General features: G+C 33.5%; 2 protein-coding genes across 2 annotated transcripts; one reads left to right on the top strand and one right to left on the bottom strand.

Annotated features, from left to right (window-relative positions):
* Window positions 1-1,142: 1,142 nt before the first annotated feature.
* LOC149426148 (carboxylesterase 1C) lies at window positions 1,143-54,239 on the bottom strand. The gene is made up of 3 exons (XM_089639436.1): window positions 53,674-54,239; window positions 3,621-3,730; window positions 1,143-2,644 (listed from the first exon to the last, which is right to left on the bottom strand). The coding sequence occupies exons 1-3, from the start codon at window positions 54,089-54,091 to the stop codon at window positions 1,298-1,300; spliced, it is 1,875 nt and encodes a 624-aa protein (XP_089495562.1). The 5' UTR covers window positions 54,092-54,239; the 3' UTR covers window positions 1,143-1,297.
* Window positions 54,240-61,765: 7,526 nt separating this feature from the next.
* LOC149426149 (uncharacterized) lies at window positions 61,766-66,665 on the top strand. The gene is made up of 2 exons (XM_089635888.1): window positions 61,766-61,899; window positions 65,653-66,665. The coding sequence occupies exon 2, from the start codon at window positions 65,657-65,659 to the stop codon at window positions 66,209-66,211; it is 555 nt and encodes a 184-aa protein (XP_089492014.1). The 5' UTR covers window positions 61,766-61,899; window positions 65,653-65,656; the 3' UTR covers window positions 66,212-66,665.
* Window positions 66,666-72,089: the final 5,424 nt, after the last annotated feature.

The following is a 72,089-nucleotide window of genomic DNA, read 5'->3' on the forward strand; positions in this document are numbered from 1 at the left end:
TTGATACATGATTTAGAGAGTACATGTGGTTTTTTGTGATATTTCACCCTCCATGCTAGGGATGACCCTGTGTTATGGCGGGTGAATTAAATTAAATTATTTTGATACTGACTTTAACCTAAAATGGCTACCGGAGACATAAAATTATATAATACTGTTTTCTGACTAAATCCAATCGCAGAGGATTTCTCTTAATACACGAAGAAAACATTGTATTGCTAATTAGTAAGAATTTCATCAAATTATAAGTAATCCGGTTAAACACGGGATTGCTGCCCGTTTCCTGATAAACTTTGTAAAGTAAATTATTAATACCTATATCGGAACATGTGTTCATACACCTGCAATGGCCTTCATAATATATAATGACGAAATGTGTAGATATTAGGATTTTTACGAAAACGTGTTCCGACATAGTGATGGTATATTCTTATTTTACTAAAAGTTCATCAGGAAAATCCGTTTTTATCTGGATTACCTATAATTTGAAAATTAGGTAAATATAAGAATACTTACTTAATATTTTGACAATACTTATTTTTCTCCGTTTATTATAGAAGAAATAAAAAATAAAATACTAATTTTCTACAGTATTATTTTTTGAATTTTGAAAAGCTCTGAATTTGAAATAATGGTTTTTCTTTTGTTTAGGACGGGTTTCTTCACAGAATTTGAACATTCATAAAATTTCAATGTTGAGTTGTGACCAATAATAATATAATGACAGAACTTGAATAGAACCTGAAAATCAACTTAGAAATATGATGAATTGATCAAATTCTACGAAACAACCAATCTTTAATGTTAAAATGGTAATTTTTTTAAAAACAGTAGGTAATTTGCCGATTTCAGAACATACTTACAACAACGCAATATGTAATCAAAAAAAAGTATAAATATAAAATAATAAATTGGATTGAAAAATAATAACATTGCTTCCACCACTTTATTTTAAGTTGAAGCCAGAAGGTTCGGATACAACGGTGAATTTTTACAAAATATATATGAATATCGTCGAAACTTATAGGGATCTGAATTTTCTGTAAACGAAAATTGTGCATTCAGAGACATAGTTTTTTATCACCAATAAAGAAAGGTAGATTTAATATTTTAATTTATTAAATAAGTCATATGATCTAGTGTAACAATGATAAAATATTTATATGTGTATCTAATATATGATAACGAAGACACTTCTAAGGCATTTTATGGTTTCCGTAACTATTTTTATCCATTAAGTTATTCGAAAATAGAACTAGTTTTTTTTAAAAACAAATCTGAAACATTTATCGTGAACTTATGAATTTTTAACAAAGAAAATCAATGAAAATGCAATAAGAAGTATTTCTATCGTGTGTCTGTAATAAGGCTTCGTAATTCCAGATCCTGCGTTGTTAGTTTCATTGCAACACAATGTAGAAAGGTCCATTACTTTGGGGAAGTAATCATTCCAAAACTCAAAAGACTTATAATTCATGTTGCCCGAGCCACTCATGTTGAAACTCCTGTCTATGATGAGGAACCCCGGGTTATCAGGCATGAACTGTTCCCAAGTAATATATACACCAGAATTGGTGGGGTGAGAATAAATTGCAAAGTTAGCCCACATCCTCATTATGATGTCAGATATTCTTTTATCTGAATCATCCCACATATTCAATTCCAGAGGCGAGGCGAGATATGGAAGCCCGAGGACAAAAACCAGGTCAAAATTGTGAGCAACACTTATCCAATTGGGGATACCTTCGTTGACAGCCGTAGATAAGGGTTTCAGATCAAATCTGTAAGCAAATGTGGCAGCAAACTTACTCATGTGTTTAGCCATCATGTATATAGGGGCTCCATAATTCTTGTCGACGTAATAATCGAGGAAAAGTTTTCTTAAAACAGTCTCATTTTTTGTCGGTGGAATTGGATCGTAAAAGAATGAAACAGTTTCAAAGACGTGCTGTTGATTTGTAAAACATGTATCATTATTGTTTTCAACGGCCAAGTCTGATAATACTATATCGTTGATCATCGTGTCGTACTCAGATTTTGTTATACCTGCATCTTCGACATCTTCTTTGTTCAAAAGTAAAACATCCTCCATGTCTGTGAATCCAACCAATATGGGCACCTGCTCAAACAGTCCTCTTTCAAAAAGCTTGACTGGATAGTCAGGAATAAAGGCTTTACTTGAATTACTCAAACCAGCGTCAATAATTGGACCCCAGTCTGTCAATGGTTCTCCTTGTTCTAGCATAATCTGTGAATTCACATTTCTTAGGCAAGATATAAGCGCTGCAGTCGGTTTTCTGAAACAACCGAAAGCTTCTGCAACTCTATTCACAGTTTTAGCATATTTATAAGGAAGGACCACGGTGTTTGGTGCAAGAACGCTTCCACTCATAGCGATTACCTTCTGGAACGTTTTGACCGACCACTCTTGGGATATAAGATGAAGACCGGCGCTGACCGCTCCCGAACCTTGTCCTAAAATGCAAACGTTATCCTTGTTTCCTCCAAAAGTTTCTGCGTTGTTTCTAACCCACTCCAGAGCGCCTGACTGGTCCATGAGGCCGAAATTCCCCGGAGCCTCCCCATCCATGGTGGTGAAGAAACCAAATATGTTGAGCCGGTAAGCAATAGTCACCACGATGACCTGAAAAAATCATAGCACGATTAATTTCCCCGCTTTGGAAAGGTCTTCGATTGCAACACGAACCACGGCCAGCTTTCTGCCTTATCAGATGCAGGCTGGCCGCAAGTAAAGGGGCTGCGAGTGGTCATTGCCTATTTCCTAGAAACTAAAAAACTGATTTATTCAATGGATTTGAGTTGAAGTTAACCAGGTTTATGCAATAAAGCAACGGAACATTGCATGAGAAAAATAATAAACACACTTATCATCAGTAACGCCTAGTTTACTTTACTAACGACGTTACAAAAGCAAGTAGTTAACTTAATATTGTTTTTTTAAATTACTCGAATAGTATATAATTTTTTGTTCAGATTAAACTGTAATCACAAATGAAATAACATAAGAGTTAGCATTGCAAGAAAAATTAGGTCATGCATAGCATAAATACGAATGCAAGTCGTCAAAGTGTCATTGTGATTACGTTAAAAGCTTTGAGACAAATTTGTTTATAATGTGGAGAATTTCCACGCGACATTTAAGCTGGCTTCTATCGATCATAATTTTAAAAGCATTTCCAACATACTAGCGCAGTTTAAAATGCCCGGATAAATCATAAAATTATTAGGAATAGTTTTATAACTTTGCATAACTACTCCAGTGCTCGCGTCAATAACTGGAATATGAGTTGGCGTTTGAGTTTCTTTTGAAATTTCTCGCTTTCATTAAAAAAATCATGTCTCTGAATTTTAAGACGGAGATATATAAACTGATTATATTGCTATATAGCAAATGAATTCACTAATATTTTACCGTTCATCTTTTATTTGTAAAATTTATGAAAAAATTATTAAAAAATAGTAAATGCGTGAATTCTGCGAGTCAAAAATGGCATATTATCGCGTGCGGTCACTCAAGTGGTTTTGCAAGCCCGGCATAATATGCCTAAAATCACTCGAGTGGATAAAAAATTCAAATAAAACCTTTGTTAATGGTTTACCTTTTGTTTTGAAACTAGCTGAAAGGGGTTGATATCGTAAGGGCTCCCTCGTAAGAAGTCTCCTGAATGAATCCATACTATTGAAGCAAAACCTCCTGCAGGGGCTGGACCTATAAATAAAAAGGTTGAATAATTAGACAATAAAGTATATATTTTATTTTTAATAAGGTAGACACAGCAAATGGTTGTTAATCGTGACTCTTAATATAGTTTGACCTGCAAAAAGCTTAAATCATAAGCAGGTAGGTATTGACTATTTTCCATCAAGTCTTTCAGGACTATTTTCACAATTTTAATAGGCTTATGCGAATTTTAGTTTGTTTTTAAATTTAAGTTCTTTAGATCTATTAATTACTCTTGAATTGTCATTACTAATTAAAATTAACCCTTCAGGCCTCGAAAGGACATTAATAAAAGGACAAATATCATATTCCATAACAGTCTCTAAATATTTAAAAACCCGAAGGGTTATGTAAGTAAGATTGAGTTATTTAATATGTACATATACATTTATTATTAATTTAATAAACCAGTTTAAATAAGTAGGACAGATGAAAATAAAATAACTGTTTGGAAGTCGTCCGCGTGGCGAAACGGTAATCGACTTAAAAGTGCTAAAAATATCCGTTTTGCTTCTATGGCATTGAATTATTTTAACCTTGCTCGTATTGTAGGGCAGCGATTGGCATTTGAGCAAATTATAAGGGTGGGTTTTATCTGCCTGGAAAGCTGCCACAGTCGAATATTTTCCTTCGTGGTCCGCTGATTTATCGAGGTTAAGTGATAATATACCAATGGGTTCGAAGCTCACATTAGGGGAGGTATTTATTTACGCTTGCCTTATGTGAGAATTGCGAGCCACCGAGCAGGTTGGGTACCTGTAACATCACGCAAGATAATCATTATTATACGTTATAAGTACTTATTGTTCACTTGAAACTATTGTTTTTTTTTATAATCTATCAAATCCTAAGCTTTCTGGTCCGCTTTTATATTATCTAAATTTAATGGTCACGAGCAAGATGAGATATTCATTAATTTGATCAATTCCAAACACGTGTGATTTAAGATTTCTACGGCTAAACGTAATATTGTCATTGATTTTTTGATTATTTTTCGCCAACTTTTTGGACAACGGTAAAGTGTCCATTGTTAGTCTGTTGGGCAGTCCATGTCCAGGGCTTGCCCTTTACAGTTGCAAATGGAGCGGTCTGCTCCGGGTGCCGATTTGCCAAGGCGCCAAGGAACTAAGTATGAAAATACTTAATGCAGCACACTTTAAATTTTTATTAGCATAAGGCGCCGCTGTGCTCAGGGACGTCCCTGCTGATGTCAGTTGGCAGATGTTACATATTATTATGATAAAACCACAGGCTAGAGGATTTTATCTATCTATTTAACCTTTGCGGAAATTCGGTTTATGTTGCTTACAATCGTTCATTAGAACCGAAAAAATAACACAAATATAATTAACCTATTTTGTTCATTTTTTCAATTATTATCGTGAAAGGTGTTATTTAATTTGAACTCTTCAAAATAAGATCATTGACAGAGCGTGTTTCAAAACCCTTATATGAATATGGCGCCAAAGACAGTTGTTAATAGACAATAGGTGTATAATGGTTTAATTTGGGTCAATTCAATTACAATTGTTTAATTTCACTGACCTCCATCACTGCACGAATGTTTTAAAAAAGTCAATCGACATTAAAGAATTGATCTTCTTAAAAATAACTGAGTATTTTATTTTATTTTTTTATTTATTTATTTTTATTTAGGAAGCAAACAGTCGTACAGTAAAAATTATAACAATAAACATTCATATGTTCTAGACCAATTAAGTTCCATTGAGTTAAATGTTGATTTTGTATTTTTTACCTGCACAACATATTAAATGACAAAAAAATAAACATAATAAAGAAATACATAAAATTAAAAACAAATAGTAAAAAATACAACTTTTCGCATAGCTATACTATTCACTACGGGTGATAATAATGTAATTTTCACAACAACAAAAAAATACGAATAAAATAAAAGTATTTTAATTTATTAATTTATTAAGCTGAATTTTATATGATATCAAGTTATGGTTGAAAATGTCTACATCTCTAGAGGCAATGTGAGTTTCACAGATACGTACTATTACAGAGTTTTGCGCGTATTTGGATTTACAATGTGGTATTCTAAATAAATCGTTCGATCTGGTGTTTTGCTTGGGGCAACGAAATGCAATCCTTTCTAACAGATATGATGAATCAACAAGGCAGTTCACGATTTTGTGTAAGAATAATGCATATGAGTATCTATCTATAAATGAGTATCTATATATAATGAATCTTATCTCGTAAATCATTATAATTTTTGTACATAATTAGTATAATCAGTCCATTATTTTATCAGGGGACTTCGGATAATATACATTTTTGAATATAATCAAAAATGAGAAAATACTACGCTAGTTGTTTTTATATTCCCAATAACATATTTGATAACGAAAATTTTGAAAATTTGGTTTATTCGTATCTTTTCAATTGTCATTATTTGTGCCTACAAGTTTTTTTGCATTTTTACAAGCAATTTTGCACAAAGTTAAACATACTACAATTACTACATAACTCATAAAACCTCATATGGTTACATAAAAAAATCAATACTTGGTTACCTAACAAAAAACGGACTTTCCTCAATAAGTTACTAGCAATCTCATCGTAATTGATAACTCTCACAAAAATCTAAACTTTCTATACCCTACTCTTAATGGTTTCATTTTCTTACTTTTTAATACGGATCATATAATATTTTGTTTTTCATCAATTTTTAGATTCTAACTAAATTATTTTTATATATTTTGACTTAACATATATTTTATTTCAACGATTATGACGTTATATGATATATTTGTTCTCATTGATTTCTGCGAAATTTTGACTTTGTGATTATATTTTCAATTTTTATATTATATGCTTATTAACTTAAAACCATTTGTAATAACCACTTACATGCTATGGTATTTTTATTCTGCATACATATTTCTTTATATACTTCTGACCCTTATGTACTTAATTTATTGATTAATTTTTTTTTTTAATTTTGACTTTTTTTTTCTATTTTTACGAATAAGACATTATTTGTAAAAATTACATTGAAGTTTTTAAAGTAAATTTAACGTTTTATTCAAGTGCTGTTATTATTTCAGTTTTGTGAAACAGCTGGCAAATAATTATGTAATTTCAGAACTTGAATAGAACCTTCACAGAACTTGAAAATCAAGATTTGATGAATTGTTCGAATTCTGTGAAACAATCTGAATCTGTCAATAATTGAATTTTTAAGGTTTATTCGAAAGATAAATTTTCTCTATTTATTTATTTTATGATTGGCAACGATCATGGAGCAAGTATTTTATTAATACTGAATATTCAGAATTTCCACGAGTCGGCGCCAATATTAATATATTTTATGTATATTTTGATGAACAGTGTGCAAACCTCATCAAGGTACGCCACTAAAAATGGTTAGATTTAAATTGATTTGGTGTAACTATTAGGGACAATCTTAAGATTAATGCAATGTTAGAAAAATGGGTATAATTTTTAAATTTGTAAATGAGAACGACGAAATCATTTGGTAAAAAGCATTTTCATCATAAAGCAAACAAAATTTTATATTATAAAGAGCTGAAATGATTAAATTTACCACTCAGAGTAATAAACATGGAGTTTAAACTTGCAACTGAAGCAATTCGGATGTAAGGTATTTTATCTATAATTTGAAGCAAAGCGCTGTTCTGATAGTAGGGGAAAATTATTTATACTGTCGATGTTCGTGATCTTTTTCTATTAGCGAAGGTGAACACATCCAGGAAGGTAACTGGCGTGCATTATCAAGATTAGTTTAATATAATTAGCCACAAGACAAAATTAATAGTTTCTTTGCAAAAGTTGATTGATTTATGGGTTAATAATTAAATTTTAACTAATACTGACAATTATGTTGAAGAATTTTTTTTAACATAATTTTTAGGTAGGAGGCCATGTGGAAAATAATTTCCCTCGAGGCCCATTCCATACTTGGAGATGCTGTATGGAGGGTCAAAGGTCCCTATCCTTCAAAAGGGTTCTCCCAATCCAGCCTGCAACGCAGCTAATGGTCAGACGCAACCCGCCCCAAGACCTGGACAAACTTCACCCCATGAACCAGAGAACCCCTGCTAACTTACCAAACGTAGCAAACCACTGAGGGGTAGGGTGTATCGATTTTTAACTTTTTTTTTGTTTTCAAATTCCAAGTTGAAATAAAGTTGCTACTAGGTACCACAACTTACCACAATTTTTTTTGGATTTTTAAAAAAATGTGTAGGTCTCCCGCACAAGGCCTAAAGTTTTAATTTTTTTCAAAAAATATCAATTTTTTTTTAAATTTAAAAAAATAAATTCATAACTTTTGTGTTTATTCCAAGTTAAAAAACAGTAATATTAGGGCATAAAAATAAGTAAGAAACGGTTTTTTTTATAAAATATGGTATTTTGGTCTCCCGCACAAGCCCTAAAGTTTGTTAATTTTGATGAAATTTTGTAATTTTGTGTACATATATGAACCATGTTTTTTTAAAGTTTAAGCCACCGGAATTAATTGTACTTTTCTTACAGAAGGCATAAAATGAGACAATATATATATACATAATTCTTATATACATTATGGTGTATCGATTTTTAACTTTTTTTTGTTTTCAAATTCCAAGTTGAAATAAAGTTGCTACTAGGTACCACAACTTACCACAATTTTTTTTGGATTTTTAAAAAAATGTTTAGGTCTCCCGCACAAGGCCTAAAGTTTTAATTTTTTTCAAAAAATATCAATTTTTTTTTTAATTTAAAAAAATAAATTCATAACTTTTTTGTTTATTCCAAGTTAAATAACAGTAATATTAGGGCATAAAAATAAGTACGAAACGGTTTTTTTTAATAAAATATGGTATTTTGGTCTCCCGCACAAGCCCTAAAGTTTGTTAATTTTGATGAAATTTTGTAATTTTGTGTACATATATGAACCATGTTTTTTTTAAGTTTAAGCCACTGGAATTAATTGTACTTTTCTTACAGAAGGCATAAAATGAGACAATATATATATACATAATTCTTATATACATACAGTAAAAATATATACCACATATATACTATATATATATATATATATATATAATATGTTTTATACCTGAAAAAAGATAGTTGGACGGTGTAAATTGTATGAGAAAGGTGTTGAAAGAAACTAATGTTATTTGCTATTACTGTTGTTTTTTACAAAAGTATAAAAGGTTATAACATGTCATAAAATGTAGTATAAAAACTAAGTACAAAATGTTGCTGATTACTTTCCATACGACATGAGTGGCAGTTTTCTTGTTCTACTGCAAATTTACTGACTTGTTTAAGTATTCGTCCTTTCATCTTGGCTTCAAAACCTTAAATCAAAATTATGTACCTATAGTTTTTACATAGGCCTTGTGAAAATTTTATAAATGTTATTACAGTTCCCAAATGAAATTTCAATTTAATATAGAAGACAGTATGATAAAGACGTTATTTAGAAACATTATAACTACAAAATAGTCGAAAAAACTTACTTAAATTCTAATCCTTTGCAGAGGTTTTGTACTGGCTCTTGGTCTCGAACGTTGGTAGCTCTTTACGGTCTTCCAGTCTGACACGGATAAAACCATCTCTTTCGATCAGTCCACATACTCGCTTTAAAGCTTCTGTGACTTTCTTGACAATTCGTTCCACCGCTTGAGTGTGAGAAGGAATTCTAAATTCAACCCTTCCACTTTTGCCAGTTTCCGCAATTGACTCCAACTCTTCTAGGCTCATATCAGTAACAAGAAGGGGTTCGGTTACTGAAGTGGATCGCCAGTCAATCATATCTATATAGTCTTCGGCATCAAAATTGATCTGAGGGGGTTTAAATACCCTTACCCCTTTCCTTTCGGTTGCGCGAGCTTTCTGGATTCCCTTATAAGCCAAGGCTCTGATATGTTTTCGTTCATCGAACAGCATAGCTATCAAAACATGCTCTGGGTGAGCCATGAAAGCATTTCTCTGTAACGTTGCATGGGCGACTTTTCTTAGCTCATCTTCCAAGTAATTGCGGAAAAGAATCATTTTAAAAAAATGAATGGAAGCTTGCGGGATTTGGGGATTGCACTTAATTGAGAACCATGATGGTATGTAGACCTTCATTATGAACTCTGCAAGCTTTCTTAGCTGAGGGGTCGGATCATCGGTGGCTACATACAAACGAAGGACTCGATTTGCCAGAGTAAGCCACCTGGCGTGCGAGATGTTGCCGGGGTTTCGTTTGGCCAACTCTTCAGCAATAGAATTGTCTTCCATATTAAATTGAAATTTCATTTGGGAACTGTAATAACATTTATAAAATTTTCACTAGGCCTATGTAAATACTATACATAACTTTGATTTAAGGTTTTGAAGCCAAGATGAAAGGACGAATACTTAAACAAGTCAGTAAATTTGCAGTAGAACAAGAAAACTGCCACTCATGTCGTATGGAAAGTAATCAGCAACATTTTGTACTTAGTTTTTATACTACATTTTATGACATGTTATAACCTTTTATACTTTTGTAAAAAACAACAGTAATAGCAAATAACATTAGTTTCTTTCAACACCTTTCTCATACAATTTACACCGTCCAACTATCTTTTTTCAGGTATAAAACATATTATATATATATAGTATATATGTGGTATATATTTTTACTGTATGTATATAAGAATTATGTATATATATATTGTCTCATTTTATGCCTTCTGTAAGAAAAGTACAATTAATTCCGGTGGCTTAAACTTAAAAAAAACATGGTTCATATATGTACACAAAATTACAAAATTTCATCAAAATTAACAAACTTTAGGGCTTGTGCGGGAGACCAAAATACCATATTTTATTAAAAAAAACCGTTTCGTACTTATTTTTATGCCCTAATATTACTGTTATTTAACTTGGAATAAACAAAAAAGTTATGAATTTATTTTTTTAAATTAAAAAAAAAATTGATATTTTTTTGAAAAAAATTAAAACTTTAGGCCTTGTGCGGGAGACCTAAACATTTTTTTAAAAATCCAAAAAAAATTGTGGTAAGTTGTGGTACCTAGTAGCAACTTTATTTCAACTTGGAATTTGAAAACAAAAAAAAAGTTAAAAATCGATACACCCTACTGAGGGGTGACTTATGGCAAAGGTGTAGGTTATCCTATATAATTAGAAACTGTTGTGTTGTCACTTCAAAAAATGTCTAGAGTTACTGTAATGGAGGAAGTATAGATAAGTAGTAGTCACCTTACTATTACAGAGCTACTATACTATTTAACATATTTATCAAAATCATTACTAGGAAAGTTGAAAGGTGATCTCGCAAATAGGCGAAAACATGGCACTTTGATGAGTCAGAAATACGACACTTAAAGGAGAGTTAAATTTATTTTTTACTTAATTTTAAGAATACGGACAATGACATCTTCTTAGCGGACAGGAAACTTTTCTCACGAATTATCACCAAGGCATAAATACTGGTATATACGTTCTGTGTTCAGTTCGGTATGTATATAATATAAATAATACATACATCAAATGTTGTAATCTAGCAAACATCTACAGTTTATAATTCGTGGAATAAATTTAAAAAAATTCTACTAAAGGCCAGTTCTAAAGGGTTAATTCTGATTAGGGGAATGAAACGTGGATTCAAAGGGCGTCCAGGTAATGCATGGCGCAGTTAGCAGTTATTACTCGTGCCGCAGCGGAGCTTATTTGTCTCTGCGGGCGATTGTGACATGTCACGAACATAAACGGCTGAATTCCTCCTATTTCACCTAAAAGCGAGCTTCTAATTAGCGCTGTTTTGGCAAATGCTTTGTGCCAAAAGTCAATTGAATTTTGCAAGTACTCCGTCACAACATAAGTAACATTTTCCGCTTGCAGTGATGGTAGCGGGAGATTTTCAAATAATATCAGGTTATTCGTTACCCGGAAATGTTTGTCTTTCCTTTTTTAAATAAAAAAATACTACGTTTTCCGAATCGTGTCCTTTTCAGTACTTAATGGAACTAAATTAAAAAAAAGTTAAGTCGAATAAATTTTCGTAAACTGACTTTGCGATGTGATTTTTTTTTACATAAGTAATGAGACAATTCATGATTTTTTTCGTCTGCATAATCGTTTTTGGTAGAATTTTAATGAATTGTTTATTCATAACGGTCTCAATGGAATGGTTATTTGCCATAATATAAAATAATGTACGTTTTCAAGAAATGCAAATACAGTAATTTATTTTTTTTTAAATAAAAATCAACCACACGGCACCCAGATGGAGCAGCTATTAGAATATTATTTTTAGCTCAAACTAACTTTTCGGATTGGACACTTCCTTAATTATACTTTTGCAAGTGTATAAGAGTTGATAAGATATCATGATGAAATTCAAAATATTCTGATTTTTATGAGCACGCGAAACCTGTTAATTAATTTGTAATTACTGGAATCCAGTTCTTAACCGGATTAGCAATATTTTGAAGAGATTCTTAATAAACTAGTATTACTCATTTTTATCCGTGCACGCTGTAATAATTAGAGCTAAGGTAATTTACAACTGCCATATTTTCCTATTACCGAAAAATTATACAACATTTTTAAGACTGGTGAACCTAATTTGAATTTGTAAATGAAATAAATAAACCAAGAAAATCAGGAAAGGCCTAGGAAGTGTGTATGCTCCTTATAAGTATTGATTGTTGGGAAAAATAGTTTGCAGGGAAAGAAAATGTACCCTTATCGCGGGATCTGAGGCGGCACATTGACCCACCCCCTCCGAAGGTTTATTACACGGAATAAACATTTTGTTTTTTTCGTGACTCTTTCTCTGATTTATAAAACCAAATCATAACCCATTTAATAATTCGTTTTTTGCATGTTTTTTTAGTCACTGTATTCCCTAACGTACACATTACAGAGAAAATAATTTTTCCATAGAAGAAATAGGGGGAGGTTTTTCTCGTCAATCTACCAAACGCTTACTGCACCTGAATTCTATTCTTAACCAAAAATGGATTACTGAATTAAATAGCTATACTACAAAATAAAACTATGAAAATTACAGGAAAGAAAAACAGATATCCGAGTTAAATCTGCAGCTTAAAAACACGTACGACACGAGGATAAGAAAAAGAAACAAGACTTCCCTTCAGAAAAAAAACCCAGAGATAAAAATTCTTGTACGGAGTAATTAAAACATTTGGCGTATTATCAAAGGAAATCGAATCAAATTTCATCTTATATTCATATCAAAATAATGATTTTCAAAAATAAAATATGTATAAGGATTGTGTTATAACATAGGTAACTATTTAAAAACCACAAATAAATAATAAATAAATTTGGTCATTGGAGAGAACATGTTCAAAGGTGGATGCGCACTAGTAATATAAAATATTATTTTTTTTTACCTTATTGGCCGTGATATGGAAGAAATGTTAAATTAAGGTGTAACACTAGGGGTTGACTTTTGACATGAACACGCATCCTTTATCATTTGAAGGCAAATTTGTAGCTAAATTAAACGTACTAGTGATTTATAGCACCTGGTAAACAAGAAATGTATTATTTTGTCTGCGAACTATTTATGTTAGTGAAGATCGATTATTGTCACAAAAAAATAATTTATCTAAATGGAAATAATAGCTATTTATAGCAAAGTTTTGATTCTGAGAGGTGATCTCTCACCGAAGAAGAACTGCACTTTTTCGCCATTTGAATAAGGTTTCCTTATCCAAAATCTCTATACATAATAACAGACTGTCCCGGCGTGGTTTATTTTCATAATTTCATGAACAAATCTATACAGGGTGTCCAAAGGGCAAAGTGCATTAACTTCAAGGGGTGATTTTACATGATGGTAGAAGAAAAAAAGATAAATAACTTCGAAAATTCCTACTTTTTTTCCGACACTAAAATATTTATAAAGAGAATTTTCCCATACATTGTCATGTCGAAAAAAGTTACAAATATTTTTAACTTCTAAAATTATGTAGAATCACCCTAGATATACACCCTTTATAGTAATGTTACGAGAGTGAAGAAATTTTACACACTCGAACTTCAAAATAGGAAAAAATCATTCTCTACATAAGATTTCTAAAAATTACCATCACGATTCTCCTAACCCTTTAAAAGAAGAAATCTGATCCTTTTTGGTGAAATTTAGCACACTTAACGTTCAAAACGAAAGGAAAATTACTATGATTTCGAAAAACACTGTAAATCTCAGGCATTGCCGGGGACTTCAAATAGTTTATAAATCTATTCACATCATTTTGTATGAATATCCTCGATCACCAGGTGGTCAAAATTCCGTCTTCACAACATTATTTGATGCTTTTTCAAAGTTCGTGCCGAAATTACTCTGCATTATCGAATTCAGTTTTCCAAAGAGAAAACAAAAACTAGGCACTCAAGACTGCAGAATTAATTAATGAAATGGTTGAGCACACCACACACCACACACCACATGGCGTGCGTGCCAGCGGAGAAATATCGTATAGGTGGGTAGTTGGTACTTATTACGTGCTTTATAAAGAGTAGGACTTACCCGCTGGCTTATTCTGATTTACACTACAAAATGGTCAGCGCCCGTTTTACCATCCATTGGTTTTCTTAACGACTCTAAGTAAATTAATAATAACTAAATACATTTTTTCAGTATGAATAGGAAATTTGGGAAAATTCCATATTATACAACCGCTGCGATAAAAAATAGGTAAAAAATTTAGTTATAGTATTCAATAGATAGTATATATTGTAATGTTAAGAATAATACAAAAAAATCTAAGGCGTTTGCGTGGTAAAACCATGTATGGTCGTGTGAGAAATGTGGAGATCCGCAAAGAGTGCAAGGCTGATGAAAGCGTAATGACTAAGATCAAGAAAGGGACGCTTAGATGGTTTAGGCATGTAGGAGGGTAAGGAGGGTAAGGAGAATATACGATGCAAATGTGAATGGTGGTAGAAGTCGGGGACGCTCGAGGAAGACATGACACGACTTAGTGAATCAGATACTTCCGTCGGGCCATGTGAATAGTCAGAATAATAGAAGAATATGTGTGAGACGAGGTATGAATGTAAATGAGGCAAGGAATGTGTGCCAAGATCGAGTTGTTTTGGCGGTCCGTCCTCTCTGCCTACCCCTGCGGGAAAACGGCCTGATGGTTAGTTAGTTAGTTAAGAATAATAAATAAAAATAAATAAAATGGTATTAAAAAAAATGTTTCCAACTTATCAATTCTATTATCCATTATAATAAGCACTACAAAACAAAGGAATAATTTAATTAAGTATTTAAAAAAAAATTTTCCTTAAAATATTTTTTTCAATAAAAACTAAGATGTAGGATTAGCATTATTTTTAAAGTTATATTTTTACCAATGGTATAACTCCCTACCACTACACCAAATAAACCTAAATAGAAGCTTTTTAGGTCAATTTTTTATTAAATCGCTCTGGAAATTAAACGTTAATATTTTGAATAAATTTCACTTTACTTTTGTCACTTACAAATAATAGTAAAGACGGATCAAATAGCAACGGCAAATCATGCAATTCAGTGTTTTTTATTGCATCCTCTGCATGCGAAATGAGAAATATTCTCCAAGCTCAAACAATAAAACTATGTATATTTATCTGAAGTGACCTCCTGGTTAATGTTCTGCATCTTTATGTATTTAAATAGACAGAGCCATTGAAGTCATATTTGTTCAACGCCCTTGATTTTTCACAAAAATGGTGCTAAGCAAATTATGAAATTATTATTATTATTACATACTGATGTCAGCGTTTAACATATGACGTAGGTACGTAAATCGTTCAATGTGAGAATACATTTTTCGTCGAAAGATAAATATGTTTCATACATATATTGTAAATTGTTCAGATGGTCTCAAACCAGGCAGTATTGAAAGACATGACAAAGCTCCAAGTATAAATAGAAATAGTTAGGAGCGAATCTAGCTATCAATCTGCGCAAACCTTTCTTCAATCAAGTCTTTATCGGCTATTAGCCCCGTGTCCCTGTTCTCGGCTGGGAGTGCCTCAGGGTAGCATTTCTCGCCTTCGCTAGGAGACATTTGAATGACCTGATTCCACCTCGTAAATAAAGGTCGAACCTTTCCAGTTAAGTTTACAGGCAGAGCTAATGGAGAGAGATAGGGTCCCGGCAGACATCATTAGGTTGAAAGGATAGCGACACGCGAAACTTTAGCATCCATGGAAAAAATATAACACGCCTTTTTTGCTTTTGTCTTTTTTTGACACAGTGACCGAATAACGAATGTGTGAGATTTTATAAACCTTGAAATTTTTGAAGGTGTGTCCCATATTTTGCATTGTTCTGTAACATGTAATATTTAACACGTTTTATTTTAGGCGTGCAAGGATAACGGATATCTCTTTGTTTGGTTTTACATAAAATATTTTACTTGTTTTGGTTGCGGCTCCGTAAATATGGTAATGTTGTGAGATGGAATGACTTAAAGTGACGGAAGGGAAAGGTTGAAAATTTTCTAGGTATTGAGATATTTTTCATAGGTAATAAACATAAAAATAAAGCTTTTTGAAGCAAATTTTTCAGCAGGTAGTCCAGCTCGCAATTGAAGGAATCTTCCACCCTGGAGCAAGTAGAAACAAATAAAATCAATATGTTATAAATGTACAGACGTACACTTGCTGAATGAAATTCCGTTAAGAACTTCCACCCCAGATAAACAAATTTAGATTTTCAATTTGATTATAGGTAAATAAGGTGATAGGTTGCAGGTTGGATTCCCTAGTAATAAAATAATAATTAGATAATTTATACAGCGCCGTTTTTATGAAAAATTACCTTAAGTAAATATGATTTTAATATATGGGTACAGTCGAGTCTGCTTCAAGATTGGACTTCCGGTAGAGGCCTAAAATGATCTGGCCTAAGGAGATGGAATCAGGGGGAGGCGGACAGGTACTTTTTTGGACCCCACTAGGGGCCAAAATAGTAAGCATTAAGGTCTCGCAAAATAACAAGGCTCAAACCTAAGAGGATATCTAGACTGGGTGACAGAATGATACATATTGAGGAAAAATAAAATAAGAATTCCATTCCCGAAAGAAATCAAAATCTCAGGAATCAATGCTATAAACGTGGTTGTTGTTTAATATTAAAACAGTTTTATGACTATTCAAAAGTTCAGTTCCTACTCAAACTGCTTAGATCCCTTGTTTTTGTTCCGTTCTTAAAAGTCTTGCCTTAGAAGAAAGCGAGGAAGAAGATTTGAAAAAAGAAGACAGACGCCAGTATCATTTGTTTATGTTCGAATTTTGGTCATCGTTGAAAATCGTACACAAGAAAAGTCTGTAAAATATAGAAAATTGTTACTCCTAAGTTAAATAAATTAAATTGTGTTGTTTGGTTTTGTAAAAGAGTTCGTATTGTGGAAATCTCTAACATTAATGGTGTTTATGAGATGTACATATACACAATTGTACCCATGAATACATTTAAAAAGTTAATTGATATGTTTGTATTGACAGACAATTGTCTTAATATTTTTTCATCCTTTTCCTTTCTTAAATAATAATATTAAAACTGAATGTCACCCTAGCTGTCTTTATTATCTATTCGTTTCTTCTTGGGAATAATGATTAATAATTAGTTATGGTTCAAATATTGTTACAATATACTGTCAAATTACCCATCTGGTAAAAAAAATAAAATAAACTAAAATAAAACTCATCAGATAGAAAATTTTTTCTTTCTTTTTGAAATATTTTATTTTGTATGTAGTATTACTTAACGTTTGTGATTACTCTATATTTACTTCACTCAAATGTAAATTGTTAACCTCGATATAGGCTTATTCATAGTGAGGTTGATTTTTATGAGAAAAAACGTGATTTATGTAAAGTGAGATGCAATAAATAAATTGAATTTTTCCAAGTAATCGTAATGTAATATTATCTTCTTTGTTATATTAAAATAATTTCGCTGTTTGCGTCTGTCTGTGCGCTTAGTTCTTTTAAATTCGGCAATGTATATTCGATGATAGGGTTTTCGCTATCATTTGGGGAATTTATTCCGAAAGGTTTATATATTTATTTATTTATTTATTTATTTATTTATTATTTTATTTACGCCCTAATGGGCTTTTACATGAAAATATACATTTACATTGATTACAATAATTGAACATAAGAAGATAAATGGAGTTAATTGTAAGAAAGCAACACATATAATAAAATTTTGTGCAAATTAGCAAAACACTAATAAGATGGATTCAATATAAAATATACCCAAGCATGAAATAGTAAGTAAAAGAAAGTTCAACATAAAAAGTAAGTAAGTGGGTGTGTTTAAACCCAGTATTAATTGTGAGTTTAACAAATCGATAAACCAATATAAATTAGAGTGTAACTTACTCGTGAGGTAAAGAACATTATAACAGAGATTTAAAAAAAAAAAATAAAAAAAAAAAAAAAAAAATAACAAAATAAGAGTTGCACCTGTAAAAAGCAAAAACTAATAGAATTTAGCAATATCGACATGAATAAGAAATAATAAGATCTGAGATGGAACATAGTGTTATGTATAAAAAGTAGTTAGTAGGTATATGCATACAATTATAAGTGTATAGTAGAGCAAATAAAAAACAAACAAATATGGATATAATTTACTTGAAAGGTTTCGAATGGGAGAAGATGTAATAAAATTATTAAAGCTATAAAAGTTAATTATTAGCCGATAGAATCGAAATAAGTTGCCTTTTAAAGCTCACAAAATTGTCAAAACCAAACATATCTATAAGTTCACAGTATTTATTCGCAAGGTTGTGAATTCTAGGAATTGGTGAAAAAATAGAATAATTAGTGTTGAGGTTCTTGTTAAATTTAAAAGTATCTTTACTGCGAGTTTGCCTAGCAGGAACATTAATGCAAATAAGTTCCAACAAATTAGGGCTGTCAATTAAAGATTTAATAATTTTGAATAAAAATAGCAAATCAATTAACACTCTTCTATCAGATAATTTAAGAAGTTTAGTTTCAGCAAGCAAGTTATTGTAATTTATAAATTCGATTGGAATTTTCATTTTAAAATTAATGTACCGAAGGAATTTATTTTGTACCTTTTCTAATGATTGAGAATGGACCTTGTAGTACGGTGACCATACGGTGGAATTGTATTCTAATTTGCTTCGTACTAACGAGCAATACAGATGTTTTAATGTTGACATACTTTTAAAATTTGCTCCCATTCTCAAAATAAAACCTAGTATTCTCATCGCATCGCTTGTTATTTCATCGATGTGTTCGTTAAACTGTAGACTCTCGTGGAATATAACACCAAGATCACGAATCTGTGATACACGAAGAAGATTAGCACCATTCATAAAATAGGAAAAATTAAGTGGATTTTTGCCTTTGTAAAAACTGATAATCTGGCATTTACCTAAATTTAGTTGCAAATCATTGACAGAACACCACGCACATAGTTTATTAAGGTTCAACTGCAAAATTGCGCGATCGTCATCGTCTTTGATTATTCTGTATATCTTCAGATCGTCGGCAAATAACAGGACTTTAACATTAGTAAAAATATTAACAATATCATTGATAAACAAACAAAATAATATTGGGCCCAAGTGAGATCCCTGTGGTACTCCGCTCGAGGCAGCAAATGTATAAGAAGTAAACGAATCTATCTTGACTGCTAAGTACCTTCCTAATAGATAACTCTTAAACCATTCCAACATGCTCCCTCTTATTCCCAACAATTTTAGTTTACGTAATAATATTTTGTGGTTTACTTTATCAAATGCCTTACTGAAGTCAGTATATATGGAATCAGTTTGATGTGATGCATTAAGGGCATTAACAATATCATTCGTGTACAATATCAAATTGGTAAGAGTAGATCTACCTTTAATGAATCCATGTTGAAGGGGAGAGATGGTTCGATTGATTCGGGATATCAACTTATCTAGTACTAGGCTTTCAAAAAGTTTGGGTAAAGTAGACATTATACATATTGGCCTATAATTTGTTACTTCGCTCTTATTACCTTTTTTGAAAATGGGCGTTAAAAGACTAAACTTCCAAAGGTCCGGGAATACACCTGATGAGAGTGACTTTGTAAATAACTTATGAATAGGATATGACAATGTATGCATACAATTTACTAAAAACCTGGGCGGAACATTATCAGGTCCTGCGGATTTTCGGGAATCAAGACTCTTCAGCTTAGATATAATATCGTCTATGGTTACATTACAGTCAGATATATCAAGAGTTTCAACCAAATCAAAGCACGAAATATTGCTGTCTTCACTTGCATTAATGTAAACGCCGCTAAAAAAATCAGCAAAAAGATTAACAGTTTCCTGAAGATTTTGGGATAATTTAGAATCGAATGACACACTACTAGGTATGTAAGTACCATTTTCTTTTTGGGATTTAACATATTTCCAAAAGAAATTTGAGTCGTCCATGATAGAGCCTTCGACATCACTAATGTAATTTTTGTAACATTTTGCGGAGAGCTTATTGCACTCTGCCCTCAATTTTTGAAACGCAGTATAATCGATGGCCAGGCGACTTTGTTTGAATCTCTTATGAGATAATTTTTTGAGGTAAATTAAGTCTATCAGGTCTTTTGAGAACCATTTTGGGTATAGAGTTTCTCTGTAAGTCGTTAAAGGAACAAATTGTTCAATTGCAGAATTAACGATGAAGTAAAATTTTTTAAGGTGTACATTAATATCATCGTCGCTATCAAAGAATGACCAGTCAGTCTGTTTAAGGAAATTTGAAATTTTAACATAGTCAGCTTTTTTGAAATTTCGAGTTTCTACTACCTTTTTTACGATAGGAATTGGTTTAAGATTGGACATGCATATTTCTAGTGGTGGATGGTAAACATCGACAGGTAATAGAATTTCGGTACTTCTCACAACACAGATGTCAGACACATTTGACAGTGCCAAATCCAACGTACGACCTCCTATATTAAGAACATTATTACACTGTGTTAGACCTAAGAACAGTGCCATATCTCTAATAACACGAATATTAACATTAGAACAAGAATTGACAGAATTCATATTACACCAATCATAATGTGGCAGATTGTAATCACCAACTAGAAGTAGTTTAGTATTAGGATATTTAGCACAAATTGATTCAACCTCGTCGCAGTGATTGCTGTAGCTTTGGACATCAGAATTCGGAGGTAAGTATGCACATCCCACTATTATTTTACCTCTAGAAGTGTTCACATTGACAAATAGTTGCTCGATGGATGTGTTTTTTGTGGATATTTTTGAAGAACTGAGATTTTTTGAGATAGCAATGGCTACACCACCTCCTCTCGTTTTGGCACTTGTTTTAGAATTCCTATCCATACGGTAGATGTTGAAATTAGGGAAGCCTAATTCGGCGGAATTGATTCCTGAGTCGAGCCATGTTTCGGTTAAAATGAAGATATCACTGCTGATAGTTGCCGCCGAAGTCAGCAACATGGGAAGTTTAGTGCGGATCCCTCTCACATTTTGGTAGTAGCATTTTATTTTTTGTTGTTTCAGTTTTTTGGCGCACATTCAATAATTTTAGGTACAGAGTTCACATATTTGATAGTTATATTGGTTTCACCGTTGTTCTTCCTCGTCTCGAGTTGTTGGCGTAAATCTAGAAGTTGAGTCCTCTGCAATGGTGTTTGGTCGTTACTGGCCTTTATACCGTTTTTCAGTTTTGCGTTCCTGGTCAAAACCTCACGAGCCGAGACAGAGTCATTGAATTCGACCTTAATCGGTCTAATTTTGTTGGACTTTTTTACACCAAGTCTGTACGACTTAACCACACTCGGTATTAATTCATTATTTATATCACTAATCGCTGAAACTACTTTATCGCTGTCCATTTTAATAATTGTTGTTGTTGATTCTGAAATACTTTCGGGAACATTAAATAAAATAATGTTCTTTGACCGGGTTTTTCTTTCCTCGGCCTCTGCGAGCAAATCATTTATTGAAGATGAAGTATTTGTCGGGTTAGTAACAATAGACTGAGTATCCGTTACACTTTTTAATGTTGACAATTCTCCTTCCAACATTCCCATACGAACAGCCATCAATCCTGTGGTTCCTAACAGATCCGTTGTTATCGGGGTAATTTTACCCATTTGCTCCTTCGTAAATTTGTTGCCGGGGTCATTAATAATTTTTATCAGCGAACAGAGTAGATCCTTGGCCTTGGTCATATAGTTAAGAGAGTTCTCGTTTAAATCCATATTAAAATTTATTTAAAAAGAGTTAAAAATATGTTAACTTTATTCGTAATTAGTTTATACACAAACGCCTGTTTCCCGCAAACTGTTTAGCACTATTCAAAAGTGACGACACTTTCGACCAATGGCGATAGTAATGACGGACTGATAATGCGCCTGCGCGTTTGGTATGTTTACCAGTTGAAAATTGTTATTTTAATATTTTTAAAACACAGCACTGCACAGCACACACGATAATTTAAAAATCTAACTGATTGAATATTTCGAAGATGAAGTGATTTAACTACTTCGACACTTTATGTTGTGTTTACTTGCAATTTTCTAATGTTTTGGAAGTTTTAATGTGGAGCGTATTCACTATCTGTGTAATCAATGACGGTAGGTATTATCATATATATAAAAGATGCATATTATATTTATAGAAATTAGAGAAAAGTTGAGCAGCGACGGGCTTGTATTTTACTAAAAATGGAGTTTGACAACGTTTAACAATGTTTTTTTGGTAGATTTCCAAAAAGGGGTGGGGAGCAACTCTGTAAGTACCTAGGGCCCTGGGCGTTTTAATCTTTTTTTGATTTTGATTTTAGTATAAGATATATTGTGTGTACAAAATTAAATTCCATAATTAGCATTGCAGCTTTTGATATAAAATTATATTCGTAGTCAACATTAATTTGGTTATGGTATAAATTTAGCTCTTGACATTCTCTAATCTTTAATTAATGAACATAAAAGAAGATTCAACATGAAACCCAGAAAACAAAGCCAATAAATCGTTCGCAAAAGACACCATTCATTAATTCTGATGGTTTCATTATCGTTTTTAAACCAAGAAAATATTTGATTTCCGCCTGCGCAGTCTAACTCCACAAATTATAAGTGACAGACCTAATGGAAAAAAGGCACCGTATTTCATGCAAACCTTTTATCCGATATTGGAGATGTTTGTTTGTTCAACTTTGCGTCACTTTTACCCGACTCAAAAAATGCACCACGTTTTTAAGTCAATGTTTGATTAACCTGGTTTTAAAAGATAAAAGTTATAAATAAGCATTTAGAATTAAGTTTAGATTATCAAGAACGCCTGTCCCTTTTTTTGAGGTACAATTATGGAGAAAATATGTTTAACTTTTAAAGAAATTATTTCTAAGAATTTGAACAATTCATCAAATTTCAACGTCCTATTCAAGTTCTGTTATTTGTGAGAACTGTGCAACAATTGCACTGCATTCCCATGGCATAATCGTAAAGTGGCTAACCACAATGATTATCGCCAACAATTCCGCCTACCGAGATGCTACAGCGCTACGGAAATCTTCCTAGAAGGACGAGTGCACTGTTTCAGGGCAATTCTCCGCCACTACATGGGAATCTTATGAAGCAGACTAACTTGTAAACACCATTATTTAATCAAAAAGGTGCAACATGTTTCAAAACCAATAGTTTCATCGTCAGGATAAACGTATTTTATTTTATTTTATTAGCATGTTTTCTCAACCAAGGGTATTGATAAAAAGTGATAATTATTTATTACGCCTATTACGCCTACGCCTTTTTCAAAACATTATTTACATTTTACTCTCAAGCTAATATTATAAAACACGTTTCTTAAAATATCCTTTAATCACTAATAAAAAAACATTCTCATTTACTAGTCACAGAAAATCAGCGGAGATAATGAAAAATTTGTATTTGAGTAAGCCTATCTAATTGTTCACGGGAAACGAAAGCACGTGCTTAATCTGATATTGGCAAATCAAATCATTAACTGTCAAACACGACGGCGTAGAAAGTAGATATTCTCTACACGTCAATTCAAGCCAGACTAAGTTTAATTAAACGGTGCTACTTGGATAAATCAACGTGTAACGAAGAGTAAAGTAAGTTAACGAAACTAATAAGGAAAAATAATTATTGGAATGTGATGTGATCTTATTTGTTGTTTGACTTACTGATTGCAAGTCATATTTTTCAAAAATAAGTATGATATTTATTTTAAATAAATGAAGTACAAATACAACTTGAAAAATCATTCAATCATGTCTTAGTAGGTGCCTTAAGAAAGCAATTTCGAAGCCTAACCACCAAAAATATTAAACGTGGTTTATGGAGGGTGTCCGGAAACTCGTACAAGCGGGAAACCAATTAAAATTTATTTGATTTCCCGCTTAAAAAATAATAAAAATAAATGATAAAAATATTTAGCTAATATTTCAAAACAGCTAATATTAACCCCTAAAGATATTTTTTTTAAATCTAATTTTGCTTAAAAATGCCCAACTTCCAACTCGATTTACTCATAAGCTCAAATAAAAAAAAATATACAAGAAAATTGACTCCAAGCATGAATTAAATTCACCAGTTTTCCGCTGGACACCGTTAATAATATATAAAGCAAGCTAAATTATAAGGACCATATTATAGAGTGATAACTCAAATGGTTGGTGTCTTTTCATCATATATATATATATTTTTTTTTTAATATCATAGACGGTTAATTGAGCTAGATGAACTATTTTCCAACATGACGCAATCTTTTTCAAGCGAAATATTTTAATGTACACCGTAGACCTCTCATGAAGTCACCTGTATTTTAGGACGTCAACAGTCATCACATTAATTATAAGGGTAGCAGGTAGTCGGTAGTCGGGACGGGGAGGGCTGATAGAGAGAAGTCTGCACGGAGGGCTGTTCCCGAGGCAATGGCAACCGAATGAATGGCACCGATCGATAACCTGCTATTGTATATTATAATGCTGGCGGTCACGCGAGCCTCCGCGGGCCAAATGGCATCCAACCCTCTTTCTCAACCCCGAGAAAGTCTTACCCTAATGACCGCAAACAATCAAGACTGAAATCATCGTATTTTGACCGAAGCCGGAGTGACCGCAATAGCAACATACTCACAAGAGTAACTGATCTCAATTAGGTCACAAAGAAACACGCACCTGCAGGTCAAAATAAAAGAAACGCTTTTTTAAATTATTTTTGCAGGTCAGGTATTTTTGGCTGTTTCCTGTGCTTTTGTTTCGGCGGGTTATTGAGTATTCTCTCCGTCCGAATGGTACAATTTTGTGGGAGAAATTCAGACCGTTACTAAAGATCGTAAATTTATTTGAATGGGGTCAACAAGCTTGCACGCAACTGTTGGTGAAATGTTTGGACATTTAGGGCTTGATATTTCTGCCGCCCTCAAAGTCTATTAAGAATGATAAAACATCGATTTGATAACGCCATCATTTAAAGCCACACCAAAAAAATTGTGAAAATCATTATTTATACAAGCATTTTAAATAAAAAAAATAAAATTATCAAACATGTGTCTTAAACACGAACAGACAAAAACCTATTTTTGTTTTTTTTATAATGTAAAGAGCATTATTTTTATTTTTGTTTTAACACACAAGAGGCAGTGAGGAAAATAATTTCGTTCAAAGCCTTTTTCATCTCTGGGGATGCTGTGTGGTGGGTATTTTTGGGGAGAGGAAGGAGTGAACATTTTATAAGAGGGAGAAAACACAGAGGCCAACAAACCGTTCCATAGCCGATCTGATGAAGCGACCCGTCCTCATGTGACAAATTTCAACATGTTTCCCAACTATGCACCGGTGTCGAGGGGATCAATGACTCTTTGGAACAACTTTCATTTTAATACCGGTAAAACAAGGACAGAATATCTACGCCTGTGCTCTAAATATTGCAATCCGTTTGTTAAGATAAGGGAATCTATCAAACGGACCGCCCGTTTCTGCACAAAGTTAAGATTTTTTTTCGGGTATTTTGGGAGAACATACTCAGAATTCCTTGTTTCTTTTTTATGTGAGGACTGCACAAGAATCCCAACTGTTCCCAACCATCTGGAGCAAGTTAGACTATGAAATTCCCAATTGAGATATGTTGTGCAGCTGACTGTGGTGGGGAAGGGAAAGAGATGAGAAATGAAAGCTTTTTAGATCTTACCACCACACACTGCTAAAGCCATTTCTTACAGATATTATAATCATTAAATTTGAACAAACTTTTTTTTTAGTTACCTTTTTAGATGAATATAATCCTCACTTTGTACCATAATAAAGCTTTCCTTACCGGTGTGCATTATTACGACGACATCATAAATAAATATATTTTTTAAAGTTCGATGGCACTATAAAACCCTATATTTATGCTTTATGTAAGTATGTAAATAAATTTTAAAAATAATTTTCGATGTAATAAAAGCAGTCTCATAAAAAGAATGTCACACCGAGTACAGAGAGGATACGCCCCGCCGACCCCAAAACTTTCAACAAAACCTCAACTCGTGTATAACGAACTGCTTTATTTTATGAATATCTTGTATTTTTCATGTGTCATATATTAAAATAAAGTAAAAATATATAGACTATGCAAAAAAATGATCAACAAAAAATGCAGTAATTAAATAAAATAATATGTTTCTTGTTTGACACTAATTTCTACTTTATTAATTTAAGAAACGAAGCTATCAGTCCAGAATTCAGTGATGATACCTACCCTGATGAATGGCAGTGAAGCATGGAATTGTTAGAGGAAGGGTAAAAATAGATTAAATGCTATGAAATTGTGTTCCCTGAGGCGTACGTGTGGTAAAACCATGTTTGACCGTGTGAAAAACGCGGAGATTCGCAAATAACGCATTGTAAGCGTAATGAGCAAGATTCAGAAAGGGACGCTTAGTCGGTCCACGTAAAGAGTAAGAATGACTTAAGTGTATGAATGTGAATGGGGCAAGGAGTGTGTACCAAGACCGAGTTGTTTGGCGTTTTGTCTTATCTGCCTACCCCTGCGGTTAAACGGCGTGATGGTTAGTTAGTTAAACATTTTTAAAAGTCGCGATTACTTTTAATGATAAGAATTTTGAGTTAAAAGTTTTTTGGAGACTATATAACTCTATTATAAAAAAGTTTAGTGGTTTATTCGTTTTACTTAATCCTCATTGACGGAAAGGCCGTTTTTTACGTAAGGTCCATCATAAAAAACAATAGCTTGCAACATAAATAAAGGACCAAATCCAATATAAGTCAGCTTGTGTTAAAGCAGCAAGAACATTCTGTGATTGACAAGAAATTTGCACAGATTTTCTAGCTGGAGTTTTGACTTCAGATTTGGACTTTTCTAGCTGAATTTTTCCCAGTCATGAACTATTGACCTTAAAATTTATTTAACCCGTCAAATCAACCCGTAAAATAGATGTATTTAAAATGTATATAAGATTTGTTTTTTTTAAAGATAGTAAATCTATTTCCAAATATCTTTTAATTTTTATTTTTTTTACTAGACTGAGATTTGAATATTCCTACCCGGCGAATGGAATCAATAGTAAAGCAAAGCAACTTGTAAAAATTAACTAAAAGAAAAGAAGAAACAAATATTGATGAATATTTTTTATATTGATATTGTTTATAAATACATAAGTATCCAATGATTGTATGAATGTAATTGTATAAATATACTTATGTGTATGATTAAGTATGTTGTATGCAGAGATGTGCAAAATGGGTACCCGAAACCATTTGAAATGCAAAATGGAAATGGGTCAAAACTTTTCCATTTGAAAATGCAAAATGCAAAATACCTATTTTCAAAATGCATTGAAAATGCAAAATGGTTTCTCAGATCAAACAATTAAAATAATTATAGAATTTTTAAACAATTTTGTCATTTAATAATGGACATCAATGTAGAACAAACATATTACATGATGGTACGAGTAAATCCAAAAACACCACGACTACAGATTAAGAAACCACAAAAAATTTGCGCGGGACTAATGTTGCCAACGTAAAAACATAGAAACTGCTATCTAACATTTAATATTACAGCGTCATGTCCCCATGTTCAGTATTTGAATCAGTATTTTTTGTAATGGTATCACTCAATTGCCAGGGCTCCTAACAGGGAGCAACTTGACCAATGGAAATTATCTCTCATAGGGAGGTTGAGGACCGACTTATATTTGGGGCTTATGAAAAAAAGATGAGTGGAGATAGTAGAAAGAATGTTGAAAAAAGCATTTAAAATCGAAAATGCTTTGAGAAAAGCATTTAAAATGCAAAATGCAAAATGGTTTTTAGAAAAGCATTTAAAATGCAAAATGGAAAATACCCATTTTGCATTTTGCATTTTCATTTGAAATGGATTTATTTGAAATAATGCACATCTCTGGTTGTATGCCTTTGGATGTATGTATGCCTATGGTATATGTGGACTGTGTTATATTTATCTACATATATTTTATGCTTTTATATTGTAGTCACTCCAAATGTTATTTTTATTTATCTATTTTCTATATTTATGGGTGATTTATTTATATAATTAATATTGTGAAATCGTCCTGGTGATAAACTGCTCTTACAATTTAGCGGGTGCTTGTAATGAAGAAATAAAAATTTATTTCGACCGATATTTATTTCGTGTATTAGTTACTTTCAATTTTCCGAATTTCTAATCCTATCTTATAATCTAATATGTGTGCATGAATGCAATAACGCATTTTCAGCGACAACGAGTTTATCAACCGAGTTTCAGCTCGAGTAGATTCCAGGAAATTGGTTAATTTCCGCTTCTAAGATATGCATTCATTCATTACCGAAAAAAAAATTGAAATTCTTATAGACGTATTTAAAACTGTCTTTAGAGTTTTAGGTCGATAGGATGTCATCGGGAAATGTGTTCATTTCCATTACCAAGATTTGCACTAACTCATTGATTACCGAACACCTTGTAAATTTTAATAGATTTATTTAAAAAAACCGAATTTAATTTTTTTTATTTGAGAACTTTAAAAAAAATAAAGCCATGAAGCAGAAAATTCGTGGCACCTTATGTTTAAAATAATTCTGTCGTTATAAGAAACCTTTAAAATCTGTTTCTTCGTACGTGTATTGGTCCCATATAAGACCTTTAACCAAACGATAAAATTTTGATTGCGTCCTCGGCTCTAAAGAGTCATGCTCCGACGAAGAAATTACCTTCAGTTGGAAATCACAAAAGAAAATTGTAAGTTGAAAATGTTTACTCCGAACTACGGTGGAAAAAAGGAATGCATATGATAATTAAACGACCGGGGAAATTTGTACTGTGAAGTTAGCAATGCTTCCATTAATTATGCACGTGAACCCACGTGGGATGTTAGTTTAGTCACGGCAGACGGCTAATTGTTTTAGAACTTCAATCCAGAATGTAATTTTGCCAAGTTTTATGATTTATTTAGTAAAATTTGCATGCATTAAGTAAAATAGTAAATGATAATAAAAATTTTATTTCAAATTTGTTCTTATATGAATGCATCGTACTAATTTTCGTGGTATGTTCCACAATGGGAATTATACCTTCCTTAGGAGGTTTACAGTAAAAAAAGGTATATTACAGGTGGTAGTGAAATTTCACCATCTTTGATGATTGATAGAATTAAGTACAAAATTTATTTTACCACAATAACATGCCAAATACAAAAAACCAATACACGGGGTTTACACACAGAAAATGATGGATAACCTTAAAACTGTTAATGTGGATTGTGTTTTGTGGTCACAAAATTGAGTAATTTTCTTAGTACGTTTGTTAATATTATTGTTTAATAGTAGTGACATCATAAAAAGTCACTATTATTGCGTTAGTGCTGTAGTGATGACCGATCGATGGTTGAGTTGGCATCGCGTTTGGGTACTACCCAGGCGTCGTGTGTTTAATTCCTCGGCTTGTCCTCCATCACAACTAAATCAAATTTTCCTCTTACGGAAACTAATATAACTTACTTTTCTTAATTGCAAGTCAAAGAAGCAAACCTTAAAATGAGCTCGAAGATTTAGACTTATTAACTTCATACATGTTCCTAAGCTCGAAACCTTTTTTTCTAATACTTCTCTTTCGATTTAGAAATCATAATCACAGAACTCATTACTGCAAAATAGAGCGGTGAAAAAATATCTAACAATATGAAAGAATAGGAAAATGTAATAAATTTAAAAAAAATAGGTGACGAAATATGTTTATTTTGTAATTTTTAATTTTAAAAAAATTACTTAGTTGTAACTCTATATTTTTTATGCATTTTTTTTTGCACAAACATGTTATATTTTAAGTTTAATAAATAAATTAGAAAGTCCTTTCGATTGAACGTAAAAAATATTATTGCAATGAAACGTTAAGTTTCAATAATGAAATGTTAATTTTGATAAAATATATTCATGTTCGTCTTATCAATTCAACCGTAATTGAAAAATTTAAAGGTCCTAGTAAACGAGGAAAATAAATGCATCTTACAGCTTATTGCCGAGCTTATCGTCAGGTTCGTAAGGTGTGTTCGTAAGTTTGCCGCAATGTACAAGACAAATCACCTCCAATGACTCCACCGAACTAGTATAAACTCTACAAAAAATCGCCAAATTGTTTATTATAATATTAATCGCTTTCGAAATTACGACAGTTTTGATTGCAGGTAGGTGGCGAACAGAAATACGTAATTTATATAGCTGCCCGACAATATGGAAATCTTAACGAAAATTTGTGGTTTAGCAATTTAATAATTTTTCTTATAATTATTCTTATAAGCTTTTCATTATAAGAGAAATATAAATGTAATGCACATACTTTTTTTTAGTCTTGACCCTGAAACACGAATATGTAACCTGTCGCCAAAGGTAGCGTGCCAAATAAAATGTTATCGGTAAAATGTTATAAGTTTGGAACCTCGGTCCCGAGGAGTATCAAAAACGGTAAAGTATCAAAAGACGTTTACATATCTGGAGCCGAAATTATACAATAAAATCCCCACAAAATTAAATATTACAACACACAAAATTTCCTAAATCCGACCATTAAGGCGATACCATACGTAGTAATGCAAAATCATGTGTTTTTGGTTTGAAAATTTGGTCGCCTAGAAATGTTTCATATGCTTTAATTAAATATTGCGAGTAGAATACATCTTGGCTTTTGAAATAATCGAGTATTTTTTAGATACGTATTTTTATAAGCCCAGAAAAAAATAATGTAGAGGCCTATGAAAACTGATTTAAAGTTCAAAATCTCCTACTTACGAACCCATTTTCGGTTATATTTTTTTATTGTATAATGTGGCAAATTAAGTTATTTATAAAATGATCGAAAAAAAATTATATTTTTGCCTGAACATCCACAAATTAAAATAAAAGGCACCTTTTGGCCATGTTTTTTTCTTGCATAAATCAAAACAGGCGGATTGTGTTAAGCGGGAATTTAAACCTTATCGCCATCTACGTAAGGGTTGTTATTGATAGCGGCTCAATTTAAAATATTACACAACGTAGTGCATCGCCTTAATAACTAAATGGTTGATTTGCTTTGTCTGAAAAACTCTTAAATAATGCAACCAAAATTATACAAAGTAACTTATTAATTACGCACAACAAAAACTTAGTAGATAGTCTTAATAAAAACATATTGTTTTCTTTTTTTCATAAAATAGTTCATTAGCATTTACACGAATTATGGTTCCTTGGAACAGGCAATCTGCTTACGTAGGAAATAATATCGACCTGATAAGACATAATGACACTATACACATTTAATAAAAAATAAAATATACACAACACATTGTGCACGATACTGATACTGTGGAATGAATAATAAGAAAACTAATGTATAACTACTTGTTTATGTAGGTTCACATTAATCAGGGTTGGAATACGCCGAAACTAGAAGCAACTGATGATATTGCATGAATCGTATACTTCATCATATTTTTTTTTTCTTACGTTTTATAAATTTTAAAAGAGTATTCCAACAATTATGTTGAACTACAACAAACACTCTGTTAAATTATATGAATATGCTCAAATTGTCAGAGAGAAGAATTTTCACTGACTCGGTATTTATATATGGTATTCTAAATGATTTAGTTGATAGTCCGGTTGCTAGTCTATTGCTAGAATTTAAAAACTTCCGGATTCCACAACGTAATAATAGATGTCAGGATTTATTTCAGTGCAGAAATTCTGGGACTAACTGCCATATGTATTCCTCTTTGCCCGGAATACTAATGGAGGGAAACAATTATTCCAAGTCAGTGGACATCTTCAATTTACCTATAAACAATTATACAATGGTGTTAATAAAGCAATTCAGTTATGTACAATAAATAATGTAACTTACATAATATTCATGTGTCGCCCAAAGGCGTCAATTAATAAATAAATGACGTAAATTTTATGCTATTTGTAAATATGTAATGTAACAGTCGTATTTAATTTTTTTAAATGTACGAAAGTGGTTTATTGTTTATAAAATTGAAAGAACACTCCACTAGTTTTTGTAAAGTAATACCAGATACGGATTAAAAGTCGATGTTACTTTTAACTTTAGCATATTTAAACAGTTATGAGGATAAGGTTTTTATTTCAAAGGTACCTACTTCGATCAACTTACAGTTTTATGAGTCAGTTCAGTCAGTCCACTTTACTTAGCTGATAGACTTCTCGCAGATATAATCTGGCGCTGGTTTTAAAACCATGGCATGCAGCTCACATCTCCGTATAAATTATGAGGGTGTTGGTGAAATGAGTGGTTGCTTGGATTCATAGAAACGTGAAATGAAACCACCCGAGTAATAAACCACCCGAGCGAGTGTGACCTTCGAGAAAATGAATTTTGGATTACGAGGAATAGTAAAAAAACAAAGAAATTAAAATTTTTGCCGTGCAAAGTAGTAATATACTTTTATTGTGAAATAAATCAATGGAAAGAAAGGGAATTTTTCGCTCTGACTTTCCTCTTATAAATTTATTTCTTATTTTCATTTCTGTTTTATCACCTGAGAATAATCATTTCAATTAAAAAATACCTTGGAAATAAGATTATTCATATTTTGATTATTATTTAACTTTTTTTTATTAATTTCTATTCTCTTACTTAATTTAATGTTAATGATTTAACTTAATGTTAATTATCAGTAACTGTGTGGGCTGCTAATAGTGTTTTGTGAACCACTTGTAGAACCTGAGGTGTTTGCATGTTCGCAAGTTTTTTTATGCCGTCATAAGTAATAACACAGAATCATCTTTATGATTTTCAAGGACAATTATGAGAATGAAATATTACTAATTTTTTATTTTTGGGTATCAGATATGGGTAGATATGATATATATACTGCCTCGTGTGGAGTCCAGAAGCCTCCAGTCAGTTTGTAAGGCTGATCGGCTTGTGTAGGCTTCTTTCGTATCACGACAAGGATTGGCTTTCCGTTGAGATAGATGGAGGTTCGCTTCTCATTAAAAACACTTGTGTTTTTGTTGATATGTTTAATATGTTACACAGAAGAGGGTAGACATTAAACCAACTCTTGCTTCTCTCTCTCGGTTTAATGTCTACCCTCTTCTGTGTAACATATTAAACATATCAACAAAAACACAAGTGTTTTTAATGAGAAGCGAACCTCCATCTATCTCAACGGCAAGCCAATCCTTGTCGTGATACGAAAGAAGCCTACACAAGCCGATCAGCCTTACAAACTGACTGGAGGCTTCTGGACTCCACACGAGGACGCTGCTCATGGTCCTTCGCCGGATTGCACCAGCAATCATCACCCAAGCCACCACAGGAGAAATCAGCAATCATCACAGCAAGCACCAAATTAAGTCAATCCTTTCAACTTTCCCTCCTTACTGTGTTAATACTTTGCTGTTTCTCAATCATAACAGGCACGGATCTCTAATCATCTGACAATGGCGGACAACTTGAAGGCTCTCATAGCCAGAAGGGGTCAGATCAAAGGGCTGATAACGAAGTTTCAGTCATTATTAGATGAAGACCAAACGGATCCGTCAATCATCCAAGTCCGATTGGCAAAAATCGAACCTTTGCATGACTTATTCATGGAAATTCAACTTAAAATCAGTATGTGTGATGAAAGTTTGAATTTCGATTCGGATGATGAGACCGATCGCTTTGAAACAATGTATTTCAAGGCCATCTCCGAAGCAAAATCGCGTCTGACGAGCGATTCCAAACTTAATTCACATCAATCACAATTAAATATAAATTCCAAAATTCAATTACCAATTTTGAGACTACCTACTTTCTCCGGAACATTCTCTGAGTGGATTTGTTTCGAAGAATCTTTTCAATCATTAATTGAAATAAACCATGAATTATCTGCAATTCAGAAATTTCACTATCTTAAATCGTGCTTAACCGGAAACGCTTCCAAATTATTAACATCTCTGGAAATCTCATCAAATAATTATCAAATTGCATGGAATTTATTAACAGATCGATACGCAAATAAACGCTTAATAATTCAAAACCACATCCAAGCTATATACAATATTGCAAACATTAAATTTGAATCTTCCAAAGAAATTCAAGCCTTTTTAGATCAAATTTTAATTAATTTACGGGCTTTGAAAAATTTAAACCTACCTACAGAACATTGGGATGCCTTACTAATTCATCATTTATCAAAAAAACTTGATCCACTAACATCTCGCGAGTGGGAACGAATTCCCATTCCTGAACCAAATACTTACGTTCATTCTATGGAAACATTCATAAAGTTTTTAACCGATAAATCTATTATGCTTCAATCTATTCCAAAGTCATCTGCAACAGCTCATAAATCTGATAACATTAATAGCAAAAAACCAAATTTCACTTTTGTAACATCTCCAAATTATTGTTGCAATGTCTGTTCTGAAAATCATACTATCTATCAATGTCCTAAACTTCAGAAAATGACTCTTCAAGACAGAATAAATGCATCTAAGACTTTTAAATTATGTTACAACTGTCTAGGAAAGGGTCATTCTTATGAACAATGTCAAAGCAAATTCCGTTGCAAAACATGTAACAAAAAACATCACACTCTGTTTCACAAAGAAGTTCAAACTGAATCTAAACAAGGTCCAATCATCTCCGCTACATCCATGGCGAACGAATCTCATGCCTTACTATCTACTGTTATTCTCAATGTGAAGAATGCGCAAGGACATTTCATCCAGGCCAGAGCTTTACTCGATTCTGGCAGTCAAAGCAACTTCATTACCACAAAATTAGCTACGCATCTAGGTGTTCAGCTAATAAAGTCAGATAGCCCGATTACTGGAATAACCGGCGCATCATTCAACAGTAATTTCAAAACTAATATAACCATTGCTTCACAATATAAAAAGAGTTTTGTAAAACAATTATCTTGCATCTGTTTAAATGAAATTACTCCAAACATTCCAGTACACAAAATCACCAGCAACGCAACAGCTACGCTACCATCTCACATGAAGCTAGCAGACCCAACCTATCATGAACCTGCATCAATCGACATCCTTCTTGGCTGCGACATGTTCTGGAGTTGCCTAGAACAAAGGCGAACAAACATCTCAGGAATGCAACTTCAACAAACCGCTTTCGGCTGGGTAATTACACACACCGACACACCAGCTGACGAAGGTATTTCTTTATTTTCCATTAAAGACAACAATGCCCTTCATGATCTCATGACTAAATTCTGGCATATGGAAGAAAACCTTTCTCATCCACCTCAGTCCTTGGAAGAGAAGGCTGTCGAATCACACTTCATTGACACACATTACAGAAATGAAGATGGTAGATTCATCGTGGAGCTTCCGCTCAAGGGAAACCCACAAGACTTGGGTTCTTCGCTAAACACAGCTACAAAACGATGGCTCTCCGTTGAACGGAAACTCTCACCTCCACTACAATTGCAATACTCTGAATTCATGAATGAATATATTCACCTAAACCATATGTCTGAAATATCTATTAAGGACAACACTTCATCCTCTAACCATCATTTCTACTTACCTCACCATTCTATTCTACGTGAATCCAGCGAAACCACCAAACTGAGGGTCGTGTTTGATGGATCTGCGAAAACCTCCTCAGGGCTCTCTCTAAATGACATCCTCATGGTTGGACCGACCATTCAAGATGATCTCCTTTCAATAATCCTACGTTTCAGAACTTACAGATATGTAATATCTGCGGACATAGAAAAAATGTACCGTCAGATTTTAATAACTCCCAAACATCGTGATTTACAAAGAATTGTTTGGTCAAACCCATCTTCAAACAAATTGTCTCATTTCAGACTCAACACAGTTACGTACGGTACGGCATCTGCTCCGTATTTAGCGACAAGATGTCTACGGCAACTAGCACTGGATTCACAAGAATCGTCGCCAGACGCAAGTCAGCGCATCCTACATGACTTTTACGTCGACGATCTCCTTACAGAAAGTAATGATTTTGAGACAACGCTAAAACTCAAGTATAGTATAAATTCTATATTAAGTTCTGCCTGTATGAATCTACGAAAATGGAAATCCAATGACGACAATCTCATCGCAGACGAAAAATCCCTCAATCAGTCTGTCGATTCGACATTACTGGGAAAATCTGAAACCTCCAAAACACTCGGTCTGAGTTGGAATTCTACTCTGGATACACTTAGATATCAACCTGCTACGTCATCTGTAAATTCATCTATAACTAAAAGAAATCTTTTGTCACAAATCGCAAAACTATTCGACCCTCTCGGTCTAATTGCTCCAATAAATATCACTGCAAAATTTTTCATCCAGGATTTATGGCAATTAAAAATTGACTGGGATTCAGACGTTCCAAGTCATATTCAAACTTCATGGCTCAACTTTCAACATCAGTTGAAAGACATTAATCTAATATCTATACCTAGACATGTACCTACAATTAAGGAATATTCTGAATTACACGGATTCTGCGATTCATCAGAACGCGCATATGGAGCATGTATTTACATACGGACATTCGAAAACGGCATCTGGATCTGCAGATTGCTATGCGCTCGCTCAAGAGTGGCGCCTCTGAAAAAAATCTCCTTGCCTAGATTAGAACTATCAGGAGCTCTTTTATTATCTCAACTCATGAAGAAGGTAACAGACTCATTAACATTTCAAGGATCCACCTCTTACTGGTGCGATTCTACGATAACTCTCGCGTGGATCGCCGCATCGCCTGCACGATGGAAAACCTTTGTCGCCAATCGTGTATCGGAGATTCAAGACACAACCTCTCATGGACAATGGAGACATGTTTCAACCAAACTAAACCCTGCTGATCTCATATCTATAGGCGTTTCTCCAATGGATCTTGCATCTTGCAACCTCTGGTGGAATGTTCCTCTATGGCTATCTCAAAATGAAACACATTGGCCAACTACCGTCATCCCAGATTCACTAGAACTTCAGGAACAGAAAACCACTACTCAAGCATTCATAACACAAATACATAACACTGACATCTTTGATCGTTATTCTACTTTACATACATTGCAAAGAGTAGTAGCTTATTGTATTCGTTTCAAAACTAATGCTCTCCGCAAGTTTGAATCTCAAACAACCACACTAACTGTACTTGAACTAACTACTGCAATGACAACGCTTGTTAAAATAGTTCAAAGGCAATGCTTTGCATCAGATATAAAGGCATTACAGTCAAAATCAAAATGTCTTTTGTCAAATAGTAAACTTCTCTCATTGAACCCATTTTTAGACTCGGAGAACGTACTGCGCGTTGGCGGACGTCTATCAAATGCAAACCTCACCTATAATCAAAAACATCCTGTAGTTTTACCTTCCAATCACCAGTTTACTAACCTAATCATAAATCATTTCCATCGTCAATTATTACATGCTGGACCGCAAGCGTTACTCGCATCCATTCGTTTACAATTTTGGCCACTCTGTGGAAGACGCACCATACGCAGTGTTCTTCGTAAATGTATAGTTTGTTTCAGGTCAAAACCTACAACAATTCAACCATTAATGGGGAACCAACCGCAGTCTAGACTGCAACCAACACGCCCGTTTCTTACGTGTGGTGTTGATTACGCAGGACCTTATTACATTAAATCTGGAAATATTCGTAGTAAAACAACTCTCAAGGTTTATTTGTGTATCTTTGTGTGCTTTTCTACCAAGGCAGTTCATCTTGAGCTTGCTACTGATTTATCTACTACGGGTTTCCTCAAATGTTTCAATCGCTTTATCGCACGACGTGGAAAATGTGCTCATATCTACTCAGACAATGCTGGGAATTTTGCAGGAGCTTCAAATGATCTCAAGTCCTTAACCTCTTTTTTGCAGAACTCTTCGACTCAGAATGAATTTTCGGATTTTTTCGGTTCTCATTCTATTCAATGGCACTTTATTCCAGCTAGATCTCCTCATTTTGGCGGATTATGGGAAAGTGCAGTAAAGTCAGCCAAGCATCATTTGACTAGAGTTCTCCGTAACTTGTCATTGACTTTTGAGGAGCTGTATACTGTCTTAACGCAGGTCGAGGCATGCCTCAATTCTCGTCCGCTCACCCCCCTTTCCACCGATCCATCTGACCTCACTCCTCTCACCCCGGGTCACTTCCTTATTGGCGAATCTTTGGTTGCTGCACCTCAACTGGACCTGACCGCTACGAATTCTGGAAGGCTCTCCAGATTTGAACGAACCACTCAAGGAGTATCTCACTCTCTTGCAGGAACGAGCTAAATGGAGGACCAAAACCCCAGACGTGCTGCAACCAGGCTCCTTGGTACTGCTCTTTGAGGATAACTTACCTCCTACCAAGTGGGCTCTTGGTCGCATTCTGACACTACACCCTGGCACTGATGGCATCACACGAGCAGCTACTGTCGCTATCTCTAAATCGACAGTAACAAGGGCTGTCAACCGGCTCTGTCTACTACCCGTTGACCAGACAACATCATCATCGTCATCAGCATCATCATCATCTCTGTCACCTTAGTGACTTTCCTACAATAACTTCTCCAGTGAATTCCTATAAAAACTTTCTCCAGTGAAATTTATGACAATATTACACTATGACGTGCCATAGACAAAAAGATTTAATATAAAAGGTGGCACAGACAGAAAAAGATAATAGTTGCGCGTGAGGTTTAAAATTGAATAGCCTTAAATGTGTACCCTTCACCCCCCTTTGCCCCTTGTCCCCTTTCCTTGATCCGGGCCCAGAGACAAGGAGTATTGTTATCAGTTGTTATCGTTGCATCTTACCCGCGAACATTTCGTGTCATATTGAAACCCGCATATGTTGAACTCGGCTGTGATCATTTTGGAGCACAATCGTCCAGTGAAACGGTTTTACCCGCCGCAGTGAATTTCACTGTGTTTTTGTTTTGTGTTAAGTGTTAATGTTAATTGTATGCAAACTGATAAGAGAGCAGAACCAGCGGCTTAAGGAGAACGAGACCAGGGTAAGTCTTTGGCCTTTCCCACTCATTTTCCTCTTGCAAACACTAAGGCAATTCAATTCGTTTTTATTTGTCTTAGTCTATATTGCATCCGCAATACCGCAACCCCCCGCACAATTGCGTACGAAAGATTTCCGCACAACCATCAAATTGGTCCAATTTCGAACCGGGTTATATTGTATTACTTTCGTTCGCAATTGCAATCTATAATCATTATTTGTACCAAAATCATGGCATTTGCATTATAAATGGGTTAAAATTTAGTCCGTCAAATAATTATATTAAAAACGAATTACATTTAATTCCTCGTGGCAAATTATAGGTTGACAATAATTTAATCTTGTATGTAGGTACCTGGTTTAACGCAAGGAATCGTATTGTGTAAGTAGGTACTTGTATTCAATACTGAATTCTAATAATACGAGTACATACTTCGCTAGCGTTAAGTACGTAGGTATGTATTAACGACCGCTAACAATAGATAGTAAACAGAATAATAATATTCAGTTGTTATTGAGTTTAATTTGGAAACACATATCAGAAGAATTGTTTACTTTGATCAATTACGCTAGCGTTAATTCAATTATAGCGTTATTTAAATTATAATTAATTATTTGGGTTAATTATTTATTGCTAAATACATAATGGCTACTAAAGAAAAAAAGTTGAGATTACTGACGGCTCAGCGAGATGCGTTAGATGCACGTCTTACTAAGTTATTTGAACTATCAAATAAAATTTCCGACTTGAGTATTCTAGAGGAGTTTCTTTCGTTAGTTGAAACTCTAGACTTGACTAGAAGTAAGTATGAGGACATATCTCAACAAATAAATATATTAAATTTGGAAATCGATTCAAACTTTGAACCTGATTTTGAAAGATGGTTCAAGTTCGACGATATGTACGGACATATCAAAAGAAAAGTATCATTAAATCGGGAAAACACTTCGCGGGTGGTTAGTAAACAGAAAAAATGTAGTGTAAAACTCCCACCGATTGAATTGGCATATTTCGATGGGGAAATAAAAAATTGGCCCATATTTTATTCAAGTTTTATTAACACCGTACACAATAACGATACACTTTCGAATTCAGAAAAGTTATATTATTTGTTGGGAAAAATCAGTAACCGTGTTAAATCAACGTTCGCCGGGATCATTTTATCGCCGGAAAATTACGAAATTATTTTTAACTCGTTGATCGATAAATATAACGACAAAAGAGTAATATCTTCTGCATACATCGATCAAATTTTGGATTTTAAATCCTTTGCTGTTGCAAATATTAATAATCTGGAATCCTTTATTGATCATTTTGCGTCAGCTGTGGCAGCCGTTAAAAATGTAAATTTAGATAATTTGTGTGACTTTATTTTCTTACACATTGCATTGAAAAAACTTGATATGGACTCGGTGAAAGGATTCGAAACATACAATCGGGAAAATGAATTCCCCTCGTTTGAAGATTTGGTGAAATTTGTGCGTGAACAAATTAAGATCTTGCAAAGAACCGGTTCTTCAAGGAAATCGGGGGAAAATAAAAGTGAAACGTTAAAACGGTCACAAAGATCGACGCAAGCCTATATGAGTGCTGGTAGTGAGGAAAATCGTCAGCCTATTAAATGTTTACTTTGCAATAATTTATCGCATGGAAATTTGTTTAAATGTTCAGAATTTAAAAAATTGACTGTAAGGGAACGGTTCAATTTTATCAAAAGAAAGGGATTCTGTTTTAGATGCCTTAGTGATAGACATAAGGCTAGGGCTTGCAATTCAAATCAAAATTGTCATAAGTGTAATGACAAGTTTCATCATACAATGTTACATTTTGAAGAACAGGGTGCATCACACAAGGGGCAGTCAGACTCTCAAAATGCCCAAAGAATTGAAAACCAGAAAGCTGATCAATCGAATGATCCAAAACCGGGCTGCTCCGATTCTGATGTAGCTTTGTGTACTTTTTCAACTGTTCGATCTCATAATCTAAAGACTCATTGTACTGTATTGCTGGCTACCGCACGAGTGGGAATAATAGACGCACAGGGAAATGAACATCTCGTTAGGTGTTTATTGGACAGCGCATCTCAGAGCAATTTTATTACTCGGGATTGTTGTAGAAAATTAGGATTTTTTGAATATCAACGCCCGTCTTGTTCCACCGTTAAGGGTATTGGAGGATCGTCTAAGCCCATTACAGGCTCCATACAGACCGAAATTTACTCTCGTTTCAATCGAGCAATAAATTATAACATTACTTCATTGATTGTGAATAAAGTTACAGAGCGCTTACCTACCGCCAAAGTTGATGTACCTTCATTGTCATATTTGAATGACTTACCGTTGGCGGATGAGTCATATGGAGAACCAGGAGAAATTGACATGTTGCTAGGAGCCCAGCTCTTCCCGCATCTCCTGTTGTCAAAAAGGGTTCAAGACCCTTTTCAGAGGTATAATCTGCATGCTTTAGAAACAGTTCTAGGATACGTTATTTTGGGATCAGCACCAACTCGGGTTGAGGATAATGTTAGCGTATCTTGTTGTGCCATGCTAGAAGAACCAGATGATATTTGTCTCAAAAGATTTTGGGAATTAGAAGAGGTAAACGTACCGTCTATTAAAAGTCCTGAAGATCGTGAATGTGAGGAAATATATCAAAGAACAACCACAAGAGATCCTGAAAATGGAAGATATATAGTAACTTTGCCATTTAAAGGGGATGTTTCAACCCTTGGGGATTCATTTGCAATGGCAAAGAAACGTTTTTTATGTCTTGAACGTAAATTGGAAGCCTCTCCAAAATTAAGAGAAGCTTATAATAATATTATCAATGAATATTTAGAGAAGGATTATTTGACTCTCAGCACTTCAAATGAAAGAAATGAGATGCCTTCATACATAATTCCGCACCATGGAGTTGTACGAGAGGATAAAATCACGACCAGTTTGAGAATAGTCCTGGACGCTAGCGCAAAAACAAGCACTTCCGTGTCATTGAATAATATTTTATATAGTGGGGAAAATTTACAGGGAAATTTATTTAATATAATTATGAATTTTCGTGTATTCCCAATAGCTCTTTCAGCTGATATACGCAAAATGTTTTTGTGTATAGGAGTGAAAGATAGTGATCGGAGATATCAACGAATCTTGTATCGCTTCTCGCCCAGCGAAGATATTAAAACTTATGAGTTTAACCGCGTTTGTTTTGGTCTTACATCCAGCCCATTTCAAGCTTTACGCACTATCAGGCAATTGGCCTCCGATGAAGGAGAAGCTTTTCCTGAGGCTAAGAAAATTATTGAAGAATTTTTATATATGGATGATTTTGTATATAGTATGGAAACTGAAGAGGGTGCAAAGGAAACGTCCTCTCAGTTAATCGCATTATTGAAGACTGGCCAATTTGACCTTGTCAAGTGGACCAGCAATTCGCAAAATGTTCTGGAATCTATTCCAGATTCGCATCGCTTATCAGCGATAAAGGAATTTGATGAAGTAAGCATGCATAAAATATTGGGCTTATACTGGTCACCAAATTCCGATTTATTCTCGTTCGTCACTTCTACACCTAAAACAGGTTGTACAAAACGAAATATATTGTCTTGTGTCGCAAAAATATGGGATATTATGGGCTTCATCGCGCCTGTCGTTTTATATGCCAAGCTTTTAATTAAACAATTGTGGCTACACAAATGCGATTGGGATGATGAGCCTCCCGACGATATTGTAAGGATATGGACGCAATTCTGTGAGGAACTTTCCTCACTGAATAGAATACAAATTCCGCGTCATACTGGCATCACGTCCAGTAGCATCGTAACCATTGTTGGTTTCGCAGATGCCAGCGAAAAGGCATATGGAGGTATAGTGTATTTCCATGTCCAAAATCATGAAGCAATTTCAGTACATGTTGCTTGTGCAAAATCGAAGGTTTCTCCTGAGAAAATTGTTTCTCTCGCACGATTAGAACTTTGCGCTGCATTAATACTTGCAAAATTAATGCATAACGTAATAGAAACCTTAGAAAAACGCTTGAAAATTGAAAATATATACGCATTTACTGATTCCACTGTAGCACTTTGTTGGATTCAGTCTTCTCCGCACCGTTGGGGGACATTCGTGGCTAATAGAGTTGCTAAAATTCAATCTGAATTATCAGCTACCTGTTTTAATCATATCGCAGGCACAGATAATCCCGCTGATTGTCTGTCACGAGGGCTTACCCCCAATCAAATTTTAGATCACCCGCTATGGTTTCATGGCCCACCGTGGATGAAATTTAGGCCTGATCGGTGGCCTATTACCACATTTGATGTTACTATGGTGACAGAACCACCCGAACAGAAGTCTATTTCGTTAGTAATGACTTCTGGTTTAGAAGAATATGATATTCTAACCCTGTCAAAGCGCTTTTCCTCGTGGAATAAATTATTACGATGTTTGGTTTACGTATTTCGTTTTCTTAAGGTGTTGCCATATCGAAAATATATACGTGGGTCAGATTTAGAGTTCGTTGAGCTTAAAATATTGCGCGAAATACAACGAGCGTACTTTCCCGGGGAATCGATAAATCTACAACAAGGAAAGACGTGTAAACCCGTATTTCAACGTTTGAGACCGTTCTTGAATGACGGAATCATAAGGTTGGGAGGTCGTTTAGTTAATTCGGATTTAAATTATGATCAAAAGCACCCCATAGTTCTCCCGCGAAAGGATCACGTTTTAAATTTGTTGGTTGATCATTATCATAAAATTCATTGTCACTCGGGTCCCGCATTATTAATGTCTATTTTGAGGCAAAAATATTGGATACTGTCAGCCCGTAGTTTAATTCGAAATCGAGTACATAAATGCAATTCGTGTTTTCGGCTACGCCCTAAAACAATTGCACCTTTAATGGCGGATCATAGAGATTGTCGTGTCATTCAGTCTATAAAACCATTTACGCATGTGGGTATAGACTTTGCCGGGCCTTTAAGGGTAACTGTATCACGCGGACGTGGAATTCGTTCTCAAAAGGCGTATATTTGTTTATTTGTGTGTTTGACAACAAGAGCTATACACCTTGAATTGGCATCAAGTTTGAGCACCGAATGTTTTCTGAACGCATTCAAACGATTTCTTTCTAGGCGTGGTCCTGTGTCAAATTTATACTCAGACAACGGAACTAACTTTGTAGGAGCCAAGAGAAAATTGAATGAATTGCACGCATTTTCGTCATCTTCACATTTTGGTGAAGAATTCGCAAGTATTTTGGCCAATAATAGAATAAGCTGGCATTTGAATACGCCAATAGCACCCCACTTTGGAGGAAATTGGGAATCCAATATTAAAAGTATGAAGACTCATCTTTTTCGGGTAATAGGAGATCAGATTCTATCGTTTGAAGAGGCAACTACAGTACTTGCACAAGTAGAAACCATTCTGAATACGAGGCCATTGTGTAGAACGCTCTCTTCAGACCCCTCCGAGCCCCTTGCGTTAACGCCAGCTCACTTCTTGACGACAACTCCCTTAAAAAACCTGCCCGCCATGGAAATCCAGAAGGATAATTTAAACCTTCTATCGCGTCATGATTTACTCGATAAATTAATTCAATCATTCTGGAAGCGATGGAGATTAGATTACTTGCATACTTTGCAAGTACGTCCAAAATGGAATACTCCTACTAATCCAGTAAAGGTCGGCTTAGTAGTAATAGTGGGAACTGAAAACGCCCCACCATTACATTGGCCGTTAGCTATTATTGATGAAGTTTTCCCCGCAAAAGATGGAGTAATTCGTGTTGCTCGTGTCAGAACAGTGCTGGGATCTTATATTCGCCCAGTAATACGGCTATACCCTTTGCCAACTCAATAGTAGTCTAGTAGCATTAGGTTTAGTCAATTTAGGTTAGGAAATTTAGGATAACTGTAGGTTATGTTAATTTGTTTATATGATAAATGCCATGACAATGCGGTTTAAAAGGGGTGATTTCGCACCCTTTCAAGGCGGGGGGGATAGTTGCGCGTGAGGTTTAAAATTGAATAGCCTTAAATGTGTACCCTTCACCCCCCTTTGCCCATTGTCCCCTTTCCTTGATCCGGGCCCAGAGACAAGGAGTATTGTTATCAGTTGTTATCGTTGCATCTTACCCGCGAACATTTCGTGTCATATTGAAACCCGCATATGTTGAACTCGGCTGTGATCATTTTGGAGCACAATCGTCCAGTGAAACGGTTTTACCCGCCGCAGTGAATTTCACTGTGTTTTTGTTTTGTGTTAAGTGTTAATGTTAATTGTATGCAAACTGATAAGAGAGCAGAACCAGCGGCTTAAGGAGAACGAGACCAGGGTAAGTCTTTGGCCTTTCCCACTCATTTTCCTCTTGCAAACACTAAGGCAATTCAATTCGTTTTTATTTGTCTTAGTCTATATTGCATCCGCAATACCGCAACCCCCCGCACAATTGCGTACGAAAGATTTCCGCACAACCAGATAATGTAAAAGGCTCTACACATCGAGATTATAAAATGAAAAAGTGAAAGAGTTTAGGCTTGAATAAAGTTAAATAAAAAAGGACAATCACAAGATACGACACGCAACACCGCTGACCCGGGAACTATTGACTGTTGTATGAATCCATCGCCCTGCCTCGTGATGGATTCATACTACTGTCACTCCTACTTACTGCTGATACCTTTTTTTAATTCCCAGAACCTCTTCTTATTCATTTCCCCTATACAGCATTCCCAAAGATGGAAGAAGTTTCAAAGGAAATTATTTTCCTCGGGGTCTCCTGTGTGGCGCTAATGTTAAAATAAATTATATTATTTTTGTGTTTATTTTTGTAAAGTGAACTTGAAGTAAAGCGCATTAATATTTTTTACTATAGATCAAGAGTAGGAACATAGTTTTGATGCAACATTTTCGTTGTCAATATGATTACAGGAACGTTATTTAGCACAAGCAAAGTGCGATTCATATTATTATTTGGAGATTTCAAATATTTGCTAAGCGATGTTTGATGGCAATTTAAGAAGATATAGTGCCAGTTACATCTCAAAAATTTCATATTGAACTGTTCGGATAAGATCTTTCTTTAAACTCTTGCAAACTCTGCCCAATCGATCCCTAGCCCGGTAACCTTTACCATTGAAAAGGAGTAACGGAAAGTGAATTTTGCCTTCATATATATTCTCTTTGGAGTTATCGTATTCTTAATAAAAATTGAATTGTTATCTTAAAACAATGTTTTAGAAGAGTAGCGATGTTTCATCAAAGGCTTCAATTTTGGAAAGGTTTAGTACCAAGTATCAATGCAAACTATCCGAAGTGAATAAAAGCGTGACCCTCACCTAACAGTATGTGCTTAATGGGTTTAAATGTATTCGTTCTCGTTTATTGGGGTTTGGGCTTTTATGGGGTTTTCGAGGTTAGTTAGTTTTATTAACCAACTAGATTAAATCACGGAAAAACGGCAATTGAATATCTTGCATAGTGATAAGCTGTTAGCTAAATAAAATTTCCGCAATAGTTAGTGTAAAAAAATGTGCAGACTATTTATTTTTCATTCCCACATTCCATTTTTTTAAAGTTAAAAGTAACTCGTCTTTGTGACGGTAACTGACGGTAGTTGACGATCTTTGTAGGTAAAAACCGTCATATTTAAAAAAGGATATAAGAAACGTTTATAGATAACTGTTTTTTTTACTATGGATGCTAATCACGAATTATGAAAGGTAAACAAAAATCTAATTAACAGAATATCAATTACGCACAATATTATACGATTACATCGGGAAGACTAAAATTGTGGATACTGCCTTTCAAGTGTTGAAGTTTAAATAATCTGTCATTAACGAACCGAAATCTAAGCTCCTTAGAGGGTAAGTAGAGGTGAATGAATTCCGAAGGTCTTGGCTGTTGACCGGTGTCCTACAGATAAGGTTGACTTGCAGAAAATACTATTTCACGATTTGCATGACCGACGAATGTCATGCCTTAAGTGTTGTCGTTGAACTCACTAGTTTTCCATACCTAGTAAATGAAGACAAACATCTTGAAGCTGCTGCATTATAAATAGGAGTAATAACCAAAGTTCTGTGAAAGTACAAATCGTTATTATAATAGTGTGACTATTTTAGGGACCATTTTTACTGTGTACAAAATGACTGGAATGCCTAATTCATTGTTCGAGAGTTTTTTTTGTTCTTTCAGAATTCGCGGTATGTGTGTATTGAATCTTACAAATATCCACGTGATTGGCAGATATTGGTATGTGATAATAGCTTTAAAAAGTATCTACTTTACTAATCCCCAGGCGTTCAATAAATCGATAAAACTTCGTTAAAATCTTATTCAGTTATTTAGAAATTTACTTCGCCTTCAGATCGGCACGATCGACATCTTAATATTGTAAGCTTGGTTCGTCCAAAGCCTTTATCAAAGATTTAAACAAAGATGTCCGATGTATATCCAAACCAAAAAACATTTTAATATATTGATATTATACTATGCAATATGTTTTCCATTAGCTATCTAACGTCGTATTTATGTGGTAGGTTTGTTAGAAAAACTAGACATCTCACAATAAGACTGACTTTATACTATTGTGTTATATAAAATGTGCAGTAAATATTTTTTAACTTGTGTAAAAAGGGACATGTTTTTGGGATAAATTTAGGGATCTTTTTGTTCTTTAATAGAGGCATTTCTTACTCTCATATTATCTCTTACTCTCGTATTACACATTTATATAAAATGTGTAATACTAACTATGATAATGTTTTACGAGGCAACATCTAAAGGTGCTGGTAAATGGTCAAGATGCCTATTGCCGAACAATTGTCTTGGGCATCAACAGTCTTAAAGGACCATTTGTCGTCCGTCAATATTGTCGTGTCCCGTTAATATCGCCGTAGTGAATAAGACAAATTATTCACGACACAAAAAGCGATCTCTTGCAATAGCTCCATTGCAAAAAATCACGAAAATTGTGAAATTATGTTTTAGTAGCAGGTCTGTGGCGAACAGCACATTTTATTAATTTTTCGAAGAAAACTTCTTCTAACTGCTTTTCACTTTGTGATGGCATTATTTATTTTTTATTAAAACACAAATAACATTGTTTACATCACTTTATTTCGATACAAAATCTCAACATGTTTCATGAACCAAGTTCACTTCATCAGGAGCACAAGTATACTAAAGTTATAATTAAAATTAGGTCTAGAAAGAAGAGGTAGAAGGAGTGGAGAGGGGTAAGAGTAGGGGAGGGTTATTCAAAGTAGGAATTAAAATGTAACTAGACGGGAAAGACCGGGTAATTGGGAAAATATTTAAAATGGGGTTTAGTTTAAGAAAGCGAGAAAGGAATAGATTTCACCCAGCAATGTTGTCGTTATATCGGTAGCCGGGCTAACTCAATACAGGGCAATCCCTCTACAAGAAGAGGTAATAAATATACTAAAATCTTGACTTAAAATATGGAAATATTGGCGAAAACACCTTGCCGGCAATAAATAGTCGCAAAAAGTTACCCGTACGCCCTTACACAGGTACGTCGTTTAGACAAGTACACGGATACAAATGAGTATTGCTGAGATATTAAAATCACACAGCATGCAATTTCCTAAAAACTATTAGCACTTTCATAATATATCGGAACATGTGTTAATGCAGCTGTGTTTTTCTTGTTATTATATGAAGACGAACACGTGTTCCGACATCGTCATAAAACATTCGTGTTCTACAGATAGTTTAATTGGAAATCTGTCAATTAATTAGTTAAAGGCCTGCAGTCCCCTTTTTAACAGAAATAAGAATGATTTGAAGGTATGTCTTATTAGACATACCTTCAAATCATTCTTATTTCTTAATTTATTAATTAGCAAAAATTTATATCAATATGTTTCCTCCGTGTAGGAACTAACAATTTCGTTAATCTAATAATTAATTATTAATTATTAATTATTATCTAATAATTAATTAATAATTAATTAATAATTCTAACAATTTCGTTATGAGAGATGCAAAGCCATTTTTGAATCTCTCGCAAAGGCCTATAAAAAGTAGTATCTGAGTGGGTCACTGTTGATTGTTAAAAAATATCACTTTTGCAGTACAAACGTCAAAAGGATACTTTTCAACGCATTCTGCACTTCGCTGTACACATCTACGCCTATCGAGATACTGCAGCGCTACGGAAATATTCCTGGAGGGACGGGTGCACTCTTTCAGAGCGCTTCTAAGTCCCCACATGGGAAGCTCATAGTACAGACTACGTCAATCAAATAACATTATCATCGTTGCCATGGTTGCCTGGATGGAGTCCCCCTGATGGCCCTCTTGAGATGGGAGATGTTCAAATATCCTCCATAAACGGTTGCTTGCACACATTTTTCACTTCTATTCCGCATTTTCTTTGTGCCTGTCTATGTATTCTTCTAATCTGTCAATTATTTAAAAATATGGAATGTATTGCATTGCACTACCCCTGCATACATTCGGAATAATCTTTTATTATTATCATTATAGTGTATAATATCGAAAACTGGATTAGAGGTGGTAGTTGAACTGACAATTTCATTGATTTTTATAGGTTAACAGACGTAAATTCAATTCAGTTCTTACCTTGCACTCGGGAAATGAATAAATAAGGAGAGGACAGAGTTCAGTGATAGGTTGTGGAAATACTCGATAAATACCCTCCTAAATTAAAAGGTATAACTTATGGACTTGTCCTAGAACATTTTAACAGTTAATCAATAAAATTGAAGTCGACGACTCTTCTGCGTTTTGATTGAAATAAGTATTTATCTATAGATTATAACGTTGGCTGAAATAAATTAAATGACTTAACTTCTTCTTTAAGGATTTGAAGAAAAATAATTTATGTTAGTATCTTCACTTTACTCCATTAGATTGTTAGGTATAAGAATTTTGTGTAAATGTTAAAGAAACTCCCTCAAAACATTGTTTAAAGGAACGGGAAAAAACTTCTTTTGTGGGATAAATTGGACCATTTTTTAAATTCAATCTTCAACGGAACAAAACTTCTTAAGAATTCGAAAAACTCTTAACATTTGCATTATTTTACAGAAGTTAAGAAAATGTTCATTCCTGTTAATGATGTGTCGTTTTTGAGTTAATCAATCAGTTAATTAATAGGATCGGTTGAGCGGCCTTTTCCGAACAAAATTGAAATTTGGATTTGAGACCAGTACTTAAATAAACTGAAATAAACCTTTTTATTCAAAAGCAAATAATCCAAGTAAGGATATGTGCAACTTTATTTATTTGTGTTCTTAAATTATAAAATATGGAGAAAAAAATAATAATATAAAAAAAGAATTAAGTCGTCGTAAAAATGGCGTTTTATATGTGACTAATTTGTGTAAGTGCTTTAATAAGAAGGTTGGGTGAAATGATTTTTTTTATCATTATTATTAGCTAACAATAAAAGCCAAAGTTGCTTCTAAAACCATGAAAAATCGACTTCTTAGAAAGACTCTTCTTTATAATTTAAAACACAAGTAAATAAAATGCCACATATCCCTGTGCCAAATGCCATATAATTTGTTTGTGGTAATGTTCTCTGTATTTTAGAAAAAAATAAAAAAATTTGAAGAGTCCGCAATTAACAACACAACAAAATAATAACTTAGTTACTTATATGTCGCTCGATTGCGCTATATTTTAAAACATTGGATGGCAAAGTGTTAATTTCCTATTTACCCTTTTAGTCACCATTCTGATGAAGTGAGACTATTGTCAAGAGGTATCTAGCGTTTTATTCTCTTAAATATCACAACCTTTAGCTTAAGTCTGTTCTACAAAATGGTGTTCACGCTCTGGATATTTGCTGTGCCACAAAATGCGGAGGGTGGCTACACCACTGCCGCCGTGCGATATAATACACTGGACTTGGAATACTTTCCTTATGCCGTGATGATCTTTTAGTAGATTTACATAAAAAAATTTCGAATTTTTTTATGTAAATTTCGAAATCGTAAAGCTGCATTTGAAGCAATACTGTATAAACAATTTTGCTCCTACTACAAGGTTGAGAAAAATTCCTCACTCGATATTACAATGAAGTATTGTTTTGTTTGAAAATAAAAATAATTTTTGGATCACAATAATTACGCTTTCTTCAGGAATATGTACAGCGATCAATTGTTTCTTGAGGAATATATACAGCGATCAATGGTTTGTTAACTTGTATTCTGCTTAGATTTACTTTACAAAGATCAATTTCGATAGTTTTGCGCCACCTTTTGCATTTATGAATTATTTACAGAATTAATGTTGTCCATTTAAAAAAAACTGTGAATTTAGAAAACGACAAAAATTAAATTAGATATTAAGGGCCAGTTGTTACACAGAATTTGAACAATTCATCAAGTTTTGTAAAGATTCTATACAAATTCTGTTATAATATCATTATTTTTCCAGTTGTTTCACATAACTGAAACGATAACAGCACTTGAATAGATCTTTCACAGAATTTGAATTTTATCTGTAACAACTGGCCCTTTGTTTTCTATATCAATTTTTTGGGATATGTTAAAGGTTTATGTTCATAAAATGGGAACGTTTAGTCTAATATAAAGTGAAAAATTCCATGTTTTATTTAAAAACGAAATAAAACTTTGCTTTTTATATCTACCTGTATTATAAAGGTATTAATGTTATCGTCCATGACATTTAAACAGGTGTCAAAGCAGCAAATTAACACGAGTGCTGTGTTTTCAGAACAAGCCTTTATTTGTGACTTAATTGCTTTGTCCACGGTTCGCACACTTTTTCCAAACATTAAACATCTGCAAACATTTTTAACCCGATATTTGTAGGCGGCTTTCGAAAACAATACTTTCTTAATTAACAACGTGCTTTTTTAAAGTTGTAGTAATAGAGTCTACCATATTTCCCACATTCTAAACCCATTTTCAGGAAAAATTAAAACATTTTTGCTGTGATGTGATTCATCGTGAATTTCATCACATTCGTAAAAAAGGTATTAAATTTAAAAAAATTGTTATATATCAATAACTTTTCTATGTTATTTTTTATTTAAATACCGCACAAGATGATACGCAACTTATCCAAACCGTCTGGAAACAATGTGGCTATGGCATCCCCAATTAGGGTATGTTGTAAGACTGAAGGTTGTGAGGAGAGATAGAGATGGGGAAGCAGAAGGCGGGGGAGTACCTGGCTTTCCAGATTTAGTCACCAAACATGGCTAAAACCATTCCTAACAATGTTTCCATTCTAAATGGTGGTCTAACACCAGGACGATACTTTAAATGAATAAACTGTGAAATAAAATAAATTCATCTATTAAAATATACTTGCGCAGGTAGGGATTTGAACCAGCGACCTACGGATTGTAATTCGAGAGCCTTATCATCGACCGCGGATTAATTCACCACGCTAATAAATAAAATTAAAAATTTTGGAAATGTTTTAAAGATTTTAATTCAATTTTGAAAACTTTCATATTGATTTGTTACCATTCTGTACGGTGTAAAAATATTTAATTTTCTCAGAAATGGAACGACTAGTTGGCAGTTTTAGGTGAACAATGAACATGTTCACATTAGATGGTAGGATGTTTTCAATGTTAGTATAAAACTTTTGGTGTCTATGTGATACAAATGTACAAACTTCACAGCACGTAAAATGCAGTATTGCAAATTCGAAATTTTGAATAAAATCCACAAAACATGATGTAGGATTGCGTGATTTTCGTCAGTTATTTAGGAAAATTAGATTTTAATGCTAGACCTACCGTATTTGTGAGGGTTGATTTATTGGGGGATGCAGCCGAATTTATTTACCCTAAATATGGCATAGGAAGAAACATTAGGTCGTAACAGTTTCTTTGCGTTATTCAAATTTTCGATACGTTTGTCATTTTGGAAATCATAGAATAAACAGATCCAAAAGTTTGACAATTCTTCACAGAAAATTTCATAAACGTTACTGTGTTTTATCATCATTTTTTAATTTAAAAGAGAGACAGAATACGTGGTAATAGGCTAAAACCTTAAGGTACTAAAACAGTGGTGACTTGGTTTTCCATTTAAAACTGTATGGAAGGCATTTCAGTGATCAAAACCCATAAATAAATGTTTTAACCAATTTATGATTCCTTTCATTAATTTTAATTTAATGATCGCATTAATTTTTACTGTGGGGAAAATAATAGCATCATTCTATCACTTATTTTCATGTAGAAAATTATGTGGTACATGAGAAATTTTTTTTCAAGGGTAAATTTTATAAATGAAAAAAAAAAACATGAATTGAATTATTTGTAATGACTGTCAATTGAATGAACAGATTATTATATATAACAAAAAGAAGACAATATCTTAAGTACATTATTCTTTAAAAAGCAATCATCCATTATTAATTAAATTAATCTTACCATCCGGAACATACACGTTCAAGTACAGACAGTCTTCATCGTAAACCCTCTCTCCCTGGTCCTCGGCGTGCGGCTCTAGCAGCTTCATGAACAGCTCATCGTGCTTCCTGATAGCCCTGCTGCCCGTGGTATCCTGCAGACAGGAGGGTGCCGGCGTGGAGGCGTTCCGTACCCCCTCCCACAGGGGCAACTCCTGCACTTCAGGCGGCATGAACCTCCTCTTACCGGTAGGAGGCTGCGCGTAAGGGATGCCTAAGTAAGCCACTATTCGCTGGGTTCTGAATAAGGTTTTGTAGGTTCCCATCACCATCCCTTGCCCGACGATGTTTACTGTAGGAGGCTCTCTCGCTGAACTCACCCCGTTCAAAATCATCAAAATGATTTGGCAATTTTGTATAAAGTTTTTTAATCCTTTCATCTTGAGTTGCTTGTTGAAATTTTGGAGGAATTCGTATTTTTTCCGTTCAAATTATAATGATTTGATTGCAGGGCTTTTTTGCTTGTGGTCAAGAAGTTGTTGATGTGCTTTTAGAAAACTAACCGAGGAGGCTCGGATTCTTTCAGCCCAAGCGTGCTGCTTAGTTAGGAGCGGCCGCGGTACTGCCGGCGTAGAGACTAACAAAAGGCTACGCTGATCTGCTTGCTACGAGAGCCGTAGCACCGTAGAGCATGCGATTCGGTGGGTTGCTAAGGATACGCCATCTACGAGGGCGCGCGCAAGATTATAACTTTGTGTAGGTGGGTATCTATACTGCTTTGTTTTATAGGTTAAAGTCAACTCGTTACGGTTTCAGGTGTGCCTTCTTCAGGGAAAACATTATAAATAATATTTATACGTCAAATAGGTAAATAGGTTTTTATTTTAGTCTACTTTAAATAAATGTATTAAGATTCGTACAAACTGAAGTTAATAAAGTACAATACGGAAGGTGGTTATAAGAGATATTAAATGTAGCAAAGTTTGTTTGAGACTGAATTTGTGCTTAAAAATTTGATAAAACACAATGTATTCATAATGTTGTTGCAATAATTGATGCTTGTCTCGTAAGAATATTGGTTTGACAGCCTACCTGGTCGATTGGTAACTCTCGACTACGATTGTTTTCAAGGCTCCGAAGTGAAAGATACTCTCAGTACAGCCCTGTTGAAAAACTACCATTCGAAATTGAAACGTTGCTTGAAATTGCTTTAGCCGTGTTTGGTGATCTAAATAGTCTGTCCTTTTCCTTCTCCCTTCCCTCCTCATTACTTTCAGCTTTACAACATACCCAAATTGAGTACGTAATAGTCCCACTGGCTCCAGACGGTTGAGAGCAGTTGAAACTATTGTATGTTATATACAGAATGTCCGGGGGTAAAGTGCACTAGCTTTGACCAAATTATCTTTTTTACTAGTAATATCATGTAGAATCACTCTCCGAAGTTAGTGAACTTTACCCCCGGACACCTTAAATTAATGTTTATTTTTAATTTGTGATTTAAAAACAAAAATTACACCTTTCTTGGTACTATTGTCGCTATAAAGCAAAATTATAGTCATTTTAGAAGTAGGCAAGTACGTAAATAACAAAATTTAGATTTCACTAACCGCCCTAACATTCAGAGCATTCCACTTTGTCCTGCCTGAAATTAAAACCCTAGAAGTTAGTTAAACCCACCCTCCTTACTAATAAACGAAATGGGTTTTAAATTTCTCCAATATATTAATGGTTGTTTATCATTTATGTAAATTTTAAATTCCTTTTATTAGTAAGGCCCTTAGTAGATCTACTTAGGTACCGTTATGATAGAGGAGGCTATCAGCTATGGCGCTCAGAGGTCAATGGCGCTCACCTCTCTCCAGCAGTTCAACACTCATAAAATTTTAAATATCTAAACTATCATCTTAAGGCGAAGCTTAATGCTAAATCATTACTTTGATTAATCTTTAACGAATCGGTGTACATTATGAAAACCAAAAAATATGCTTTAGATAAATTGTAGGTTATTATATCGCTTCACTTGACTACTCAAGCGAAGCGATATAATAACCTACAATCTCTATTTATTCTACAATACAAATAAAAAAATAAATTACTTAACAAAAAAAATATAAATATAAACTACTAAAAAAAACATTTTTTCAATAGAAATGTATGAACTCGTAAAGGAAACTATTTTTAAAAAAATACAGTATTATAGCTAAGATTATCTGTGACAACTTCACTTGATTGACTTTTTTGCTTTCTTGTAAAATTATTTACAAAATAAATAAAAAAAAACACTATTTTTCTACAAATCGAACGTTTCTACACTCCGTTTGTCAAGCGATTTTAATGCCTATTACCTACAATATAAGATATACAAAGAATATACACATTTAGGGCAAAATACTATTTGACATTCAAATAGTAGTTTAAAAATGTATAACGCAACCTAAAAATATAAATCGATCAATTCAGGGTAACGTCGCTCAGTTTGGTCAGTTTTCGACATTGTTTCCGTAAGTGCAGATTTTTCGAGATACCGTAATTTGTGATTTTTTGTGCGGAGTAAGTAAACAAGTAGTTGAACATTCCGAAAAAATGAACTTCAAAATCTTTACTTTTTTTTCGCTTACAGTTTTAAATTGATACTTTATAAAAGTTGTTGAGCGTGATTACCTTCGAGCAACAGCGCACAAACAAAGTATATAAAAAAATCTTTCAAATATTTCGTATCATTTACCAGAGGGTTATTATAATTTTTTAATGTTCCTAATTATAACCAAATTATTAGCCGACTATGCAAATTGTGGTAGGTACTTCTTTTTTTAGAGAATTATTGGATGATCAAATGAACTATTAATGATGGGTAGAATATAATAATTAGAGTGTCGGTATAATATCTGTACTGCTTATGGTGGCACAGTTGTACATGTTACTATGAGGAAGTAAAGTGTTAAATAGACCAGAAAACAAAGCAAACATACCCTTTTATAGATTCGGGATAATCTTCATACACGAATGTCTCTGTTATTGAAGTTCATTAAAATAATTAATACATATATTTTTATTTTGCATAGGTATTTCTGTACCCGATTTCCCCAATGAGTGCCACCCCCTTATAAGCCTGATTTAAACTTTGAATTAATTTGTTAAAAATATTTTGTAAGGTTAATATTCATTTGAAGGTCGCACTACGAAGTCAACGACTCTGTACGATGTTGTGATTTTATCTCGTTACGTGCAGAAGTTCGCGTGAAACTTTTACGTGAATAATTTAACATTATTTCAGACGATTGCCAGCAAACACCGATCAGAAATAAATTGATATTGATTACCAACACTAAGTAAAATTATGATGTAGTAATTTTAAATTGGGACAAACGTTTCTCTTAATATATATAAAATGTTTGTTCACGCAATATATGTATGGGATTGGTAGGTATGCATTCATTAATACTTGGTGTATGGAAAACTCTATATCAAATCTTCCAATCGTATATGTATATTATATTATCTAACGTAGCAAATAAAAAAACGATAGTATTAAATTTAAAAAAAAACATGCACTCCTGCCATCTAGCGGATTTTTTGCACAGCTATACTAAAACTTTCCTGAAAGTTTTTACGAAAAATCGGTAAAAGTGTTCATTTTTTCGAGACTATAGCACCGTTTGCATTCTAGAATTTAAAAGTGATTAACTTTATATACAAATTATCCCTATAGGTTTTTAAGATAAGCATTTGCACTTATCTATGGCAGAAATGTAACATATTCTGTAAGAACACCTTGGTAAAAATGCTTTGAGAGAAGTCCGCTAGATGGCAGAAGTGTCCTATGTATTATTGACATAAATATTTCCTACATTGGGAATGGGTAATATGCACAGACATATAATATTCATATGTCTATGGTAATATGGGTATTTAGTACTGGACAATAATAGTAGTACCAGCTATCGTAATAATTTTACATTATCATTGAAACCAAAACCTCTAAATATTCTCAGAAGAATCATCAAAAGCAACACCCAGAAAAGTTAACCGCAAATAAAATTATTTTTGTAGATATCTGCTTATCATTCTTTGTAGATCGCTTAGAAGTGATATATTTTTATTAAATAACTGTTTTCTGTACATCTATTAACGGATTACTCATCACAATGATAATTCATCACATCTATAAAAAGTTATATAAAGTCATGGAAAGTGATGAAACAAAAACTTAATTAAGTGGGTTAAGTTGGTTAGGTTAGGTTAAAATGTTTTTTTTTTCGTTTCTAATGACTTTATATCACTTTATAAAAGTGTGTTGAATTGTCACGGTGTTGAGTTATCATGGAACCATTAATAGATACATTTTGCATCCGAAAGTAATTGACTTCAGCTACCAAATAAACATATTTTAACAATGAAACATGCCTAATGACAATCAATCCGTTTCGCTTAACTTAAGACACGTCAGGTAAAATTTTAATTTTAATCAGTCTAAGCTAAGCAAAACCGGTTGATAAATAAATAAATCAGTGATTAAATTAATATATATATATATATATATATGTCAAGCGAAAAAGTGATGATTGCTTTCTTAGAAAAAAACAGAAGAGCTTACAGTTATTACATATTATTCAGAAATACCAAATATTTGTTTTATTAGATAAATTATTAGTTCATGAAAGTTTATACGAACAAAGGCATAATATTCTTTGCTTTTATCAGAATCTAAAAATTCTATGAAATACTTTTTTTTATGTGACTCCGCACAAGAGTCTCAACTGTTTGTATCGTCTAGAGTCTAGAGCTATTGAGACATATTTTTCCAATCGGGTTATTTCATGAGGCTGTGGGTAGTTTAGTGAGGAGGAGGAGGAGGTGGGGAATAGAAAGATGGGGAAGTATCTGTCTATTCAGATCTTGTCACGAAACACGACCAAAGCCATTTAAAGCAAAGTTTCAATTCTGAATGGTGGTCTTACACCAGGGTGATACTGAAAGTATCTTCCACTATAAAATGTATCGCAAATATGCTACATTATTATTTATATACTTGTAATTTGTGAAATAATACAAATAAATCAAATCAATTTACTTAACCCTTCAGGCTCCGGAAGGACATTACTAGCCACAAACAACATATTCCATTATAGCCTCTGAAGGACAGATCTGACCGGGGCGTCAATACATTATGAAAGTTTTTTTCTATAATTCGCAGATATGTGATATGTTCATCATTAGAAAGGTAAATAATTATTCTTCCCAGTTTGTATAAAATATTTATATATTATCACATGGATAAAATTTTAAATAATTTTCAAAGTGCATGATTACGAATACCTGCAAATAGTTTTTTAAATATGTATATGAGATTAGCAACTTGGGAAATCCATATCATCGGATGGCCTGAACAGGTTGGCGATCGTAATAGAATATTCGTAAAACCAGCTTGAATAGTGTATTGGCCTGTATAGTATACCAAGTCGAGTTTAAGTCGGCAAAGGTTGCCCGTATTACTGGGTTTTCCCGTTTTGCGGAGGAAATCGCGGAAAGTGCGGGTACTTACCGGGTGTTTAAAATATACGTTCCGGGGGGAGAAAAGGGAATATTGCTGATCTATTAAAAATCTCTTCGAATTATTGTTAATCCGGTTACAAACGGGAATGCAGGCCGTTTCCTGAAAAACTTTTAGTAAATTCCTAACATATCGGAACACGTGTTCATGCACCTGCATTTACTTTGATAATATGCAATCACGAAATGCAGAAATATTATGATTTTTATGAACACGTGTTCCAATATCATGATAATACGTTAGTATTTCACTAAAAGTTTATTAGGAAATTTATTAATTCATTCGTTAGGAGCCTGCAATCTCGTTTTAAAGCGGATTACATATAATTTGAATAGATTCTTAACAGATCAGCAATATTTTTATAACAATAACCCCTCGTTATTGTCGACCGAATTAAGTAAAATCTAATAACTTGACATGTTGGAGTAGCTTTCCAGGGAAGAATTTAGCAACCTCTCATTGTTGTCGACCGAGTTAAGTAAAATCTAATAACTTAATATATTGGAGTGGCTGTCCAGGGAAGACTTTAGGAACCCCTCATTGTTGTCGACCGAGTTAAGTAAAATCTAATAACTTGATATATTGGAGTGGCTGTCCAGGGAAGAATTTAGGAACCCCTCGTTGTTGTCGACCGAATAAAGTTAAATCTAATCACTTGACATGTTTGAGTGTCTGTCTAGGAAAAACTTTAGGAACCCCTTATTGTTGTCGACCGAATTAAGTAAAATCTAATAACTTGATATATTGGAGTGGCTGTCCAGGGAAGACAATTTTCCTCTTAACTAATAAGGGCCCACAATCAAAAATCTTTTCTTACATACTTTAATAACATATATTTTTATAAAGTTACGTTTTACCGGTGATTTTGTTATCATTTCATTTTATCTGAGTCTGGTTTTGGGATAAATATCCCGAAAATCAAAGATATGATCAATTGCCTCATTGATCTATATGGTAAACTGGTTATTTAAAACAGCCTAGAGTAATTTAACGAAAAGATTTTACCAAAAATTAAAACCCAACGATGCCGGGCACAGATCACGTCATCAGATCAATATATTATAGTTATTTTTAAATAGCCAATGATATTGGGGAGACATTTTACGTGAGCCCGGTACAATGTTTTTTAATGGAATAATAAAAATAAATTTTGAATAAATTGTGTGTTTAATACGTTTTCTTCCTTATCGATAACCTTGCAGGTGGTGTAGGAGCTATTTTCAAATTATATTACCTACTGTGGACTATTGATGAACAAAAAAAAAAATTATTGATACATTAGAATAGTTATTTATAAAATATGATTTGGTAATGTTAGCCTCACTGTGATTTATCCATGCTGCGGAGTTGCCTAGATAAAAAAATAGCTTAGTAAATATAGCACAGACCGTTGTTATTTTCATTTTATTTCTGACCACCTTGTGAATGCGTCAGGTCATTCAATGCGACATGTCTCCAAGTTTTTCCCTTGACGCCAACATGATTATATTGCAAGCGTCAGCAGAAACTTTTTGGCTTGTCTATATCAAGAAGAACACAATGTAGTATATTACAGCTACTCTTTCTCAGGATCAGCGTTGCCGATGTGTGGGTAATTCCCCAAACTGCGGGGAATTTTTCAGCTTTTTCAAGAATTGGGTATTTTGCGGGGAATAACTTTTTGCGGGGCAAATGCGGGGATTCTGGGCATTTCTTGATTATCCATTAATATTACATTAAGTACATTCGGTGAAAGATTTCGTAGTTTTCTTTTATGGCAGCACTGTAGCATTTATTTTTAAATGATAATGTCGTGGGATTCCTGAAGTTCGGGACCCAAACTTGAAGACATATGATTTTTTTTAGTCATAACTTCTATGGTGGAAGGACTATTTTCTTACGTACATCTTCTTATTTTGATGAATTGATGACTTGTTGTTGGAAAGTTTTATTTTATAATAAGTAATAACGGAGTTTTTTTAATAGTCTTATAATAATGTAAATTGCTTACTAAATAATTTAACTTCATTGTTTTAAATGATTTCCTTCAATATAAATTAACAAAATAATGTTTTTAAAATTGTTTAAAATTATGATTGTTAATTGAAAAATTTTTTTAAAAATTTAATTAAAAAAATTTTAAATTTAATTTTTAAAAAATTGTTAATTATGTTTTAACATTAAACTACCATTTAATCATTTTTTTTAAATAAATATTTTTTGTCTCGTTTAAATTACTCGTACTTGTCACACTGTATGATTATATTGCCTTTTTTTCTATACAATTTATTGATTTTTTTTTAAATATATAAGTTGAGTTAATAGGTTGTCACCTATTTTTTTTTAATCTTACATTCTTATGTATGTAATAATATGTGTTAATCATGTCAATGGCCAAATAAAATAAAATAAATCAATAAAAAAATGCTAATTTCCATTAAATATTGTATTATTTTGAATGCGAAATTTTAAACTTGTGGGGAATTTGCGGGGAATTTGACATTTTGCATTCCCCGATTCGGGGATTTTGAACATTCGGTGCGGGTATTTTAGAACATAAGCATTGGCAACCCTGCTCAGGATATAAACAACTGGCGGTGCTTGTGTTCTTCAGTTCGAGAGTTGAAATCGTTGCGCGAACACGTCAGTTGATATTTTTTGCCAGTTGAGTGTAGTTTTGATTTTTCTTACACGAGTTTTATATATTTCTAACAGGTTAGTAAAATCGAATTATTATTTCTTTTAAGTTTATTTTTTTAAATGTGGAACCGCACAAGAATCCCAACTGCTCCCAACCGTCTGGAGCCAATGAGACTATGTCATCCCCAACTGGGGTATGTTGTTAGGCTGAAGGTAGTAGATGGGGAACAAGATGGGGAAAAGGAAGATAGGGAAGTATTATTGCTCATTTAATTTATTGATTTCGGCTATGTTTGAAAAGAAATTGAAATAACCAGTATTTATTAATATTTTTCTCATTTATCACATCATATTGTGCCGATCTCCGTCAAATTTGATTGTTGGTTTTGTTTTTAATCGGTTTGGGCTCCGTGTTTAACGCTTTTTGTATTTGGTTTTGAGTTTGAAAGTTTCATATCGCAGCGTAAAGTATGTTATGTTTAATATAAGAATAATTTAAGCACCGTCAGACTAAGTTTCGTTATAGTGATTGTACGATGTTTAATGGATCTGAAAAATGTATTCACAGCTGTCGATAGGAACATTGATAAACATTTTCGTTTAGTGTCTCCATTTAACAATGGGCATTTTAGGAGCGTTTTATTGGTTTTTCATTGATATTATTTTCTGTTTACCGAGAAAGAACCGTTTTCCTAACAAAGTCATTTTTCCGTCAAATTATCACTCGATTACGGGGAAGTACATACAATTTTGATGTTTCGTTTAATAGTATCCCGTACAAAGCACGATTTATTTTACCACCTATCCTTTATTGCTAAATGAAATGTACAAACAAACGTTGCATAGTAGTCTCGTAAATAATGTATTTCTTCCATTATCATAATATTATTGTTATTAATGGTGGACCTAATTAAAAAAAAATACGAATTTTTCATTGAATTTATCATTTTCATTGTGACATTACAAGCATTTGGCATCTAATTTGTATGAATATCTCTTCTTTCCTTACGAAATTTGATTTTAAAACACTTTTTTTATAACACTTACAATAAACGTACATATTATTGTGTACAATGCCTGATAAGTAAATATTATATTGATTCATTGATTTTAGAAAAATTAAACCATAGTGCTCAATTTGCCACCAATAATAAACTCATTATCGTCTGTTGATTATTTCGCAAGAATTTCTTACTTATCGTTTGAACGTCCATGTTTTTATTATAAACTGATATATCAAACCATTTCCATTTGATCAAGGTGTAAATAAACTAAACACAATAGATTTTTTTTCAAGCTGTTTTGTTATGGCACGAATACATTTGAGAGCCGAAACGCGAACCGTGTCTCGAATTATGGGAAAGGAACGAAGCAACAGCAAATGGCACGAAACGCCGTTGCTTTTTTCCTTTCCATGAATCGAAACTCGGCTCGCAAATGTATACGCAGCAAACATACCCGAAGTAACCGTTTTTTAACTAGCTAACTTCGCCTAAAAAGCAACTTTAAGAACACACATTATAAACAATTAACAATCAATGAAGGAAGTATGTTAATATTGGTGGACTGCTGCTTGCAGTAAATTGCAATGAAGGAATGAATGTAGACGTGATAAAATAAATGCAGATTCAATGAAACTGAAGGTATAGCAGTGATTCATAGAACTGCTAGAGGAAAGATGAACCTATATTAAATTCATTACAAATCAGATCCCTTAGACGTATGTGTAGCAACACAACCAACCAACGAATTATGAATGAGCGGAACCGAAAAAAAACGATGTTTGTGAACTTGTTATTATGCATAAATGGCATTGCTCATTTTATTATTTTGATATAAAGATGGACAGAGAAAAAACTATGACAGAAAACATAGGAATGGAGCCGGTACAACAAAAAAATGTGTAGGAGAATATGTACATATGAATACAAATTAAACAAGGGGTGTGTGTGTCAAGAAAATTATCTGCCGTTCCATATTTGTGGATCGGATGGAATGAACGTTAGCTTCGCATTTTGTTACTAAAATATATGAAAAAATCATTATCTGCACTCAATATTATTACTGATCCCAGATCAAAATTTAGATTAACTTCATGGTCAAAAACATTAGAAATTTAATTGAGTTTTTGGCTATTGTTGGTATCTTGAACTTGAATTAAAAAATAGTGGCGCATAGTGCACACATGCATAAAATTCATCATTTTTAATCAAAAGTGCGGAAGCTAGTATAATCATCCCGCTACAAAAAGTTTTCAAAACATTACACAAATGTTAGAGCAATGGAAGAAATGTTCATGCGTACATGACTACGCCTCAAAGTATTTTGTTTTTGACGTTTTGATATTTTAACTCGACTTAATGAATAAAGGCTTTAAAAAATGTTAAATCTGTCACACTTCATTTAACGACATACGCCGGCAAATTGTCGTTATTGCTAACTATATTAACGATATATTTCTCTTTCAAACTATACATGCTGAATGAAATTATCATAATCTGAGATAAGGGTTTGGTATTCAGCAGGGCAGACCGATCACCTTTTTAGAGGATGAAAAAACCGCTGAACCCCACTTGCCCACAGAATGGATCGCTTACGTTGTAAGAGTACTGTCCAGTTTGAGGTCATTGCCACCTTGTGCAAAAGGCTTCCCAAAGGATTTACTTTGGGACCGGTTCCAAGTACTTACCTTTCTTCTGATTTCGAGGCGAAGAAGATTCAGGACAAAACAAGAACAGTTATTCGAAAACTCGTAATATTTTAATACATTATAAGTGAAATATAATCCAATAACAGTTCATTTTTTGCACATGGGATTAAATTATTAATCGGTTACTTATCTTGTATAAATACTCGTTATTATATTAAGGAAAACATCTACTTTGAGGTCATTGTCACCTGAGGAAGTTGGCTTCAAGAGGAGGCTCAACATTAGGACAGGTTCTAGGTAAATACTTATCTTTTGCTTTCCAGGCGAAGATGATTCATGACAAAATAACAACTGTTATTCGAAAACTCGTTATATTTTTAAATAATATAAATGAGACATAATCCAATAACGCATATGTTTTTACACATGACATTAAATTATCAGTCGTTTTCTGATAATAAAATAAACAAATAGTTCCGTCTACATGAACAACAAACAACGCGTTGAGCCGATCCCAACTAGCAAAGGGATGAAATAATATTGTTGGGCCTTCCCATCAAAGTTCAAGTACTTAATTATTATCTTAATAGCTAATAGACTGAACCAATGGGTCTCTGCAAAAATTTATGAATTAGTTTATAGTCACGATATTTTAATGAAAACCAGATTTTTCATATTAGAAATTTTATGCTAGTAGGTCTGAAAAGATCGACAGAGAAAGTAGTAGGTGCCACAACCAGATTTATTATAAATTTTGAATGCAGATTATAGATTTATTCACAACATCTCACTAACTTATTAGTCATAAGAAAAAAGCGAAAAGCTTGCTGTTTTCTAAAGTTATAAATCACACACACACACACACACAAATATTAGAGGTAACTATTTATTATAATGACCAAGATATTCAATAAACAACTTATAGTAAAATATAAAATACAAGACTTGTAGTCCGTTCTAGTACAGTTTTGAGAATGTCGTTGTTTTTAGTAATGAAGCTAGGGACAGTTGAGTGTTGTAAGGTTTTTTTGCTTGTGGCAAGGAGTGAATATGTAAATTTAAAAATAATATTTGTAATATGAGACGGTATTCACATTTACAGCTGTGTTATAAAACTCAATCAACATTTTGTTGATGGCTATTTAACCGAAATCCTTTAAAAGTCCTTTTTATTTCAGAATAATGAGGGGTTTCTTCATCATTGCACTTTTTGCTGTCATCGCCATGGCTTCTGCCCAGCGTCCATTCTACGCCGGACTCAACCCCATCGGCTACCCTGAACTGGCAGACAGGTTTAAGACTGACGAGGATGACGTCACCACCCCTTCCCTCGCTAACCGCGTCGGAGAAGACGGTCAAGTTATCACAACCACCACAGTGAGGCTGCCAGTGGATGCCCGAGGAGATCAAAAACTCGTTGACAGGATCAGCAAGTGGCCAGTCGACAAGCAACCTTACTGGTACATCAACTGGCAGCTAATTGAGCAGCACAGGGCTCAAAGGCCCACTCTGGCACCAGGAAATCCTGAAAATGCTCAAAATGCTCAAAATCCTGGAAATGCTCAAAACGCTCAAAATGCTCAAAATGTTCAAAATGCTCAAGATTCTCAAAATGCTCAAAATGCTCAAAACGCTCAAAACGCTCAAAATGCTCAAAATGCTCAAAATGTTCAAAACGCTCTAAATGCCGGAGATGCTGCGATCGCAACCCGCCCACAACCCCAACCCCAGTCCTGATCCTCTTTTGCCCGGGTTTAAGACTTCAAGAGATAGATATAAAAGATTGAAAACTATAATTATGATTGCATTTTATCAAAGAGAGCCGAAAATTAAAAGATAACAGTCACAACTGGGATTTAAACCCAAATCCTCTACTCTTACTGGACCAAAAAATATGAACAAATAATTTATAATAATCTTAGAAATTTGACGGAGTTTGGTCTCAGTAAAACTAAAGCATTTGTGCAACAAATATCTTCATATTTTTGCCATCTTATTATATGTGTATAATTTAATTGAGAATTACTATCAATATTTTCAAAGATTAAATATTGAAAACTATTTATAATAGTTAAGATTGTGATACGATAAGAATTTTCTACTAAAAAAGATAAACAACAATAATCTTCTTTAATACGAACAATTATTATAAATTATAACCTTTTATTAAAACAAAAAGTTCTGTTTTATTTATTATCATACTAATTTTTATGTTATGTTGCTGTATGCGTGTTTTTTGGTCGAACTGCAATAGACAGTTAATGTTATGGTGCGAAGTTATTTTTGGCCCATCTTACTTTAGAATAATAAGATAATGTTTATGTTATCTTGTATTGAACATTGTTTGCGTAAGAATATTGCTATACAGAAATCATTAACTGCAGACAACGTCAATTAGTGTGCAAATATTTTAACCCTGCGGGGATGAATAATTATCATACTTTTAAAATAGAAATTGCCATATATGATTTTAGGTATTCACGGCCAAAAGTTTCATAGTGATTTATTTTTGGGATATTATTCCGTGTTGCTCTACTTCTTTCTTTAGTCAACGTTTTGTACATCATTACAGTGTCAATCATCATTGGTATAGCCGTCAATTATCGGATACCAAGAACTATTGATCTTAACCACGCCGTCTTTGATAATTGTCTTTGTTATTTTATATAAAATTGAAATTTTTTTACTGGTGTCCTATTTTTATTGAAACGGTCAAATAAATCCTCCACATTTTGTCATTGGTCACTTAATCAAGGAACTCCCCAACCCCCCTGCCCGACCCTAACTGTCCAATTATTTTTAGCTGAAAAAAAAAACACTGGACAATAAAATGTATCTAATATACATTTTTTTCCCAAATAAGCTCAGGAATCGCATATTAAAGTAAATCAAGTACGTCTCTGTAACTGAAGTTTAGTATGTGCTTGTAAATTGAGCTTAAATTGAGAATAAAATAGAGCGTATTACTATTATCTGATAATATTTAGATGATATATGACAAATGGACCTATCTATTATACGGATATATCGAAAGCACCCGAAACATATTCAAACATGACATCAGAAACCAGTATTTAAAGGTAAAGTTTGATAGTAGATTAGATAGTAGATTATAGAGAAATCTTTATTTTCATGCTGAATAATAATGTAATTCAATGTAAAAATCAATGCAGCACTCCGTACGCCGTTAAGAACACAGCTAAATGGCCTAAATGTGTGATTCATCGGATCATAAATCAGTGAATCTCAGAGAACAGCGAATGGTGAATTGGTTTGGCGAGACTTCTTTTTTTAGAAGTCGTTTTTTATCAATCTTAAATATACACATGATTTCTCCTATTCCTTTCATCACGATGGAAATTTTATAATCTTGTTCATTTTAATATGTCGGCATTATAAATGATTCATTTATGCCCATGAATAAATTCTTGGTTAATATAAAAGACTACCTGAAGTCAGGGCAGACCCTGAGCCAAACGGCGTCTGGCGATAGTGAAAACCTTAAGGGCGTTATATTAGGTATAGCGCCTTGGAAAGTACAATTGAGTCTGCACGGAGCCGGCTCTGCCTGAAGATGTCGGCGTTGTCCAGGCTTTACGCAGAGATTTTCAAAGTAAGAGAAAGACAGTAAATTTCCACTTAATTTGAAAGTGAACTGTACAAAATTTTAGCAATCTTGGAACACTCTTCTCTCGCCAGAGACACTCTTCTTCATTATATTAGATATTGCTTTGAATTGTACCTAATACTATAAAATTCACGAATAAGCCGATGCTCCTTGAGAAACGCAAACTGGTTCATAGGTAAGGCACTTGAGAATTAACCTGAAATACTCGTATGCAAGAAAGTATGGTGAACAAATGTGTGTTTTTTGGATTTGGAGATTCTGTGTACCTTTCAAAAATGAATTGTGGGCTCCTTTGCGGCTGTGAGTCAATATTTATTAAACTTTCTTGTTTCTCCAATTCTGTATCAATTTGGTCAGATTAAGAAACCAATCATTAGAAAGCGGTACAGCTATCGAAAGAAGTAAGTAAGTGATAAACGTGTTATTATTAACTAGTTATTATTCGTAAAATATTTAGTAAAAAAAAATTCACACAAGAATCATTTTCTTTTTTAATCTAGATCGCTCAAAAATATTGATAATTTAAATTATTTTTCTTTCTTAGATTTGTAAATTTTACCAGTCACTACTGACTAGTGTAAGAACATACATGGTTGAAATATGTTTAGAATATATATGATTTGGTATTTATAATCAGTTAAAAAAAATAAGGATTGTTGAACAGTATAAATAATTATTATAAATCCGATGATTGCACAGGTTTAGAAGGGACTCCGGGCATTACTTGATGATCTTTGCGAAGATTGACAATCCGTTGCAGACCGATTGCCATTTCTTAAGCAAAGACGCAATATAGGCATGCTGCGTCTGCTCAATAGGTATTTAAATGGAGTCTGCTCGAAGGAGTCGATGAACATACTCGAAACTCGAGTGATCACAGTTGATGTTGGCTTCATAAGAACGGGTCGATAATTCTAATCGTTTTTTGTGTAAGCCGGTTCGCATGTGGAACGAGCTACTGAGCACCAACCGAAATTACAAATTCTAATATGAATATTGATTTGGTAGGAGTACTGCCGTCCTGGTCACCATAATAACCTACACCCTGCTGTAGAACACCCCAAGCGGCTCGCTAAGTTTAGTGGCTTAGCAGTGGATGTTTGTCTAGGTCTCGGTGGCGCCTGAGTTTGCCCACCTACTGCGTGGTGGGCCGGATCGGGGGAGATTGGTTGAAGGAGTCTTTTTGACCTCTACAGCCGGACTCTGTCGCAACCTATCGCATTCCACTTCCTCTGCTTCCTTTCCCTAAAAAGACCCTTCACAATACATATCCAAAATGAGGAATAAATATTTCTCAAGGCCTCGTGTGTGGAGCTAATGAAAAAACAACAACATCTACAGCTTATATTTTTTCTCTTTTGTAACCTAAGAGTAAAATAATAGCACTTATGTGGAATATGATTTGACCTAAGCCACAAATATAAGTTGTCTGGTCTGAATATTTAAATGCATAACAATTTTGTGGGCGAAGCGAAGACGAATTGTAAAAACAAATGTCGAAATACTTACAATTTAAACCGGTAATATTCTAATTGCTTTTGTTTGTCATAAAGCTGGAACAAACATGCAAAAAACCGGATCAGTTCAACAGCAAATCCGTGCAATAAATTAAGAAATACACTGACACAAAATTATACAGATGGGTCCCTCAAGGAGCGATGTCTAGTATACATACTAGCTGACGTGTACCCGGCGTTGCTAGGGGTTATCCATAGGACATTGACATATACCATTGCGTAATTTTCTGCAAGCCTTTAAGATACACAATTCCGTAGTACATTATTTTGATGTATCTCATAAGGTTTAGCCAGCATTAGCAATGTAAGCGCCCGAAAATATTTTTTAACGACTTGATTACAAAACATCGATTTTTCTCTACTTTCTATATAAATACTAATATATATGTATGTATTATATATAAACCTTTCGGAAGAAAATTTCTAAATGACAAACAGACAATAGGGTGCAAACTGCTACAACTTCTGCCTCAACACAGGCTAGCCTAGTGAGGCGGTATTTGAGAAACCACAACTGTACTTTTATTTTCTATTTACCTTCACAATATTATGTTTGTATTAATAGTTCTTCATTTTTGTTAATTTTATAACCTTAAATATAAAAGTTACAAATCAATGTACACCATAATATGTGTGTATAGTTGTAATGTGTAAACTTTCCTAAATTATTATTAAACCCTATCAAAATCCGTTTCGTAGTTTAGGAGAACTAAGCGCACAGACAGACGAAGATAGCGACTTTGTTTTATACTAAGTATTTAGAGATATATGTATTTTTATTTAACTTAACATTTACAAACAAGTTATCAAAAAATGTCTTATATCATCCAAATTCACGTAAAAATCTATATATTATGTCATTATACGGCAACTTGTCGATTTATGAATAAAAATCACAATTTTCGACTTTTTTCAAGAAATTTGTCAAAAATGATTGAAAATCTTATGTTCTCAAAATTCCAGCACCTTCATTAAACATTTGCACGCCTTTTTCACAAGAATTTTTGAGCACAGGAGAGGCAAACCGGTTGACATCATGCGATTGCTTTCCATCACTATTTTTTGCTGAAACGTCGACCGAGAGCAAACCTGTGTGATTATTTATTTTTATAAATTTTTTTCAGCTTTTTATAATCGATGTTTATTATATTCAGTTAAAATTACACGAACAGTTTTATTTTGAATCAATTTCTGAGCTTCTACTGTCATATAATCGATGTATTTAGCGAAATTACGATTATCTTCGGGTTCCTTTTGGGTCAATAAGATGCATGATACATTATTGATATGTTTTTTTAAACATAAACGCAAAGAGGCTTTCAAAATTCGTTTTTTACGAGGATAAATAGAACGTGTTAGCCGGTTTGTCTCCCCGGTGCTCAGTTTAATCCAATATTGTACAAGCAAATTTAAAAAAAAAATATATATATATATATATATATATATATATATATATATATCTTTGTGTAAACAAATGTTTAATCTAGGTACAGAATTTTTAAGAACATAATGTTTTCAATAATTTTTGACAGATTTGGTGAAAAAAAGGCAAAATTTATGATTTCCGCTTTCCTAAATCTACAGGTTGCCAAAACAAAATTAAAAATTTAGAATTTTTTAAAGTATTTTTACGAAAATATGTAGAATATTAGGCGTCTTTATAAGGCAAATACTGACATTTTATTTTATAATGTCGCTCGTTGCTTTCAATCTGCTTTCATACTAACTAATTGAAGTTGTCTCACTGTCAAAACCAGAGCTGATGTCAATACTCCACCGTATACAATTTTATGGTTAAAAAATAACCTAGAAATAAATAAAAAAAATACCGTCTCCGTCATCTTGTTATGAAAATAAAGATCAAGGTTAGATTACGTAGGAACCTATATGTTAGGCCGGAGTGAGATATATGAGATATTTTTAGAATTTCAAATTCCCTACGTGTTTAATAAATGACCCTTTAACATATGAGGAAAAACACAAAATTTAATTGACTTTTGATGATATCTTCAGGTGGCGCGGTTAACCTTAAATTTATAAATGCCTCAGAACGGGTAAGCCACCCAGTGAGGCCAACATTACTAAGTTGTACTAAGATGTGTAAAATATTGTACCAAAATAATATAAAATAATAATAATCAAATATCTTATATTTAAATAGAGCCCCTCAGAAAGGGCAATTCAAGTATTTATTATTATTATTATTTATCGTGGCACTTGTTGGACTATTTTTAATGGCTCTTGCAGCTATTTTTTATAGAAACTTCCATTAAAATAAACATTCGCAAATTTTCTTCAACGCGAAGCGCATGAAACTCAAAATCACTCCGACGCATTGTTTTCTTGATTCCAAACTAATTTATTTAAAACAAGTGCTTAACACAAGAAAAGATTTTTCCTGTTCTGTGTTTAGTGAATAAAAACAGATTAATTACAAAGTATTAAAGATTTACTGTAATATTGTATTAGA

This window comes from Hesperophylax consimilis, chromosome 1 (genome assembly GCF_061612785.1).
Source record: "Hesperophylax consimilis isolate HC1 chromosome 1, BYU_Hcon_1.0, whole genome shotgun sequence".
In the NCBI taxonomy this organism is placed as follows: domain Eukaryota; kingdom Metazoa; phylum Arthropoda; class Insecta; order Trichoptera; family Limnephilidae; genus Hesperophylax; species Hesperophylax consimilis.

Coding starts and splice junctions, on each gene's coding strand:
- LOC149426148 (XM_089639436.1), bottom strand. CDS start 54,091: ATGAAAGGATTAAAAAACTTTATACAAAATTGCCAAATCATTTTGATG. Junction 3,731..53,673: donor GAACGTGTATGTTCCGGATG/GTAAGATTAATT, acceptor TTTTATTTATAG/GTCCAGCCCCTGCAGGAGGT. Junction 2,645..3,620: donor AGCTAGTTTCAAAACAAAAG/GTAAACCATTAA, acceptor TGATTTTTTCAG/GTCATCGTGGTGACTATTGC.
- LOC149426149 (XM_089635888.1), top strand. CDS start 65,657: ATGAGGGGTTTCTTCATCATTGCACTTTTTGCTGTCATCGCCATGGCT.